General features: G+C 39.9%; 1 protein-coding gene across 2 annotated transcripts; it reads left to right on the plus strand.

The window, feature by feature from the left end:
• Positions 1-1,860: 1,860 nt before the first annotated feature.
• stxbp6 (syntaxin binding protein 6 (amisyn)) lies at positions 1,861-58,538 on the plus strand. 2 transcript variants are annotated; one of them, XM_041061515.1, is made up of 6 exons: positions 1,861-2,125; positions 11,125-11,345; positions 45,731-45,861; positions 46,008-46,173; positions 54,759-54,916; positions 56,672-58,538. In XM_041061515.1, the coding sequence occupies exons 2-6, from the start codon at positions 11,192-11,194 to the stop codon at positions 56,693-56,695; spliced, it is 633 nt and encodes a 210-aa protein (XP_040917449.1). In that variant the 5' UTR covers positions 1,861-2,125; positions 11,125-11,191; the 3' UTR covers positions 56,696-58,538. The 2 variants fall into 2 exon arrangements, with proteins under 2 accessions (XP_040917449.1, XP_040917450.1); XM_041061516.1 differs by having other exon boundaries at positions 11,130-11,345.
• The last annotated feature ends 13,551 nt before the right edge of the window (positions 58,539-72,089 follow it).

Raw genomic sequence — 72,089 nt, forward strand, 5'->3', positions numbered from 1 at the left:
TCCAATGAAATCTTGAAGGCCGGAGTAATTAGAAACATTCATATTTGGTTATAACGCAGCTGTTTGTCAGTGACAAATTGATTTGTTTATCCTTCATCATGCATTTAATACCACAGCTTTCTCAACTGACCCAACGACATCTGCTACAGTACAACTGGTCGTCTGCCTATCATGACAAATAATGACTTAAGTGCTCATCATCTCCCTCTGCAACATGTTAATGATCAGCTGCAAAGACCCAGAAGGCAAAAAACAGAAGCACATTAAACTTGAACTATCTCATATGAGGCAGCAGTGTCCAAGTCTCTTCAAAATGCAGACAGAGCTTATAAAAGAAGCCAAATCTATCAGGAATTAGAGCTCTGTAGGGAATGTGGATGACTCACAATCAGCCAAGCAAAACATTAGGTAGACACAATCTCACACACATGCGCGCACACTGTTCCACTGCCTCTGTGAGAGTGAATTCCCAGGGAACAGACTTCTGTTGGCATGGCTATAGAAACAAAAGATTGTGGTCAACAGCTGCTGGTAGTGTAGGTCCGTGCTGAACATTGACACATCCCACACATTCAACAGTGAGCTATTGGAAAATGTTCAGGTAGAAAAGGCCTGTCTAAACATGTAATTCAGAGAAGTTAAGCAACTTTTTTTTATGGTGACCTTGGGGAATGCCCCAGTTAATGTTCATTCAGTCAAGCCTAATATAATCATAGCTCTTTTAAGTCTGAGTCATAGAGATGGGATGATAAATGTCACAGAGTATCATTTTTCCACTATCATAACTTGTATAATCTTCTTTTATAGACTTTTATGAGTCTAGCAACTTGTTTTTGTAGTTGAGGTCTGGATAAACAGGTCATTTAAAATAGTTATGTTACTTTTGGTTTTGATGTTGACCTTGGGGAGTGTCCTTCATTTAGGCACATTGAATGAAGCTTGCCATGATCAGAGATATTCAAGGTTTGTGTCACAGAGTAATGAAATACTATGTTTATGAAATGCATAGCTGAACTACTTTTTCTGTCTGTAAACCTTGGGGAATGTGATGTTAATTTAGTTATGTTATTGTCATGATCAGAGATGTTTAAGGTTTAAGCCTTTTTTTTTAAATTTAAGGATATTGAAATTAAGGCTCAATATTTAATGCTTTATAAAATGGTGGCCTTTGGGGATACTCTACTGAACATGTTAATTTTTTCAATTCAATTCTATTTATATAGTGCCTTCCACAATCAAAATTTTACAGTCAACATATGTATCAGTTGTTGATATTCAAGAGGTATCTAAGGTTTGGGTTACAATTAAATCTTTATCATTTTTGTCACCATTTTAGTCCAGTGGCTAATATTCTCAAAGGGACTTCTGTCACTGTCATTGTTGTCAGCAATCATATATAATACTCCTATTCTTTTCATGTACGTACTCACAGCTGCAGCTTATTTTATGTTTGTATGATGTCCTTTTAAATGTGGTCTATTTTTTCAGAAATAAAATAGCCAGGCTTTCGAAAGGAGTCTCTTTCGTTTAAACTTGTTGAATTCTTTTTATTCGAAGATCCTAACAAGGCTGCCCTTTAAACGCGTTCATGAATGGAACATTCTGCCAAAAAGTTTTATTGCTTCACTATGTCCGTAAACATCCATTCAAGGCTCCCATTTCTAATATTTACCCACGGTATTTTCTTCTTTCGTCTCTCCGCAGTTCAAAGAGACTCCCAAACCCCATGCAGATGTGAAGCGCAGACTACGTGGTTGTGTGACACTGTACGTGATTGGCGGGCGGGTTTGTGTGTCTGGGAACCTGCTACTGGTTTTCCATCCCCTCGCACACCCACCCACCCACACACGCACGCACTACACAACCGCAGACAGACAGACGGTCTCTCCGCAGAAACGGCAGCAGAGGGAACAAAGTCTCTCTCCCGCAGCCCAGAAACCAGCAACTGCCGTAGAAGTGGAGTCGAGGCGATGTTAAACGCGAAATGCGACCGTTTACTCTGAGGGGACAGCTAACTATAAGGAAGAGGCTGCCGAAAGAAGTGAGTGAACTGTGACAGCAGCTGTGAGAGATTAAGCCAAGGATTTTGTGGTTTGCACGTGGAAAGCATCGCTGAAACACATCGGTGAGTAGCGTTTAAGTCACGCCGTACCTATGTTTGAGAAAACTGAATGTGCATATTTGTAGTTTTCCGCATGGAAAAAGTTTAATTTGTGCTTCAGACCGACGTGGCAAGAGTTTGTTTTCGCAGAATTGATCCGAAGTTACTTAAATTGCGTCAACAACCTTTTGTGCCACTTTGCGGTGGAATCGGAACAAGTGTGAGCGCGCGTGTAGCTCATCAACTATCAGTGCGTAATTTAACGTGGAGCAAACATGGTGGTGAAGAGTTATTACCTTTTGCTTTGACAAAATTAGAATAATTAAAATTAATTAGCGTGTGGAAAATGTGTCTTGTTTGTTTGTTTTAAGGCGTCCACGAAGGTGAACCGCGCCTCCCTGTTTTGGAGCTGTGTGTATAAACTAAGGCTGTGGTCACGGTGCAAAGAAATCGAAAACATATCCATGTGTCATATCTTGAATTGTCCGGTTTTCACCCCCGTCCTATAACATGGAAGTGCAGATATTCCAGGGAATTCCAAGAGAATTTGGGTGTTGTCCAGCTTGAATAGCTGAGTATAATGATAGTAGATTGCACTTTTGTATCATCAGTGTGTTTGCTCATAGAGCAACATGAGACATTTCTTTCACATGATCGCAGTATTAACTTATAAGATTCTAAAATTCCCGCTTAACATTTCAAAACAATAAGGTCACTTTTTTGAGGCCGTAAGACATCTGATGTTTGTGGTTTGTGCTGGTGCTGATGAAACCATTTAGAGGGAGGTGGTGACAATCAACCTTGATCCTGGTGTTTTCACCAGCAGAAATAATCAATATCTGATTAACATTAAACCTTAAATGTTCAGTGAATCATTCGGCCTGTCAATGGTTGCTTCTCTCTGAGTGTAACAACATTTAGCAGCCATATAAGCATACTGAAAACGTGCTTTTGGTGCTGTGTTTTGAAAGAAATGTTTGGTGTACTTGTATGTGCTAAAGCAGAACTGCCCCAAGGTATACACAAACTATGCAGCTGTTAAAAGCCCTCAGGGGCCACCTGGGGCCCCAGGACAAGCAAATGGATATTTTCAGTCAAAAACATTTGCATAACCAAAATGTTATCGTTTTGGAAACATCCTTGATCGGGCTGGATGAGACTGGGCATTTTTGCCATTATTATTCAGAGGCTTCTGAAAAGGGTTTTACGAGCTTAAGGGGTTAAAACATTATCTCTGTCCATGAAAGAGTATGTAATACTTTAGATTTTTTGAACATGAACATCACTGAAATTAGAGATAGAAGACGTGACTGTTTACAGAGACAAAATGTCCCTTCGCTTTATTTCAATGTAATTTTAATATTTATACCAAATTACTTGGGCTGGCTCTTTGCTAAGTCCAGAGATAGGAAAAAGCTAGTTTAAATTCAAGTGTCTCTGAAGGGCAATTACCACACGTCTTCACCGGTGTATCTTTGTGACAGGCTGGGACCTGGAAGCCCATTTGGTTCAGATTAACAGTGAGGCTCCTAATCCTGCCCTTGTGCCTCCCAATGCTAACCCACTTACATTAAAATGTTGCTTCTTTTATGAAGGAGTTCAGGGCTTCATTTTCTCTGGCGCACCATAAAAGATATGTTTATGCATTTTCACGTACTTCAGCACAACTATGTCCAGCGTAATGTAAACTCTCGAGATGGCTCCCTCCCTGCGTGTCTACCGTCTTTGCTTGTTCTGTCACCACAGAGGACAGACATCCTTGTTTCTTTAGTGGATCATATTGTAAAAAGAGGAACAAAAACCTGCCTGTCAGTGTTTCTGACAAAATGACAGTAAGATGTGGAGTCCCCAAGGAATCTGAATCACTAAGGCTGTGGTCACAATCCTTGCTTCACAAAAATGATGTGTTCTATGCTATGATCTTAAACAGCGCTTTGTATTGTAATACATTAAAATGGAGAAGTTGTAAAGTTAGACACAAGGCTGTTGCTGATTTTGCTCTCAGTATATCATAGCTTATCTTTTATATGTAAGCTTATCCTTATGCAGACTAATTGCCCACTCCCTTTTGTACTGTTAATGCTTCAAGCCATTGCTCTGGTCTATTATTGAGTCACTGTGGTAATGATCCCTGCAGTTGTGTTTGAGATTTCTGTTGGTAAGTGCTCCGCGTTTGCTTTTCTACTGTTTACCAACCACTGTTCAGTCCGTCCCAAATGTTTTATAGCCATAAGGTGCTGAGGCTATAAAGAATGAGCTCATTTGGGGACCTGGCATGTCATTCATTGATTCATGGTTAGCCCATGTCTCCATGGCACTATATAACCTTCACTAGCAGCTGAGTCACCCAGGAAAATGGATAGTTGAAAATGAAGGAAATGAGTAAGGTGCAATTCAACCTGCTGCTTTGATGGAGAGCTATTCTTTTTTTGTGATATGTGGTTTTCATTATTTCATAATGTAAAATAGACATCAGTGGGACATTGGTATCTGTTCTTGTGCACATTGTCATTGACCTTTTCTCCCGCACTCTACAGTGTACATTGCTTGCCTTACATATTGTAAAGAAAAAAGGCGCGCAGTAAAAACACAAATCACTGAGGTAGGATGAAGTTACGGGAAGCACCTCAAGGCAAAAAACGGGTTTGATCTTGTTCTCTCACTGGCTCCTTGTCAAAAGAACATTCAGACAAGCTGCTGTAATGCTTCTTCAAGAATAATTACAAATACAAATTACAGTATTAGCATCTCTCAGGATAGCCAGCTATGGATTCTAACATGGGTTTCCCTGTTCATGATTTGAATATCAGTTTGATCCCCATGTTGAGCACACACTTTTCACCTGTGTGCAACCTAAAATCTCTGTACTGTTCAATTAGTGGTCCTTCTCTCTTGTAATTTCTTGTCTCGCCAGTGTTGTCATGCACACAGTAAACAGTGTGGTGCAGGCTTGGTGTAACACATGAAACGCCTCTTCATTTGGATTTGGATGTGAGGAATCCCCATGCCCTGCTGTCTCAAACAAAAAAAAAACAAACAAGAAAAAAAAAGTCTGCTTTTCACCTGAGTGTGCTAAAATGAAGCGTGAGGAGAGGGAGCAGCTCAGAATCTGCTGTATCCGAGTGTCAAAGAAAACAGTGCTAGATGCTGAATTTGCACAGAGTGGTTAAGACGCAGCACTGGTTGTCATTTCTGTTGGGAAAGTTTGAGATAACTTATAAAGCCAGGTGACTTTGTTTTTTGTGCTGTAGTTTTCACTCTGTCAGCCCGGTTTGTTTTCAAACCCTCTCTGTACATACTGTACAGCAACAGCATAGCAGATTTGACCAAGTTAAACATATTCAAAGATTGCTGGATGTCTGAGATAGCAGAAAAACTATGTTAATGAGCTTTGCTGACTGGCAAGCTCATTGAGTTGTTTCTGATGGAGGGATTTGGTCCTGCGTCTCAAAACTTGGACAGCCAAATCAGGTCTGAAGTCTCATCCAGCTTGAATAAGCTGTCCTACCCTTGTGCTTCTTTTTGACTTTGTTGTTCTGTTATTCACTTTCTACAAGGCTACTTCAGAGAAATATCCTCTGTCTTAATGTTTCACAGCCAGCCTCAAAGTAGAGCTACCAGTGAGAGAGAAGGAGAGAGAGAGCTGTTTCATTCCCCAAGTGCAGTTTTGGAGTGGTACATTGTGGAAATACTGTTAAAATTATGGGCTCTCTTTTACTGACTTGTCTTATGAAATACCAGAGGGAGTTTTTCTCAGTGTGAACTGGAATGTTTAGTTGTGCGACATAATAATTCTTGGTGTTATTGGCCCTTATGAACAAACATGATACTTTTAAGTGACCTGTGACTGAAACATTTTTACTGCGTGTCAAGTTTTTTTTTATTTTTTGGGGTCTGTTATTTGTGGCTTGATGCAGCACTAAGGTAGGATTAGATTTTAATGCATCACTGTCTGACACTGGCACTACAGAAACAGCAGGGTAGACAGTGTAATCTCTCAATTACTTTAAGAGAGGTAACATTCACCATCTGTGCATGTGGTGATGTTGGACACCGCTCACTCAAAGTGACACTGTTGTATGACATCACTCTCTAAAGATGTAATTTGTGAAGATGTTCTCACCGTGGGAGCTTTTTCTGCAAAGTCAAGGCCTTGTACAGAGCCAGGAGTCAACATGAAAGACATGCATGAGAGGCAGCAAATGAGGCAAGTGTTTTCTTTCATACATCTTTGAGAGTGCTGTTTGGAATGAAATTTTGTCTTTGAAAGTTTCCAAAGTCAGTCAAATGTGAGTGGGAGGAATAGATGCAGAGGATGAATTGCTTCAAGAGGAGCATTATGTTGTCAATTTGAGTTGGTTATCTTGCCAGATATCATTATGTTCTAAATTTTGCAGTGTAGGTTTTGTAAATCATATTCGTTCAGCTAAGGTTTTGTCTGCACCCTAACTGCAAGTGATATCTCTAACATTGCTTTCACTCTTGCTCTCTGCTGTTGACAGACGGACTGTAATTCCTTGTCTTGTTGCTGTCTTACCCGCAAGCAAAAATGCTTGTTGACACACCAGTGCAGTGACTTATTGTATATGCTTACTGAATGTTTTCATTTGGTAAGCCATTGTCCCTGTCTTTCAAATACTACACATTGGTCTTTAGAAACACACTGGACTGTAAATGTTCAGAATGTTTCTTTAAGATATTAGTGATAGATAATTCTTTCCATTCTTCTTTGAAAAACAGTGAAGTCCCAAAAGCAATCCAACCTTTCTATTTTTTGACTGTTTTCTTAACGTTAGTCCAAGACTCCACTGTTCTTACTGGTGCTGGATTTTGCAATTCTGGCTATGCACACAGAAGGGATTTGGGAGCTTTCCCATATCCAGTTTAACAGAAGATTGTAAACATGCAAAGGTTAGGTTGAATCTGTCAGACTCCAAAAGCAAAAATATTAAATATATTAAGTTGTGGATAATTTCCATTCAGTGGTGGGCGTTCTCTAAGAAGTAGAGATAAAAATCTTTTCCCATGCTTATCACTCTTTTTCTGGTGCTTATGCACACATACATTTTTGTATGCCTAACCCCTGCCCTTACCTTAACCTAAACCTAATTCTAGCCCCATTCCTGGAACCAAGCTGTAATCCTCAAACGGTCCTTGGAAATGGAGAGCAGTGCCCAAAGTGCCCTCACTCTCCAGAAGTGCTCTCACTCTCATGGTTCAGAGCTAATTGGAAAAAATTGCAAACACACCTTCAGTTCAGTGTGACATAACCCAAATCTTCCACCTGTCTTCTGGGCACCTCTCCTGTGCCTCTGTTGCTTCTGCTACTGTGGCAGGTTACCATGGGCTTGTGAACATAGGCTGGAGAGCAGGACTGTGTTGATACATAAAGAAGTGGCTGCACAGCTAACTCAAAGACCCCACTCCGATGAGGTCTCGGGAGAGCAGTGAACACTGACTGAACAGATTACACATGAACACACCGGGCAAGAGGAAAGCAAGGGAATGAGCAGGAACAGTGCTACTCCTGTGACTGCTTGGCAATACACAGCCATCGTTAATGAAGTGTTGTTTAAAGGGGCTCTGCTTGAAAATGGGGTGATAAGCAGCTGTAAAATGTATGTACGTCGTTTTCACTGCCACAGCAGCTCCTCGGCTCTCACCAATACAACTGCTCAGCCCTGCACTGTGAGCATTGCATAACACTGCTCAAAGTCAAACCATAAGCTATGCATTGTAGCTGGCTACATTTCACAGCCTGGAGCCTCCTGTCTGCCTCCTCCTCCTCTTCCTCCTTCTTGTTTTCTTCTTGAATCCCCCATTCCCTTATCCCTCCTTCCTGTCATGCTTCAGTGGGCCACCTGAGGGGGGATATGTGCTCCCCTTTGCCTGGTGACAGCTTGCAGGGAGATGTGGGCAGCCTTCTGTCTCAGCTGGAGGATGGTGGAAAGAGGGAGAGATGCTGCGGATTAGGGCGTCGACAGAGAGAAACTCCGCTGGGTTGATTTGTTGCTAGAGAGCAGTGACTTTTCTACAGATAATTTAGATTTTCTGGTTTTGTTTTCTTCATTGAGCGATACATTTAAGTGAAAAGGGAAGGAGAAATAAAATGATAGATTGCTAGATGAGTGGTTGTGCATGTAAATGAGTACAAATACAAATGTGGACAGTGTTATGTATGTATATGTAGGTTGGTTAATGCATAAAATGATCGAGAATCTCTTAGTACAATTGTTTTGGCCAACAAGGCAAATGAAAATCTTCATTACTCCGGTTGTCTTCAAATTGTGTAGAAGGTATATGCAAGTCTTTAAATCAACATACTTGGAGAACATGTAAATGCTAAATACATTCAGAACTGACCTCAGGATATTGAAATACCTTGTTATATCCAGAGGACATGATGCCTAAGTTTTTTTGAGTACTGTACTGTTTGTGCACTTTGAGGTTGGACTGGCACAGTACAGGTCTTGCAGTGTTTATCAGAACTCAGTATGACATGGACACAAAGCTCAAAGCAGAGTTTTGCACAGCTTTTCCATGGTGTCTGGCTCACTTACAAGACCCCAATTAAAAGAGCTTTCCTGCTATTGACAGAGGTTTGAGTGCTTGTGATCAATAGTGAAATATTTTTATAGGGAAATGTTTAAGTCTATTTCCTAACTGAAGTGTTGAGATGTTGGACATCTTTTAAATTCCCAAGAAAGACGTTTATTAGCCTTTCTAATTACTCTCCACAAAATCTTGGCCTGGGTTTTTGTTTACTGTTAAGTCTTGCATTGCTGAACGAGCAGACAGGAGGGGAGATGGATGGGAAGGGAGCTTATTCAATAAGGCTGTGAACTGTCTCATGCAGAAACAAGTGCACCAAACAAAGTTTGTAAACGTAGAACTTCTACAGCTACAAAGACTGGACCTTTGTCATCATGGTAACAGGAATAAACACATAGTTAAGGCTGAGGAACGGTCATGGATTGGTTAGGTTTAGGTACAAAAAGTCTGTAGCTAGGTTTAGGAAAATATTGTGGTTTGGTTTAAAATAAGTACTAAGGGACCTTCATCATCATGGTTATAATTCCAAACACGTGGTTAAGGTTGTCGTTAAGGTCATGGTAACAAGATTAATTGCTACGATCACCAGAAATCACATAAAAATAAAATGTAACTACCGGTCATAAGAAGCTACTTGCACATACAACCTGTAGGGTTGTATTTCATAGGAGGACTTTCTCCTTGTCTTTTATAGGAGATGTACACAGTAACATTAGTAATGCAGTGTAATACGGTGGCCTTGAAATACATTCTGCCATTGTGAAACCTGTTAAATTTGTGCAGGTGACTGTGTCACAGTGGTGATGATTCAGGTCACTTTATCAGCCCTCTGTATTACACACGTTATCTTTGTCTTCAATGCCTTTCAGTACAAAACCACCACTAAATGCTCTCTTAGAAATTAAACCTAGAGCTCACACAAAAATTGAACAATAGTGGCCTCATGGAAATAGTACTTACTGAAGGGCTATTTATTAGATTGAGTTATGTTGTAGCAGTGGTATTGTGTCCAAAGGTTTTATGTTCCCCTGCTTTTGAAGTGCTCTTTCTGGCTTGACGTAATTCTACTTTAACAGTGACCACCAGTCAACAATGGCAGCCTTTCAGCCACAAAGTCTGGAGGTGGAGAAGTTGGCTTGTGCACTTTTAACTGCTCATGTAAATATTGTACTCGTGCAGGTTTTGCTTTTATGACAATCAGTCGGTGAGACTTTGACTGTTTGACTCTGCTTCTCCTCAGCTGGTGAGTGCTCACTTGCCCTCACTAAAGCTTGCTGCACTATTTGTGGTCTGTTGTTTATTAGCAAGCCAGTTTGATGAAGGCGTTGTTTTGCAGTCTGGCTTCCTTTGCCCCGCAATAGAGTAATTCATCCACTGGTTGAGACTGACAGATAGATGGGTTCATCAGGGTGGTCTGTGTGGTATGTGGTTGTGAGCGCTTGTGCGCCTGAAGCAAATGTGTGTGGCTGAGAAAATGATTAAGCTCCATGGTTCTCAGTAGAGCATTTGGACCAAATTAACCTACTTCTTCATGACTGTATCCTGCACATAAGCCCGGTTATTGGCAAATAAACACAGTTTTCCCAGACACCAACAGACACACTGCTGTGTGTCTCGTAGTACATTCCCAGTCACCAAGAAATAAATTCACTAATAGACGTTAGCTGTAATAAACATGATCGCTGTTCTGTATCAGTGAGACTTAACGGTACTCTTAAGAGCATCAGCTGAAGTCATTTCATTTCTGCAAGTGGCAGTGCTTCCAAGGAGAACATTGGCAAAGAATTTAGAGACATGAAGCATGGAGACTGGCTGCAACACAGAGATGCAGCTATTCTCCATTTTTGGAATGCTGTACTCTCTCTGTCATTACTTTAATGTGCTGTACACAGTGAGCAACAGAGAGTGTACCAGTCTAGATTGGCTGTGTGCGTGTGTGTGTACTTCTGGAGTGATTTCACTGAGGCTGTGAAAACGCAAAAGACATAACAAGAAAAAAATAATAAGAAATAAGAAAAAAACTTAATTCTGACACTAAAGATTTTATTTTACATTTTTTTACCCTAATATTTGCTCCTTTCTCTCAAAATATAGTATAGTTTTATCATCAGGCCTTTAACTGCTCACAAGTCAGACATACAACCTGTGACAAGGGGTCACATGGCATTATAGTAAGAAGTCACGGGCAAAAAGGGTTGGGAAGAACTGCTTTAGTCTGGCCATGCAGATAGTTTTGGTTTTATTTGCTTATGTTTTGAGTCATGTACCTCTGACACATCTGCAGCCACCCAAATGCAGTATAGGTGTAACCCGCACCATATCATGTTTTTTTGTTTTTTTTTCTTTTTTTGTAATTTAGGAGACTTTTGGAAAGTGAGACTTTTATGTTCTATCACTAGTTAAACTGGTCTATCATTTCTGCTTAATTTCATCAGCCGTTTTTTTTCCCCTTACTTTCTTCTCCTCTTCAGTGAAGAGTGGAACTCATCCTCTCCACTTTAAGTGTTTGCCACCTCTTCACTCCTGCCTGCTACAGAGATGAGTGCCAAGTCAGCCATCAACAAGGAAGTCTTCATACCCCACGATGAGAAGATGCTTGCTGCTGTGCAGGTGAAGCGGAGGACCAAGAAGAAGATCCCCTTTCTGGCCACTGGTGGTCAGGGAGACTACATGACCTTCATCTGCCTCTCAGGTCAGAGAACAAATAAAATTTCTCTTCTCTTCTCTACTCTTCTCTTCTCTTCTCTTCTCTCCTCTCCTCTCCTCTTCTCTCTTGTTTGGGTTTAAATTGGTTTTTTGTGCTTTTCTATGTATTTGTGTATGTCACTCTGTTTTATCCCAAAGTCACATTTCAGCATGTCTCCCTTAATTCTCCTGCTAATGTTCACACTGATGAGCATGTTTACATTCCCTCTGCCAATACAATGACACGCTAAATCAATTTACTGCTGGGCTTTAGGTCAATCCTTTTAAAATAGATTAGATTTACGCTGAAATTGAATAATCGCTTCACCAGAAATTTAGGGTTTAATTATTTTGTTTTCTTCTTCCCCTACTTTAAGCTGAGATATTGCTTGTTAATTGAATTAGCCATGCATATTATTCATAAGGAGAATAGCTAGAGCCTATTAATTTCAGTGCCAGCAGAATTGCTTATGAAGATCAATGACACTTCTTAATCCTACAGTTTTAATGTGTAATAAATTCTGCTTTGGCAGTATCTGATCACATCACAAAAGGTTCAGAGTTACTTAATGTTGGAGGAGTTTTGAGTATATCTCTATAGCACAAAGGCTAGTAGAACGTTTTCTGTGCAGGATTCAAGTTCAGGGTTTCCTTTCAGATGTTACTCTGCTGAAGCCTCTGCGGAGCCTCTGTTTACACCTCACAGATTAACCACAGGTTTCTGAGAATGGACACTGCTTTTCCAATGGGTTTACGATGAGTCATTTCTCCTTTGATGTGAAAATGAGTATTAGTTGATTTTCACTTGTTGTAATCTTATCAGATCCCCAGCAGCAGCCTTCACCTCTGTGCCTTGTTTGAGCTCTGTTGCTCCAAAATGTATTAAAGTCACTGGGTGTCCTAACTGCTCGCTCTGCTTGGCATAATTGAATTGCATGAATAATCTGATAACCTTCCTTGAAAATTTTTAATTATGATTAAAACAGAACACATAATATAATTTTGGTGACCCGATGGCTGAGTGGTTAGGGCTCATACCTCATGGGTTTGATTCTCGGCTTACCAAACCGTTTGCCAATAATAATAATTAGAAGAAACAAATACATGAAATAACATGGATATGTAAATGAATCCTGAGTGGAAAGCTGCTGGTTTAAATCCCAAATGTGGCAGTGACAACTGGGCAATCAGCACCTTTATGTTTTACCCTACACTATTTATATTCTGTAATTTTCTTTGATATTTTTATGTGTCTTTGTGATATTGACATGGATAGTCTTTCTCTCTGTTTTACTCTTCACACCATTACCTTGCACAGGAATACAGAGAATAGTACATCGTAGCAAAGAATGGCATTTTTCACATCATTACATGTCAACAACAGCCAAGGGTATCATGGAGACATACAGGGGCGTAGTGATTTGAGCGCTGTCTTTTTGCAGAGCATCCGTGTGTGAGCATAGAGGACCCATGTGTATGACCTTGTGTAGGGAAGCAGGCCCCCCTGTTAATGTATCCTTCGGCAAGGCACCACATCCACCATACCAGCTCTGAATGCTGTTGCTCTAGATTAAGCCTTCAACTAATGATTATTTTTTATCTTCCTTTAATCTTGTTGTTTAAATCAAAATTATTAATTTATTTGTTTAGTCTATATGTTTGTATTTTGCACTGCAATTTCCCAAGTCCAGGTTGACGTCTTTGAGTTACTTGTTTTGTCCAATCAACAGCTGAGAAATACATGCCCTCCTTTTGAGAAGTTGGAACCAGTGATTGTTTGGACTTTTGCTTGATAAATGATTTAAACAATCAGTCAATTTTCAAAATGTTGCTAATTTGGGCACTTTGGGAGTGGCCTGGGGTTTAAGGCAGTGACCATGAAATGCAGTGTCCCTGGTTTGTGTCTGGCTAGGGACCTTTAGGCAAATGATATATTTATGTAGAATTGCCTGTTCTTTGTTTAGTAATTTCATTTTAACCTCAGGTTGTCTCAGTGGGGCTGCTCATTATTTTACACTGTAAGGCTGTGGGCGGTGTGTGTCAGTGTAACCAGTGGACAGAGAGACTGACTGATTGAGGCAGGGTCAGTCTTAAATCCCTGGTGACGCCTCAAGGGGTAGCCACTTAGGACTGCCTTACAGTTGCTATCAGTGGAGGATTTATGCCTTGGATCTCTGTATCAAATGGCTGGAGCAAGATAAGTTGGTTACAGTCAGTGACTCCAACCTTGCTGTAAGGATGGAGAAGCCTAATGTTGGACTGTGTGACTGAAGGGAGTGTGGGCTGTTGCATCCTTACTTTTTTTTTTTTTTTTTTTAACTTTTTATATAACCCAACTGAATAGGTGTGTTCTGTTTTTGTCTACAGGGAATGTAAGTGGGAGTCAAGGCTCTCAGTTTGTTACATAGAAGTGAGAAAACTAACTGCCATTCATTCACTGTCGTCTTTGCTTATTAGACGTCAGAGAGACATCAAGCTGTTTCATCCTTGAAAAGCCTTTTGTTGATTTAGTGTTGATCAAACCTGCTTTCCTTCAAAGTGCAATATTCTGTAAGTGTGAATGGATGTTACATAATGTTGAGAAACAAATCAAGAAACTGCTTAGTTTTATGGCCACTACTGCCATCACTACTCCCCCAAGTTTATCTCCTGCCATAGTCTCCCTGTTAAAAAGGTTTTTCTATCTGCTGTATATTAACAGCCTCATTACTAAGCTGCTGTTTTGTGGCACATATGGGAGAGCACAGTAGTGAAGGCAAGCACTGCCATGTAATTCACTTAGTCATGCGGCATTTCTTCAAGCCAGCCAAGCATTGTAGTGAGTTTTGTGTGTATTTTCCTGTGTGTGCTGTATAGCCAAGCCGTGTGTGGGAAACCAGCCTGTGCCCGCCTCCCAACACACTGGAGATACTAAGCTGGTGTGTGTGACTTTGAGCGTTCAGCGTGTGTGTAACTTTGTGAAAGCACTGTGTATGTATATAACGGTGGGGGAAGGGGGTCACTGACAATCTCATGGCTACAGTAGGAGATAGTTGAGGCCCGAGGGCCTTGCAGTGGCAGAGTTATGTAATCTGTGGCATGTCATGGCTAAAGGAAGCCTACAGTACGAGGAGCTGTACCGTAGAGACAGCCCCAGGCAGTTCATTCTCAAGCTGAGCAGGGTGCTAGGATGAAACACCAGGCCATCACTGCTGCTCTAATTCCAGGATCATATGCTCTAATACTATCATAAGAGCTGACTGAATACAAGAAAAAAAGAAAAAGATATTTTCCACTAGTACGTGTTATACCGAAAATACCCTTACTTGCCGTTTTAAAGTTTCTTATCTGTTTGGATTTAATCACTGCTTTTATAGGCATGTGAAATGGATGTTATGCAATTGACTTTGTAACTACAGCAGTCAGTTAGAGCTGTCTTTTCAGTGTGGGTGAGTCTGAGTCTTTGAATTAGCTGTTTGTTGAGAACATGGGCTGCTTGTCTTAGGTAGGGTACTACATCTATCAGTAGAACAAAAAGGCCTGGACATCTGCCACTTGGAGAGCAGAGTGTTCCTGGAAAACAAGACTGGTTCGGCTCACTTTGCTGACTGTTGTTTGGCTTTGGATGGAATCTCGGAAATCAGTCAAATGTCAGCAAAGCAGAACAATACTATTCTTAAACTTGAGCATCAACACAACCCTGATTTCTATTTAGAGGAGGCTTCTTGTCCACCAAGCTTAAATCAGTAGTATCTGTGCTGACTGAAAAAGGCTGCTAGATTGTTTGGGTGCATGATTAAACTCATGTTTCGAACTTATTTGGTGTGGGGTTTTTTTTTTGTTTAAACAAACTGGTCCATTTTGATTTGCAGTAATCTGTCACAGTGTGCTGCGTTTCAGTCTTGGTCTTGTTCTTAGTCTGCTTCCAAGTTAAATCTGCTGTGGTTTGATTGTGGTGAGAACACAACACAGACCAATCACATTATGTGATCTATGTGATACAAATTAAAAATTATGATAAACAGATTTTTCTGATTGCTTAAAATTTTCACGTTGCTGTACTGGGTCAAGATGGATCATTTCTTTCCTCTTTTTCTTGCCGCCTATTAACAGCAGACAAAACCTTGACTAATGTTCATTATCAAGTGGCGTCTGTGAGATTTATGAGCTTTGCGTGACCACCAGGGGAAATGTGTGTTGATGCTTTCACGCCAACATCAGTGATCTTGAGGACATAGGAGTGTGCTGGAGCGAAGCCACAAGATCAACATGGACCAGGTTGGTTAGTGAACTTTCTCTTTGATCACTGGGCTGCATGCGGTGCCTTCATGGCTGGACCTCAGGGCTGAAACACTGGACCGCCCACAGAATGTTTGGCAGGAGAGATGTGAGGCCAGTTGAGCTAGATAAGACACTGTGAAGGTTCACTGGTGTAGCCCATTAAATCTACATGGCATTCATTTCATTTTTACTGATCTGAGAGGAAAACATATTTTCATTCCTTTCCCCTCCCATTTCTCCTTTTGAGAAATTCTTGTTCTTATGATTTTTGAGACCTCCTTTTGCCCTTGTGTACATCTGTTTGTGTTTGTGTGAATAAGTACTACAGGTTGGCAGCTTTGGAGGGTTTAGTGAAGGAAATGAGGAGCCATCTGCTGGTTTCTAAATCATATTAGGAAATGCCATTGTTTTGATTTCCACTACCTATCCTTGCCCGATTGATGTAAGCCACCATCCTGCTCCAAGTTATCTGTCACCAGCACATGCTATTTGTGCTTGGCTGCACTGATGCTTTATGTTAATTTGTGGATTTCCATGTGGGAAGAAAGTGGGTATCCATGTTTATGGGTGTATTCATGCTCTGTGTTTATGCAGGCATGTTATTTTGTGGGTTGGTTTACATGTTTAATGTAATCTGTAGGCTGTGTCTTACGTATGTGATATGCCAAGAACTAAATGCTGGTATCTTGGTTGGTGTGTATCTCTTGTTGTGGTTTTTACAACCTAGCAGTATATGTCCCCGGGATGCCTGATGCTCAGTTGGACTGTGGTGAAGGGGAGAGGGAGGAGGGACCACAGATTGCATTTCTTTGTGTCTAACGATAGGGGTGGTAATATGCCGCCCCTTATTGGTTTGGAGTATGAATTTGACAATTGGCCCAGTTCTTATTCATTGTTCCTTTAACTTATGACAGCTGTATAAATTGCACTCACACCCATCTGTCTTACACCCACGTTAACAGTGAGTCCTCTTCACTGGAGGAACAAAGATCTCTTACTTTCTGTCAAAGAAGCGCATTCAGTACTAAAGCCCAGTATCAGTGCTTAGTCTTACTCTTACTCTTACTCTTTAGACCGGAAATTCCACAGTTACCACACCAGTTTGTGCACTGCACTTTCTACTTAAGTCCATTCATCATCACTGTTCTTTTAGCTATTGATTATTTGGTGAGATAGATAGGCGAGCAGATCATGTACCTCTCTGGTATATTAAGCTACTTTGACCATTCAGAAAGTCAGGTCGGTTACGACCTTGGTTATTCAGTCTAACTTTCATATAGGCAGATTTTAGGTTTTTGGTGTGTTTGCCAAGGTTAGCCCAACTATGAAAGTGTTTCATGTTTTTGGGGCAGTGCAGAAGTCATAAAGAATTACTGTCAGTATTCAAGCTTAAAAGCTTATAATGTAACTCCTGATGCTTTTGTTCATTAGTGACAAGTTAGATATTTTATTTCCCCAAATGTGGAAAATAGTCTTTGGCTTTGCAACTTGAATAAAACCACTAAGGACAGACATCAAGAGACGACGTGAACAAACAACTCAAGATGCAATTGTAAAAAAAACTACACATTCTGTATATGTTGTTTGCTTCTTACCCCTTCAACCTGCACACCATTTCCTGTTGGGAGATAATCGATTTCAGCACAGTGTTGGACTATACACTTTACAGAATTTTCTAGTTTGGTTTAACTTTTACACTGCATCTAACTGATAGAAGTTTTTTAAACATTACAGGGAGCCTGGACAAATGTTTGCTAACGAGGTTTAGCCAGGCGTGGGTGTGTGGGTGGTCTGTGTTCTGCTGTGAAGAATGTTGCCTTCTGTGGGTTTCTCACAGGGCCAGTGTAGCAGCAGTGACTGATGCTGGCCCCCCAGTATTTACTGAGAGCAAAGACATACAGCCCACTCACACAGGACCAGATACATCCGCATGACACCAATACCTCATTTGCTGCTAAGGTATGTGTGTGCGTATGTGCATTCATCCACATGTGCGTGCCATCCATACCAAATCTATTTGTATCAGTGTGCTGTGGAAGTTATCTAGACTAATTAGGCTCTTGCAGCATCTCAGCTCATTTCTGTGCCAGACTACTCTCTAAAACATGAACTGTCTTCACTTTTGCCCTCTCTTATCATGTCATCCTCCCCCTTATCCCTTTGCCTTAAATCTACTCTTGACCAAGATGAGGTTTCTTAAAAGTCTTGGGAATGGCTTCAGTGCTTGAGTGACCTGAGCTTAGCCTAGGAGAGGAGAGCTCTGATCGAAAGTAAAAGGTAAGAGAAGTGAAGGGCAGATGGCAACGTGAAAAGATTAAAGTGATGGAAGGGCAGTCTTTTGGAGGTTTTGAAATAGTAAGACAGACAGGCCATCAACACAGACACAACATACAGACATGATTTAAACAAGTGTTAAAAAGCTGATATTGGACCTCACTCATTAAACTTTTAAATTGACTGTCAACACAAATATTAAAAAAAGGTGTGTAATCTGGCAATACTTTCCAAATTGTTTTTTATGAAAAACAAAATATATATGGGATTTGGAAGCCTTGTAAAATGATTTACACAAATCTGTGATTTGATCTGATTGTGTTTCTTTCATAGTGAATTCTTGGCCATGAAAAAGTACATAAAGCACAAGTGAAGCAGTTTGCTGTATACAGCAACTGATTAGCTGAAATGCAGATGCTGCTGGAGAGAAAATTGTCTGCACTTATCTGTCTTATTGAACAGATTTAGTGCTTAGTGGGTACTCTTTCCTACTGTGCAGTAGCTAAGTAAATATAAATGATTACTTGATATCCCACCAGTAGGTTATCTTTTTGACGTTACACAGTGGATGGTATAAAATAAAAAATTTTGGCATACTCAAGAAACTTAGTTCACAGAAAACCACTGAAATGTTTGGACTGCTGCGGCATGCCTGACCTTGACGCTTGAATGCTTGCAGATGTTTGGTTGTCATCCATTCCTCTCACCGTCCAGTGGCACCTGGCACCTCATCCATTTCACTTGTTTGGGAAATGTTTGTCCCCTCGTGTGGCCATAACATGAGGCCTGATAGCAGAAGACATTTCTGATTTCTTTTTTTAAAACAATAGGAATGGCAATATTTGTAATAGTTGTTGTTGAGCTGTGTTTGTGGGATCAAATGTGATTTATCAACATTTTAGCAAGGGTAGAAGCAAATTTATCCATTTGCATGTTTTCTTATTCAATTTATCCAGTTTAAAGATGGAAAATAGGAAAACATTTGTGAAAGAAGCCCAGTGGCTTAAAAGACGTGGCGGCAGGCAGTTGCATAATAGAGTATCCATGGTCTCTGATGTCTTTCACTCGCGCCCACACACACATTCTCACAGCAGGTGGAGCCAGACAGATGAAAGGTTCAGGTGCTCTGCAGGTGGACTGAGGTGTGTGCGGTGCTGTGCATACAAAAGCTTCTCTCTGTAGAGTCAGCCTGTGTGTTTCCTCCAGTCCACAGAGAATGAACTGTGGTGTGTGTGTGTGTGTGTGTGTGTGTGTGTGTGTGTGTGTGTGTGTGTGTGTGTGTGTGTGTGTGTGTGTGTGTGTGTGTGTGTGTGTGTGTGTGTGTGTGTGTGTGTGTGTATACATGTTGGGAACTCAGTACATGCCCCAGTGGTTCTGACAGCTCTCTTCGCAGTACCTTCCAATACCAAAGCCAAACTGCCTATCATCAGCTCCTCCTCTGTCCTTTTAAAGTCCAGTTCACTCTATTTGCCTTCTGTTCATATAGCCCTTTGGTTCACAGAACTCCCCTACAGTTTTGCTTCATGATCCCCTCATGAATCAACCATAGTCCTGTGTGCTGTTCAGCTGCCTCTGCTTTTGTCTTGTGTGTGTGGCTGTCTTGTTTTCCTGCAGAAACAGTAGGGTGCTTTTCTTTGTAGCAGAAATCTGTTGATTGCTGTGGTGGAGGCAGTGCACAGTTGTTGGTTTGGAAGGCTCAGCTCCATATAACTCCTCATTCACTCTTTGGCTGCTGTTGATGCAGCCCCACTCTGTCTTTAGGACTCTCTAGGGTTCCTGCTTACACTGGAGACACTCAGGAGGTGGGCAATGGAAATGAAAGACATGAAACATGGGACTGGGGTATTCTTTCATTGTACCTTGCATGCTTAGGGAATACATTTGACTTCAGGGAATTATTTGTGGTTAGCTGTGATTTGGGGCTGATAGTTTTGTTTACAACTGTTTATAGTTGTTGTGATGTAATGGACTCCCCATCCTAATACATCTCTAAATTTAAGTAGTTGTACTAGTGTTCTGGTCGTGTATGCACCACAATCATTGGGATGAGGTTCATTTCAGTCGTTATTTTTGAAATGAGGAGTGGTTAGAGCAGGCAGTTTAATTCATACGGCTAGAGTGAAGCGGTTTTGTTTCTGGTCTCCTCGCCGGGGTGTACCGTTGTTATTTTGAATTTTGTGGATGTGTCGATGGCACACAACAGCGGGGAATGGCCCAGGGCGATGAGGTGATGTAGCCACTTAGGGATCATTGAGGAGGTAATTATTCAAGAAGAGGACCACGCCACACATGTTTTTGATACTGTGTACTATGACCATATGTATTAGCTCACTAATAGAGCGAAGACTGTTTCAGCACAATTCCCTCTGTACCTGGAAAAAGTCATCTTCATGGTGTTCTCAGCTTTTGTTTTGTGTAAACAAAGTTTGCACCCCAGATCCTCATCTCATCTGTGCAGTGTGAAATGAAGGGGAAAAAGAGTAGGGGAGGAGGAAAGAAAGAAAGAGAGCGCTGTAATCAAAGAACGAAGAGCCCTGGCCTTATAAAAGTCAGCCAACCATATAATTAGCTGATGCTCTGTTCTTGTCAAACTAAGAGCCCTCACAGCTAAACATTTAATAACCAACTTTACTCAATCCAATTGACTTTCCAGCACATTTCATTTGTCTGTATAAAAATTGACTCTGAAGATATTGACAGTACAAATGGCTCGTATGACGAAAAACATTTTTATGACCTGTGTCTGGGTTGTAAAGTAAGGCTTACTTCAGCAGCAGTTCATCCTTATTTCGCAATGTGTTGACATTAGTTGAATATTACAGAGTGTCCAACCATTGCATTATAACCCTGGGCATTTTACGAAGACACTTTTCTCACTCTGCTATAATAATTTGGAGGTAATAATGGTCCTCCTTTAGGTCAAGGAGTTGCCAGAGGAATGACAAAAATAGCCACCTACTGCTGGGGGTAAGGGTAATTGATCTTCTTTGTTTCTACCCTTTTAAAAAGAAATTCACATGTCCTTAACACTCTTGAGACCTTTTCCTTAGCTCATCAATTCAAGTCCTCATTCTTGTCTGGATCCTCTTTGCTGCACTTGGCCCCTCAAAGTGCATTTGACGTAGATTTGGAGAGAGAAACTTCTGCTACCACAACAATGAAGTCAGAGTCAGTGTTCTGGAGTGTTTGCTTTCTAACAACTCTCTTCTGTCAACTTGTAAGATGCTTCCCATTCAGCTATGATATATCTCTTTTCCACTGTTTCTTTTCTGTGAAATTTCTGTGCAATGGCGCGTTCTTCCAGCAGTAATTGAACAAATAGGACTTTTGTTTGTCTCCTATGGCTTCTGTTGACTAGGGGAATCAGAGTATGAATGAAATAGAGTATGAATGAACCATTGGGCACCGTTCTTCCTCCAATATTTGGTCTTAAATCTTCTCCAGCTTGGCCACATTCACTATGGAAATTACTCATATTGGACAGTTTGGCTGTTGTATATGGTTTTCCTGAAATATTTAGGCCACTTGCTCAGATGAGGTAAAACAATTACTGTAGTTCACTGACAAACTTTGAGTTGTTCTAGGCTTATGTCAGCTGCATTTGCATCACATGTCTTGATTATGCTGCAGAAAAAACAGTTTGTCTCAGAAGCTACAGCACCCCTTAATGAAAACACGAAAAACAAACAAAGGGAACTTGGTAATGTTCTTCCCAGTGGCAAGGGCCATCTGTCTTTCAAGCCTTTACAAAGGCACAAATAGAATGCCTTGGGTATTCAAGTACTTTATATACCTTCCTCAGCTTGACTGCTGTTACTTTAGTGTACTTGATTGGTTTCATTTGTTTGTTTGCTTGCAAGTAGATAAGAAGTAGAATGAACTTCATGATTAGAGCAGAGATTTCTGCAAGAGGAAATAGGTTAGCAATGGAAGGAAGGGAGTAAAGGAATAACCAGATTGCAGTAAGTGGTAAAAAAGGCCTGCAGAGTGTTTGGGGTAGTGGGAGTTAACAGTAGCAGCTCATATCTAACAGTAGTTTTGAGTGTGAAAATGTTTTGTAGTTAAATGTGAATTCATAGTGTGTTGACTTTCACTCAGCAGTTCAACCTGCTCTTTGTTGGATAAAAATCAGCAAATGGGGACTTACCAAAGTGTCTGTTGGCTGGAAAATTGACACTACACAATCATCCTGGCTTTATGCCTCCACTGCAATTTATCATTGGTTTGGCTGACAGTGAGTACAGCTGCAAAAAGTATCCAGCTGTATGAAAGCATATGGCTAAGTTGCTGGCCGATGGCGTATTTTAGAACTTAGTGTGTAGTAAGTTAGGAGTTGCTTTTACTACTGTACATATTTTAAAATGTAAAATGTACAAAAAAAAATCTGTTTATCTTAATTTGTATGTCTTTGTAATATGCACATTCACCGTCAATAACTGTATTCAAGTTTATTTTAATAATTTTAATGGAAACAATTAATTAATTAATTGATTTCTTTCCCCGTGACACCTTGAAAACTCATTTTATCCAGTACAGTATGTACAGACATAGACTGGGATAAGAGGAGACAGGGAGGGAGCTGTGGATAGTGAAAGAGTGTGATGTGGGGGCAGAAAGGGAGGGAAAGATCTCATGAGTCCTAACCTCTGATGGTCTTTACTGGAAAGATGGAGGATTTGAAACGGAAAGTAAGTTGGAAAGCTATTACAGTTATTAATCTACTGTGCATTCATTGTTTAAATGTAACAATCAAAATGCTTTTTTTCTGACGATGTAGAATGGAAATGCAAATAAATGGCTTTATGTATTACTTGTGGTAATATGAGTATTATATATTGCAGTGTGATTAGGAGATTTGTTTGCTCATGCATTGTTTTACGCAACATTTCCAGCATGAGTGAATATGTCTAATAGTTCCAGTTTATTCCTCTTTTAAATTTAAATGATGTTGTGTAATCATTATATAAAATTCCCAGCATTTATGTGTACCACAATAAAAATGTATTTTTTCTGTGAAGTATTTCTCATACTAGCTCATATCTCAAGAGTCATGTCTTTCTTGAGTTTAAGAGACACTTTTCTTCTACACCCTCCTGGTGCTGATATGTGTCTTGCCTTGATTTACAATTCCTTTGATGGCCCGAAAGGTGTCTAATACCTCAAGTGCTGCATAAATAAAATATCTGCCTGGGCCAAGGGAGCTGATCAATTTATGCATGTCCTTTATAAACTGTCAGCTTCTCCTTTGTCCGTGTCTGCACACATAATTAAACGCATCCCATCATGTTTCTCAGTACTCAGGATCTCCATCTTTTTCCTCCCTTTTTAAGAGTTTCTCAAAAGAGAGACTGTGAGGGGGAAGCATGAAAGAGGTAGCTACCCTACTTTACTGTGCTTTCTCAATACTTTTTAAAAAGTCTCTTTATACAGTACTCCTCTTCTCTTTACACATCACTGAGCTGTCTCTTGTATGCTTCACGTAAACCTGTATTATGGGGCTAATAAAGCTGAAAGCATACTGTATGTGAGCCAGCACCACACACATGCACACACACACACACGCAAACACAAACTGTAAGACTGAAATCTCCATGCATTAACCTTGGGGACTCATCTGCCTGGAAAACTTTAAGGAAAAACATGCTATTCTTTTCTGCTTCAGCTGCCCCCCTTCTCTAGCTGTCCAATTATCTTTCCTTTGAATATCTTTACTGTATGGTAGTTAGTGCAAGAGAGGGTGTGTGTTTCATGATATGAGTGTGGTAGTGTCACTGTCCCTCTGGCAGAGATATTGGCTGAGTTCAGGATTTTGGAAACATAAATGAACATGGCTTAGCCATGGCTCATTAGCATTTAAGCGTTGCAGCGTGAATATTAAAGTGTTTTTGGATCACTGAATGTAGCCTAATTTAACATTACAGTGCAGGGTTTCACACTGTATTTTGTTGCACAGACATATATTAACACTCAGGGGTAAAACAGAGCAAATGCTGTCTGTAGTTAATTAGTATGTCTTTTATTTAGACTTTATCTACTAATTAAAATGATCACAGGATGAAATGTATCATGACCTGGGTGGCTTGCCACCTCTGCTTAACAATGCCCTACTGGAAGCCCAGTGATTGGATGTTCCTGCTGCCAACATATATCCACCAATTTCACCCCTCATCATTCTCCAAGAAAGTCTAAAATAGAGAAATAAAAATGACATTATCATCCCTTTTTTTTTTAAACCCCGAGTTTCTGCTGTGAAATTGTGTTTCCATTGCTCAGGGAGATAAACTGACTTGTTAACTGCTTCTAGGTGATTGAGGCAAGGACTGAAAATTATCGATAAGGCTCTTCTGCAGTAAAACCCCTGCGGTGCACACAGTAAGCATTTGTTTGGCTCTCTCCCACCAGCCCTGAGGTTGCAGAACAATGCAAACAGCACATGTGGAATTATACTTTGGAAAAGCAAAAATTTAACTGTACCCCTCCCCTACACTTAAATGAAGAGACTAAGTGAACGTGCAGATCCATCCATTCCATCTATGCAGTTCATTATTGTTGCCTGTCAGGGCTGAGGTGTGCAGCAGACTTTTTTTTTTCTTAATTTATGAGTCATGTCACAAAGTGATAGCTTAGCTGTTTTAAAGGATCTTATCACTGGCATGTTTCATTTCTCATGAATTTCAAAGTGCATCTAAATCATTTATATTCTCACTTCATTTTATTTTTGGCCATTTAATCCATTTGCAAACTAGACATTCAGTACAGGAACTCCAAGTTGTATGAATGTATTTCTTTACACATATACTATATGCACTGTGCTACAAGTTACGCTGCTATGTACATCTTACATAGATGAATATCCTCGAACATGCAGCCTCACAATGCTCTTACCTGATGCTTCAGTTGCTTCCAATATATCTCCTCAGTGAATGATAAATTAAAGATGCATCCTCGTTTTATCCTGTAGGCTTTGAGCAAAGCTCGTGTCTAATGGGATAGTTTACCAGAAGATATGTACTGTAGAAGGCTAGTGGCAGTGTGCTGTGCTGTGAATGGAGGATACCATAATAATCCACACACTTCAGTAACACATAAAGGCCAAATTCTTTCTTAAAAGTTGCATGCTATACTGTTTTGAGGAACTCCATTCATGTCTGAGAGCGAACAAGGAAGATTCAAAAGAAGTATAGTAAGAAAAGCTTCTCTCTGCGTGGTTCAAATAAGGCACAGCAGGTTGATACCATCATATGTAATGAATTCAGAGCCGTATCTGATACCACAGTCATATGCTCACTGAGCCTGATGATTCTTATATCATTTTAAAGCCGCTAGTATTGATTTTGAAGTGAGGCACATGGATTTGCTGAGGCAGTGCATCTGGAGTTAACTCTATCAGTCTCTTTAAAGAGAGAGTGGATTTATCTATAGCTTCAAAACAGAGAACAATTCTGCCTTCCAAGCAGATCTGAGTCCAGCTGCAGTTTGCAAGACGAGGTACAGAGAGTTGGGTCTGATACTGCACAGTACCAGTACAGTTATATTCATCTTTTTAGCCTGTTATTCGCCTATATTAAAGACAAGTTTGAGCTGCAGTATTGGGATTGTAAGGAATGATTATTTCAACAGATCCTTAACTCAGTGAATGATTTGTGCTCTCTGAGCAACATACACTCAAGGCTAAATCTACACAAGCAAACTTTATTGCTTAACAGTGCATGGTGCTTATGCCAGTGATTGGCACAGGGTCCAAAGCAGTCTCCAAGGTCTCTAGCTTAGTGTTTTTGTAATCCTTCCCCTCAGAAGGCACAAGCAAATGAGTGACGGAGCGAAAGAGTGTGAGTGAGAACTGTGAGTAAGAGCTGGAGATAGTGAGTGACAGGGTAGAGCTGCTGAGTTAGTCACCCAGTGCAGCGTTCAGGCAACACCAAGAGGCATGTGTACATCTGTGCAGGACCCTTGTCTAGCATACTGCTGGTTTTACGTCTGGCAGGTAGACCACAGTGCATCTTAGTTCACTCAGGGGTGCAGGCTGGACCCTTATAGATTACTTATGTGGACCACCCCCATGGTGGTCCTTTACTGGTTGCTGTTTTGTTTGGGTGGTGGGAGTGTGGTTGTCTGCTTGTTTATGAATGTGTGTGTTCTGTTTGATCAGGCCATTAGATGTGGATCAGCTTTGATGCAAACAGACAGGACTGAATCTACTGAGCTTGAGTAATTGGACCTTGTGGGGAACATCAGACCCTTTTCTGCAAAATGCACACACTCATGACAGCACTCCGACTCACACACATACACACACTGCTTCCCATAATATCACTCTTTGTTGAAGTTATCAGATAAAAGCCAGTCTATTGTGAGGTTAGAATAAAAGGCTTTTTTTTTTTTGGACAGAGATTTTCCTCTTTAGCAGTAACAAATCTTGAGCAGCGTCAGGGTCAGTCAGACTCCAGTTAGTTAATCAGAGAGAGAGATTGCTTGGATAAGCTGCAGTCCTGAGTAAGGAGATCTTTTTTCCCCTCAGTAGGGTAAACAACACTGGCTAGGGTGAAAGTGTCCAGGGCTTTCACCTCAGTGAAACATTTTACAGAAACATGTTAGAATCTCTGGACTGACTTAATTCTCAAAACAGGTTTTTTCTAACTCTTTAAGACCCCCAGACATACTCGATCTTACATGTTTCATATGGCTGACTGAAATTTCTTGTAGTATTGTTTTAGTTATCATTTGAAAAGTAGCAAAATGCCTTAGCTCAGAAACTGAAGGTACATACTGCTCTTCATCAACATTAAAGGTTAGATGGATCAATAATAGTTTAATGGGAAGTATATAAAGCATGTAAAAGAACTGGGCCAACTTGTATAGGATAAACTACTTTTATTAATATCTTTAAGTACAGTATGTCTATATGTGGACGTCTCTTCACGATGCAGAGACAAAGTCAAGAACCTGTAATAACTGATGTGAGGGCTAAGATTTGACAAGCATCCCTGTAGCTTCTGAGGGATTGAAGTCTAGAATGGTGTCTATTTATTTCAATGGTTTATGTTAATACAATTTGAAAGCTTGAAAATAAAATATTCCTGAAGAAATGTTTCTGTAATCACATTTGAAGTTTGAGTCATCAACTTGCACAATTTTTTAAAATATAAAAAGGGAAATATTTTTATCCGCTCTCTTCCCCCTAACTGGCAGGCGTTACTGTGTCCGTTTAACACAATCAGTTATGCTGTGCTCTTTTTGAACAAGATGTTCTTTAATCAAGGCATTTCATGATGGTCGTGAAATGAACCAACAGGCTGCAAGTCTTGCCAAAAAGAAAGAACATGAAATTGAATTTGGCCTTTTCTGATAAACTTATCAGAATTGTGAAATGAATCGGAGAAGATAATCAAAACAGGGCCGTTTGATTAAAATCCTTGAGAAACTGACAAAATGACTGTACTGTATCAAATGTACATTTACTTGCCAAAATAATAATGTTGCTCAGATGCCTTTTAATTAACCAGTTAATAACATACTGACTTTCTGTTTTCACATGTACGCATTCAGCTGACATATGAATATGAGGAAATATGATAACATTTTTCCATAAAAGATCTTTAGATGGAGTTTACCCCACCCTCACCCTGAACCCAGCTGTTGTGAGGCTTTATTCTGACCTATTTTTTTTCCTGCTCTTTGACCTTTAGATAAGTTGATAAAAGTTACGATGAAGTTCACTTTCTATTACATGCAACCTATAACTCTAACTAAACAACTGTGGGCTAAAGAGATGTAACAATGCCTGACCATAACTTTTATCTGTTCATCTTTTCCTGTGTTTTTATGCAATGGCTCTCTGCACCCTGCTCTTACATTACACATCTGTTGGTCTTCAACTCCCACTTCTCTTTTATACAGTACTTCCTCAGTGTATTTCTTATTTATCGTAATAATGAGCTGGAGTCTCTGCATTTGAAGCAAAGGATGACAAGTACTTGCCCGCCTTAGAGGCGCAGTAAGAGAAGCCATAAACTTCTGTCTGTGATTACATATGTGAAAGAAAAGCCTTGAAAGTCTTAAAATGATGTTAGTGAGAAGTGTTTCATATTGAAAACAATAATGTAAAGGCAGGCTGATTTTCTCCCCCATATGTCATCACATAAGTATTTTCCTTTTTTGTTGTTATGAGCACACTCGATCATCATTCAGTGAAGAATTTATGCTTGATGCTTTAGTAATGGTTTGACCGTTGGTAGGTGCTAGTTCATATTTCTCTGTCACTTACAGCTTTATGTAGAAGCCATAATGGTCTAAAGGCCGTAAGACTTTTCAGTGGTCTCGTTGATAGGAAGCCAAAGCTCACATCAGCGAATAACACCACTGCAGTTTCAATTTGGCTCAGCTTCCACTTGTATGTCAATAAAAGTCTTTGGGTTTAGGTCAGTGGACAGTAGAATATGAACTAGCAGTATATTTGAGTCTGCCATTTGACCTTGGACCACTATCTGAATAAGGTGTGCCTTGTCTGCAAGCCCCAAACCCACATTTGCAGTGAACAGTTCAGCACTGTAAAATGGGTACAATATGCAAATATCAGCTATTAATTGTAAATATTCTTTATAAATATCTAGTTTTGGCATACTTACCCTCAAATGTGAAAGGGACGATAAGATTACAGTGACATGGCTTTTATGTACGTACTTGTAATGTGTTAGCTTGGAATTTCTTGAGAGAGATTAACTAACATACAGTATGCGCCATGTGTTCCAAAGGATTTACGTTGTTTCTTTCAAACTACTCTCCCTAATTTTGATATATTTTCCATTAGTGCCCCCAAGTCATAAATATTTTCTACAGATAATTATTGTTATTGAAGGTCAACGCTGTAAAGAGCACAACTTTCATATGTAGTGACCTCACTTTCACAGATAGGCTTGTACTCATTAGCTTGCTCTATAATCTCTAACCATCAGACAGGGAGATCAATAAGAAATGTGGGAGGTCTTCTGCCTTAACAGCACAGCAGTCTAGTACTCGTCTGTTCTTCTGTCATTACAAATCAGAACCTCTCACTGACCAATTAAGCATTGTTTTTGTTTGCCCTGCCTCTGTGTCTAGGGACTTGATCAGGCATGTAAATGAATGGCTCTGTGTTCAGAAGCAGTGGGAAGTAGGAGGTAATGGTCTCTGTTCACCTTGCTTGGCCTTTGTGGTCTTTGATTGATTAGCTTAAGAATAACAAACAAAAGTTCTTGAATAAAGTGGCCATTAGCTGTTGTGCAATAAGCTGTTGTGTAAAAAGCTGTTGTGCCTTATTGATTTTTTTTTTGTCCTCAAGGCTTTTGACACAAAGCAGAGTGTTTGTAACTGAGACCCACAGGCCTTTTATATGATCTAACCCAACTTTCAGTGTTTAAGTCTGGGGTTCATCAGAATGTGTACACGACTGATACAGACTCTGAGTGGTTCTTTGTAATAAACTGCATTGTGTGCCATATGTCAACTTGCAGTATAAAGATACATTTTTAGACTGTTGACCAGCCATGCTGTTCATGACTTGGGGAAAAAATATGCTGTTTTTGTTTATACTCATCCCAGATCATCATTACAATATCGGTTAACAGTGTCTCTTTAGTGTGCTTCAAGTTTTGACCCTTGATAGAACCAGTTGGTTTTTTTTTTTTTTTTGGTCCATCTTACCTTGAACTTAATACCAGAAAAAATTAATGTTCTTCATATCTTTTACGCATTTTAGTGATATCTTCTTCTTCCGGCCTGCTGACAAAATGTGCTAAAATGTACAATCAATTAAGGACCACCTTTTTGAGGATTATAGTTGCATCTTGTCTCCATTGTCTGCCTAGCAAAAGCACAGCATCAGCTTAGCAGCAGTAGCTGTAGTCCTCTGTCAGCTGCAGCTCTGCTTGTGTGGCCAGCCACATTTTGGCAGTACTCACAACCCAATCCGCAATCATTGTTTTTACGCACGAAAGGCAAAAGAAACTTGAAGCTTAAAAAGACACTTTGGGTTTTAGTGACCATAAAGTGAAAGAGAAACTTGAAATGTAGAGAAATGAAAAGTGTGTCTGTCATTCCAGGCTATCTCTGCCTTGCTTTTTTTTTCTGAATTAAAGAATGGTAAGTCTTTTCACTTGATAAAAGTTGGTCTGCCTAAATTCATCTTTCAGTGTTCCTTTTTTGTTGGCTGTTAAGTTTGATACAGAGCACTGAACTTTATTACAGCTCTGGTACAGTGTGCAGAGGGGGGCAAGGGGCTGTCTGCTTTATGAATCTGCATTTATATCAATGCCCTTTGTAATATGTGTATTGTGGAAATTCATATTGCAATAATATTAAAAACAATATAGTTCTCAAATTCAGCCTTCTGTGGGTGTCATGGGTCTTAGGCAACAAAGCATCTGTGAAGGACATGTCCATGTGACTGCCCCAATGACTCACTCATCCTGAAAGTGTAAGTGGAAAATATAGCTGCGTGTCTTGTTGTCTATGTTTGCCTGCTCTTCTCTGCACACAAGGGATCGAAAACAATATATCTTACTAGCTTATTTAGTAGAAGTAGCTACAGTATAGCATTAGTCAATTTGTCATATATTGTTTTGTAATGTTAGTAATTTCAACATGTCCATCCTGCTATTTACGATATAAAAAAACAAAGCCTTATCTTTTTAAATTAAAGTTTAATTCACTCTTTGTAGTTTTGATGAACCAGTTTTGCAAACATCCTTTAAGTTTTTTCTCACTGTCCAGCTGTGTCACGTCCCTTGCCCATCTCCTCTCTGCCCGTGCTTACAGTGCAGCATTCACCCCAGCCTCGTGCGCTTATGAGTGGCATGCATATTAATTGTGGTAATGAAGGTCACCTAGAGGAGCAGCTGGAGTCCTTCGCTGTATCTACAACACTCCCTGTAGGGAGGTTTCTGCATGGCGTGAACCTCACCAGGACACCAGAAAACACCATATGCTCCCCACCCACCACCTCACACCTTTCTCAGGGCTGCCTCTGAGAAATTCGATCACAGACCTTGGAGCCTTGCAAGATATGTGAGATACTATGAGAACTATCTGGACTAAAATGAACTCAAGAAGTTGCACTGTGTTTAAATTTGCAATACATGTTTTTGACCAGTAATGTTAGGTTAGAAAAATACTAAAATAATCTCAAACCCTACCCTGAGGTATTCAGGTTATTATCAAGCAGTTATGGCTAAGGTTAGCAATTGATTTCTGTCCAGCAAATACAGCAGCTTAAACATCCAAGTGGAGTTTCTGGCCACCTGATGACTGTTACAATAACTGAATAGTAGTTTGCAAGTCATCTACTAAACAGAATAAGGGCCAATCTGTCCATGCAGTCAAACAGTTTGCGAGGACAGAGAGAGCACATCCGGTGTGCTTGTTATTTTCATCCATGTGCTGATGTGTTCGGTTTTGTGACTGTCATACCGACAATAAAAATGGCAGACTGGGCACTTACAAGTACGAAAATCATATTGTAGCTGGTTGAGCTCATTACAGACTCCGCCCTGTTTGCATTCTTGCCACAGTTGCATGATTGTCATCGTCTAATAACGTCTTCTGTTGTAGATGCCAGTGCATCTGCTTTTCTCTTGAGCATCTTATTTAAGTTGTGCTTATTCTGAGCGCAAACAGAACATCAGAGACCGTTATCACGAGATCAACACAGTGTCTCATCCGTCCTAATTTTAGAGTGACCTTTATCTCATTCTGTCTGTCTCAGACCACAGGACAAGGGGTGCAGCCATGTGTGGCGTACATCCATTATAGATCACCCATTTCCCTTATGTTGCTATCTGATTGAAAACCCATTTATGCCAACTTTTTACAAGGTAAGAAAAAATCTTATTCTGAGCAAGGTGACGGTGCAATGTACAATCCAATGGATTTTGAAATAGTTTCATAAGCCTTAGAGTTTGGACAATTTTCTCAACCTGTAATCCTTCTACTTATCTGAAAATGCAAGAATCATGAAACTCTGAGATGCATGGATTTACTGGAGGGCAGTGCTCTGCAGCAATGTGTGGGAATCCAGCCAATGTATAACAGCTGGGCAAAATGTTCTCAAAATTTTAATTTAAATTTTATCACAGCAGCATTGTAGCTGAGAAACGATCAGTGGGATTGAGGGCCTTGTACACAATATCCATCATAAAATGCAAAGGGAAATCACATCCATGCATTTGGTATTTTTTTTTTTTTTTTTTAAATAGGAAATCTTAACTTTTTAATTATGCATATATTTTAACACTCCTCATGTCTGCTCTTGCATCAGACCTGTAATTGGTAGTGGTCTTAAGGCTCTGCAGTTGGGACTGTGCAAATTTTAATTACCGAATACCAACATCAGAGATTGTTCATTTATGTTTGGATTATGTATGATTGGTGGATTCCTCACAACTGATCGTCCCCTAATGCTTGTTGAGTTGAACACACACAATTTGTTCTGTTCTACAATACTTACAGTTCCAGAAGAGAAATTATGCACAAACCACTGGGTCAGTGGTGTAGTTATACTGATAAAAATAAAGTACACTAATGTCTTAATCTTCACAGTTGATGATGGACTGCAGGGAGCATATTGGATCTGTTTTCATAAAACCTTGCCCTTGACAGAAGTGCTGGGTTTATAATATACGTAAAGATCACATCTTCTACACATCACTTGCTCGTAGCAGGTGTTCAGGCAGTCAGGCAACTTGACGTTTAGCCTTAGTCGGGATTTAAAGGTTAGGCAGGATGTGGACTGGCACCTTGGCATCTCAGTCTCTCCAGGCAGCTGTGTGGCTGAACCAGCCTGGTGACAGCAGACTGCAGGGACTCTGGTGGTTTACTGTTGAGACTTCCTCTGTGAGGCCCTGGGTGGGCTTTGCTCTGGTATTTCACATTAAGGGCATGACTTGGCACTCCTGCAGGCTCCCTGACAGTGCTGTATCAATACACACTGAGCACTAGTGGGATGCCAAGCACACACACATATATTCACTGAGGAAAGTCTCTGTCTGTTGGACCTTTTATTTTTACTTCAGTGGAAGATGATGTCAGTCTTATGAGATGAACTGAAGACAAAAGAATGACAGCTTTCCTTTTTTTTTTTTGACTTGTGCTGAACACTGTGCTAAAGACGGAAGGAAAGGAAGAATGATATCACAGTTTAATATCATTCTCACAGCCTGCTGTTGTTTTCCTGCTACATGGAACATCATTCATGGAAAGACCAGATGTACACCCACTGACTGAGGGAACAAGGGAAACTTTTCCTGCATGTTTGTGATCCATCCTGGCAGAATAGCAACCTCTGCCCTTCACTGACACAGTTTTTTGTGTGTATGGTTTTGTGACAGACCTCCAGAGGACATACTTATTGTCTTTTCTCACTCGGTGCTCTGGAGCGCAAAGTCATACAGTCATTACACTGTAGCTCCCTCTGATCCATCAGAGATAGGCTTAAGCTTAGGCTTAAATTGAAGGTGTGGCACATTACAAGATAACTTTGACTTTTTGGGAAATATGTTCGTCCTTAAATCCCCGGTCAGATATCAGTTTCATTTCTCTGCATGCCATACAGAGATTGCTCCAGGACGTGTTCAGCATTGATTAGTTCAAGGACTGTGACTGGGAGTAAACAGCTGGCTTTCAACAAATCCAAAACTGTAAATGTTATGACTTTTGACTAGAAAATTAAGATAAAAGATAAGTTACCAAAACATCCAAGAGTAACATGGGTTTTGTTTGGCGAGGTTGTCATCAACCTCACTGCTCTTAAAACCACAATTTCTCTCTCTTTTTTTATTCATTACTCATGAAAAGCTTTTATTTTTTACATTTTTGACTAAGTTCAGCTAACAAGTTTCCAAGGTTCATTTCCAAAACCACCAGAGTGTTTATTTTAGAAAACACCCACTGTGTATGTAACAATACTGTGTGTGTAATCCTGTAATGTTTGTCACATTTGGTTGTTGCACTATACTTTATTCCCGAATTTATATTATTTTGTGTTTTGCTCTGGACTTTGTCCTTAAGAGGCGAGTTGAGCCTGCATCAGGGAGAATGCATCACTCCTTTTCTCTGTACTTCCCCTGCAAAGGTTCTTGAAGATGAATTGGACGTCTGATAACTCGGCTGCACAGATGTCCTTAATGAGGGGAGTGACTGAAAACCAATACAAGTATCCAGTGAGTGAGCCAGTAGGCCTAATTGGATACTTGGGGAGAGTATTGATCTGGTTTTCAGGTTTGTTATTGTTGACATTGGTGAGTTTTTTCAATATTTCACCCCCTTAGGGTCATTTCTCTTATCTCCTGAATGCACAACCACACACAGTGATACTGCTCGCTCCTAATTTGCATACTCTTTCATATCTCAAATCCATGCCTCACTGCATTACATGAGATTACATCATAATCATTAAATTCTCGGATAAAGTGTAGCCTTCCTTTATGTTTACAGTTTGGTCTTATTAACAGTGGTATCAGTGACCCAGGCCCTAAATTGCATTTATACTTAAGAACTGTCTGCTATGACAGTAATCATCAACTCTGTCAGACAAATCCAGGCTGTCTTACAAAGCCTTGTGTCTCACAAATCTTTGTTTAATATATGACTGAAAAAATATGTTCACAAAGTATAATGGTATGTGCTTATCTGGCCAGATCACCCTGTCTTTGTTCTTTCCCATGACCCTTTTGTAATGTACTGAATTATTCATCCTCCTCTCCTACTCCTGCTTTGACCAAATGAGAACAAGACTAATGGATTTACGAGAGCAAAGGCAAAGGGAGATGCACATGCTGGTGCTGTGGAGTGTTTATAACCGTGTCAATTAAATGAATTTTGTACCTTGGATAACCTTCCATCATTCACTAGACTTCTACTACTGAACAAATCATTTTGGGAACTATCCCTTAGTCAACCACCAATTTCCAGTTTAATGCACTACATATGTTTCTCACAAACACTTTAATTGCACACATCTGTCACCATTGCGTCATCTTTGAGACCAGGTTATGTCATCTGTATTATCTTTTAGATAACTGTTGTGAATGTGGAAAGGAAATAAGGGGCTCAAATAAGGGAGAAAACGATCGAGCATACAATGACCCCCTGGCCTCCTATTATAGTCATTTTCAGCTGTATATCTACAGTTGATGTAGAGGAACTAATCCTGGTTGCTGGAGTTAAAAATGACCCCTGGGCCATTGTTGTTGTCCCTTAAGAAGCATACATAATTGAACCTTCTGTTGTGTGCAAAGGCATGTTTTTCAAAATTTCATTTGGGGCTCGGTCGACTATCTTCATGACCTTGACCTTGTGGTCTGGATTTCTAGAGGAGGGTCTTGCTGAGGAGTCTTCATGGAGCCTGTCACCAGCGAGGAAGATTGATGGATTCTACTTATGATCCATCCCTCATGGGTGACACGCCACATCTGTCATGTACCCAAAAACTTTGCATAAGTCAAAAGCTTATGCAGTTTCTGCTGCTTTGTGAATTTTGTTAGAAGAAAGGTTTTTATGGCAGGTTTTGCAGTGATGTTCAACCAGCTGCTTGAAGCTGAGCTCTTATGTCAGCTTATGTGGTCTTTTATCACAAAGCATCGTTTGGAGTTTGGTTTTTAAGCAGGCTACAGCAGAAGAAATATCACATTTGTACCTAGTATACTGGTCATTTAGCAGGGATTTGACTGAACCATGTCAAAATGTGTAATGAATGTCAAAGATTCCATACAGATTTAGACTTTCTACTGTGTGAAACTTGCATATAGGCCACATGAAATATTGAGAAAGCATTTTAGGTTTGGTCGTAAACTCGTCTGAAAACGCTACGTGGGAGAAATTGTGATTGTAACCCTCACCCAATCCCTGACACACACAAATGTGTATGCACACACACAGTGAACTATAAGTTGTTACTGTGCTTTTCAGTATATAATGTTTTCCTCCATTTTCCTCTTCCACATAAGCTACTGCACGTCCTTTGAAACAGCAACAACAAACAAATGCCAATGTTTTTATCTTTTTTTTTCGTTGTAATCTTATGAAAAGTAGACTGTGTATCAGAGTTGAAAGAACAAAGCGCACTGTAGCATAGTACTACACGATGCAGTGATTTTCTTTCCTTTCAGAAAATTTCCTCTGCTGTTGTCCCAGAAATATCTTTCTCTGAATTTACTTATCACAACTAGAACCGTGAAACTTGTCTGTTTTCCTGTCTTCAACTCTGTGACCAGTATGTATTCTTGGGAGTTTGGAGAGAGTTGTGCAATATTAATCTCTTTCTTTCCCCTTCAATATTATATACAAACAGTGTTTCACTGAACCTTGTGTAAAAAGGAACAGATGGGCCAGGAAATGAGATGTGGACACTAGCCTGAACTGTAAAGCTTTGATTCATCATTTGATTTCACTTTGTTGGGCTTAAGGTAGAATTCAGTGGAATGACTCACCAGCATTCAATCCAGTGTTACCAGATGTCTCAGTAATAGCTGTGAACAACTTAAGATATTGGGATAATGGATAAATTAGTGTAATAGTAAACTAGTAAGCTTTAACTCCTAGATTGCTATCATCACATAACCACAAGCCAGGCCACCCAGTCAAGAAAAAGTCCTGTATTTCTAAAGTGATCATGTACGATGGAGGATTGGATGGATTTAGTGTAAAAGGAATAATGACATCATGAATGGGTAGTTTTTGAGTTACTTCCTAAAGAGTTATTTTAGGATTATGGTTAGACAGGGAATGGATTCTTTAGTAATGAACAACATGCAGTGTTTGTCCATCTGTGCACACAAAGTGGTTATTACAAAAAAAACTCTGTCAAATACTATGTGACCCAGGTTTGACACAGAGGTTGTTTTTGGTTCGAGGATTTCAGTTCCAGGCACATCAGTTTAGGTCATCCTGAAGAAGTAAGTGTTGAGGAATGTGCCTTGTTTTGACTGTTTGAACTACCGGCGCATGCTATTGCGTGATGATATCCAGATTAGGTTGTTGAGAGGTCTTCGTGTCTTAATGCGCAACAGAGTTTTGGCACATAAAACACGCTTTGTATGTGCTTTATCTTTTGCCACTCTGAGCTGTGAGATTGTATTGCAAAATGTAATAACCTGACATTTTTGCTTCTTTTTTTCTCTATCCTTCACTGTCTCCTTAATATACTTAGCAATATTGACCTTTCCTCATGCTCATTTCCTATAAAGTGGAATATAGAAAATTATAAATGCTGACCAATGAACAACAAACACTTAATTACATCGTAAAGACATGTAATTTTTCTCTTTGAGCCCGGTGGAGTCATGCGGCAACACAATCAGTTCAGGTTTTATATGGCCAATTGGGAGCCTGGACAGGCAGATGAGTATTAAATCCATCCCACAGCACCACAGTAGGGGAGAAGCCTCAGGTCGGTGCCCCAGTGTAATTAAATATTTCCTTGTATCCGTGGGCTCTGGCTCTAGAGGAATGTCTACTATGTGGGCTGGGGCCCAGCCTGAATAGCTGGGTTATTAAGTGGTTCGTGGAGCACTGGGTGATGGACGAGCACAGGGGGTCATAATGTGGAACACGGGCCTCACAAGAGACCTTGTTTCCTCCCTTGATGTGCACAGGAGCTGGAGGCAAAATGAAAGAGAGAAGCACAACAACTTGCTTCTGTGGAAAGTGTGATTGTTTTTTTCCCCCCCTCTGTATTTGATGATGATGTTTTTCCTTGGTTTCTCTTCATAGGATTCTAAGATTTACTGCTCATCTTTCATAGTGATTAAATGTAATCTAAGCTTGATGTACTGTGGGTCTGGAACTATTTATCACTAGCTGTAAGACAAAAAATATTCTGCATTTGTGTACACTTGAATTTGTTTTTGGTCTTGTATGGTGCAAAATGACTTACTTATAGCACTTTTTTTTTTTTTGTGGATGGCCTTGAGGGAATTAAATCAAATTTGTTGCAAACATTCAACATTACATGAATCTAGAGAAACATGGATGCAACTGGTTGGCTGAGGCATTGAACCGCGAGATGGCAACTCTAGTTTTACCCTGTAATAACCTTACCCTTCACGTTACTTCATCATTCAACTCCTCAAGCTGCACTCGACACCTCTGATATCAGGGGAGATGTCAGAATGATCAGTAGCATGTTTGTAGTGTGTATCATAAGCTGTCAACAGATCATCTCATCACCTCATAACCAAAGTGTTGCTGAGACGGCCTTACCATGATACTGTTCAGTTGCTAAGACTAAAGTTTATGGTGAAAGTCATTCGAAGTTTAGTTTAACTGTGATCTCCACAGAAGAGATGGAAATGATGATCAACAAGGAAACCGGAAACCTTAGATCACGCATAAATAAGTTATTAGATTAGAATATATGGCATTGGCACAAATGTTATGTGACATTGTACAGAAATTATGAAACTGAGAAAAGAAAAAAACATGTTATACAATTGCCTTGGTACATTTCACGTAATATGTAATAACGCTCCTCACCTGTTTATTCAAAAAATAGACAAGTATAATAACAAAGAACGTGAAATTTAATGAACTCTTCAGTTCAGACACATCCTTTAATAATTTCAGAGTTGCTTTGATTTGAACTGAACTTAAAGAAGCTATGGTGCCTCAAATGAGAGTTTTCGTTTTGGATGGCTGACGCACATGATTTGTCAAGCCTCCAGAATCCTTTTAATGTGTTGTCCTTGGGTGAGTGTTATAATTGGATGGATAACGGATGTGTCTGAAGGCAAAAGGCTGCTATGTTTTAAAAGGCTCATTTGGATTTTGAGTTCTTACGCTTTCACGGAGGTCGGATGAAAGAAATAACTTGACTTTCAGAAGATCCTCAAAGACAAACCAGTTTTACTCTGAACAGATGGTTTGAACATGAGGTTACATCGATGCCATTTCAGTCATAGTTAGGTTAATTAAAATACAAACATGCAAAGTCAGTTTTAGTTAATTTGAGAATGACAGTCCTTTTTCCAACCATAATTTCTAGTCTCCTGGTGTTGTAGTCATTTTAACAGCCATTAGCTGTACCCCATACATATTCACACTGTGACAGATTACAGCTATTAGCAGTGGCACATGGCTGTTGTTTTTAGGCGTTATTAGTCACAAAATCTAAACATACAGAAGCTTAAATTAAAGTTCAGATTCACTTGAAGGTGGTGGCAGAAAACAAAAAAATATACACAAGGAAGCTATTCCTCGCAATGTCTCGCTCAGTTGCCAGCCAGCTGTGACAGACCTCTGGATTTGTCAAATATTCAAAAGATTATTTTCTCTCTCTCAAAGAATTTGAAAGATGTCATTTGAAGGATCACTGCAGTTTAGTCTCAATCAAAGTAAAAGTCAGCCAGTTACGGTCTGCTGCTTGCTGATTAGAAATCCTTTCACGTAATAAAATGATTTAGGATTAATGTGAACTTGATGAAAGTCCAACTAAGAGTTATTGTAAATCATGCAGTACCACTTGTTTGCAGTCAAACAAGTTTTGTAGTGACTCAGAGTTATTTAAACTGTTTTGCAATTGTTTTAAATAAGGGATTTATTGTTGTATGAGGATTTACAGCTGTGCACTGCTCCATTGCTACTATGTTGTTGAATTAAGCTAATGGTGTCTATGTCTCTACTGTAGCTATTATTCACCTTGGTATATGCTTTCCCTTTTACTATTGGTGCCTTGCCACTGCATGGGCACCACCCCGCCTGGGGAGACCTTGCACACAAGCAGTCACTGTGTTTTCAAACCCATGAATAGACTGTAGAGGCCTTTGTTCTGGGGTGTTGTTGCTAGTCTAGCCAGTGCTGTGGTTCATTCCAGTGACAGCTTCTTTCTGAAGATAACTGCGTGTTCAGCTCAAGCAGAGTGGGGGCAGCTTTAAAATAGGCCTGTAATCATAGACCCAGACAGAGAGAAGTGTTAGACATGCCCTTAGACGACGGCTTTAATAACAAGTCGCAAAATTCAACCTGTAAAGCAAACTGTTCTGGTGTTTACCTTGCAAGATAGTGTCTTTTGTACCAAGATAGCTGGTTTGAATTCTGTAATCAATACACAGGCAATCATTTCAGGTTGTTGTTGTTGTCATTGTTACCTCAAAAGATGGGGTCATAAAATGCTGTAGATGTCTTCATAGGCACTTGAGAATGACTCTTTAGTTCGGTGTTTTCACAAAGTGTGAACAAAAATTCTTTGCCTAAGATGAAAGCATTGTGTGTGCCCTTATCCTCACGTGAACTCTGAACTTTCCTGAGCTCATACTCACCACTCATGGCCTCATCTCCTCAGCCAAGCCAAACAAACTATAGTAGAGCATTTCTTTTGGCCCAGCGCTTCACATTTTCAACTATCCTAATAATATCAAAATGGATTTTGAAATCCTGTTAATTGTGATCAAGCGTTAAAATTGCATGTGTAGCTTGCTGTCCCTGTATGAATCTGGCTTGGTGCCAGTCCCTTCTTCTCAGGTGTCTTTTGTGCCATGCAAATGAGATTGCCATGGCAACCGTGTCTACATAATGTTAGAGCAAAGAGCCAATTGACTGCTTGACTGAAGGGGTCTGATTTGTCAAGAGATCATTAGCACACCTGGTTGAGATAGAGGCTGTGAAATGCTCCTTTGAAGTAGGACTGATGGGAGTCAAATTATTAAAAATGTGCTTTCATATTTTAAGGTTGACTCACAGGGTATCTTGTAATCAGAAATTGTAATATGAAAAAAGATCTGCTCAGCAAAATGATCACAGATGACATATTTTAATTACGTTTTCACATTAGCTATTCTGGACACCCGAGGTCAGGAAATTTTAGCTGCCAAATATCTTTTCTTGCACAGGAATACAGGAATTTATTGTTTTTAGAAGCAGCAAAAGTGTCTTGTTTGGTAAAACTTAATTTTCTCCTTGGTGGGTTAATCTTGAAACAACCAGTCATTCCAAGGGAAACAAAGTACTTCCCTGCTTGTTCAGTTACACATTATCTACCATATCTGATGTGATCTTTTATTATTCTGTGGCTCTGGAATTTCATGTGTCCACTTGGATGGCCCAAAATGTTGATGCTTATCATATTTCTGGCTTGTGGAAAAGAGATTTTTGATAAGCAACGGTGTTGACATGAGGATAAAGTTGTATTATGTAAGGGAAAGGAAGTTATTAATGTTATTCCCATGTGGGTGGTCCTTCTTCATATTCTGTTAGCTTTCATGGTATCATCGGCAAGCTCAGATATTTCTGCATACATTCCATAGTTGTTCTGGATGATCTTTGTTGCCATAGTGTTGTACTCAACATTTCCACAAATGCTTGTATGCATTCAAAATCAGCAACCTGCACTTCTCACATGATCATTTATGACATTACTGCTTTTGCTAGAAATCCTCCCAGTGCTCACATTTCTCTCTTAACAACCCCGACTATGATAATATTTCCTTGAGGGAAAGCTGATTCTGAGAACATTTCCTTTGTGATGTCCGCAGCATGTGAATGGTACAGTACGAGTTTCCCTTCAGGTCGCAGCACTCATGCATAGCCAAGCACAACAAGGGACTGATCCACTGGAGGAAGTGAGAGCATGTCACCATCAGAGCATGAGAAAAGAGCAGGACAGGAACCCCAGCATGGCCTTCCTCTGACAGCCAGCCCACATGGAAACAATGGCTTTGGCAGCCTCTCAGTGGTTCTGGTCTTTCCTCATTTCTAGTTACATTATGGAGTGTTAAGTGGCGTTTGCTTGTTCTCATAAAGCTTATTATGTTTCAACATTGTGTTCAGGGTGTGACTGTGATTATGTTTGCGTTTGTTTTTTAAAGTGAAACAAGTCCGTGAAGCGTGTCACATCAGAGTTTCATGTCCTGTCCACTTCAGTTCATGTACAGGAAGGGAAAATATGTCTTCATTCATCTTTGAAACTTCACTCAGTGAACTTTGGCCCGTAAATCTCAATCTCAACACAACTTGAGCAGCTCATCAGAATCGTGACCACTCACAGTACAATTATACATGCAGGAGTGGTGGTCGAGGTGTTTAATAGTTGTCTGAACACTGTTTCAAGACACTGTCCAAAAGAAAAGCTTACTGCGACAGTGGGTAATGTCAACATGCTGGACAACATAAAACTAATCACTCGGTGATTAAATTTTGTGAAAGCAACTTGAGGTTTTATTTTAGTAGCAGGGATTGAGTATAGTCCTCTCCTTGATTGTTGTTTCAATAAAGCCATCTCTTCTAACTTTCAGTAATTGTTTAATATGCATGGGAGCTACTCAGACAAGGTGGGAGTCAACAGCTGAATATGAAATTGATTTTAGAGGCTCAGAGGTGTCTGGCAGTTTGATTAAGGCCTCAGTGTTAATGTGTTGACAATTCAGCCCCTTTTCCTGGAGACGACAGGTCTCTGACATATTCACTGATGTGTCTCAGAGTAATGTCATAATTTCACTATGGAAAAAACAAACGGTGATACCAGATTGTGACTGAATGTGCAGTAAATATTACTTACCATGTGAGCAACAGATCATTTAGTATGTATTTCTTGTGTTTCACGCCATTCCTACAGTGTTACGCAACCGTTATTCTAATCCTGGAGTCAGTATGATTGTTTCCAAAGCAGGCTCGCTACAGAGCTTGTGATATGACAGTGAATATGCTAATGCAGGGATGTCTCAGTTAAAGCCTCTCAGGCTCAGGGATTGCGCTCATTCATAATCATAATTTTTTTTCGTCTGTTATGTTGTATAGTACAGTGTAGGTGCAGAAATTTACAACCACTGAGTCATGACGTGGTTAGTACAGTATATTACAAAAAACTACTGCTACTGTATTTTCAGTACATTGTGTTCTGCTTTTATACAGCTTGGTATATTTGAGGGGAAGTCTGGTCACACTTATCACATACGACTGTACCGAAACAACTGAAACATAGATTAGTGCTTTATTATACAAAGATGATAGCACTTACCAGCTGTAGCTACTCATATAATCTGAAGACACAACTTTGAGCTATGAGAATGTAATGGGCATTTATCGCTATTTAGTGACATGTTATAGACCAAACAATTTTAATTAAATGAAAATTTATTCTCAGATTCACTGATGATTATTAATCATAAGATGTTTCTGGTAGGATAAGATAGTGAGGCGAGGGTCGCATCTAAGAGAGAGAGATGGTTTCTTGTTGAATTCTTACTGTACTTGTGTCTTTTATCTTTCAGCTACCAGTCCTCCACTTATCAAGTAAGAGCCATAAAACCCTATTTCTACTTAATCAGTTTGGTGAAAGTAGTGGTTCTGTGCTGTAGTCTATCATCTGCCATGAATGTAGCTTAAAGACAAATTATTCTTGCTGCGAATTGGACAACCTTAGTTTCCAAACTTCTACCCTTCAGCACATTGGTTCATTACATCCAGCTGTCATCCTCTTTATAAAATTTTCTGCTTTCTAGAGCTTCCATTAGCCTATTGCGTGACCCAAGAAAGTTCTGATCACTCACTTCATTTCTTTGTCATAGTTGTGGCTGTTGGTTTGAATAAAAATAAACTCACAAAGAATAGAATTTAAAAGAAATATCTGCCAGTCTGCCCGTATTGAATCTGTCTCCGTCTGTCTAGCTGTTCCACCCTGCAACCTCTGTGCCGCACCTCAAGTATTAACTGCAGCTGTCTAAATGGATACACAAAACATATCCAAACAACCCTCCTCTCAGGGGAGTTTGCTTACCGAATATATCACCTGATGTAACATTCAGCCCTACCTATATTTTTAAAATCGTATCCAGTAAAGGGTGCGGCAGAGCTTTCACAAAGCAAACCTGAATAAAAAAAATAAAATGAAAAATGACAGCCAGCAGGAAGCCAGTGGTGTTTTCAGACAGATATAGAAGCAGAGTAAAGGGCAACAGCAGTGAAAGTGACCCGAACAGCTCCCCTTCTCTCTGAGATGACACAATGGCAAATGTGGGAGAGCGGAAGCAGAGGTCTGCTGCTGGGGTTAAAAAAGCGACACAGGAGCATGTTTCCCCCTGAAAAGGACAAAAGGTTTCAGTATCCAGCCACACACACATCCAGCTGTGGGGTGCTGGTGTTGATATCCGTATAGGAAGAGTTGAGCATGGACACTCCATGGCTGGGACAAGAGTGGCCAAGTGGAGGACAAAGTGAATAGGTTATTGGACATGAGGTGAAAAGTCAGAGTAAAGTTTTTGGCACCTTAAAACACCTTAGTTATTCATAAGCTTCTTACTAGTCCTGTTGGACGAGCTCATTAGGTCATGCACCAGACAACAAAGAAAGTGTCTCAAATAAATTACAGCAGACTGGCACTTTGTTCCTGGATTGTACAAATGTTATGAACCTTTATTGTTATACAACTATTGTTGCACAGTTTGTTACCAAGTTGGATGTTATTATTAGGGATGCACCGAAATAAAAATTCTTGGCCGAAACCGAAAACCGAAAAATGAGGAAACCAAGGCCGAAACACAGAAATTATCATGCCAATTTTTAGTACCATTGCATTTATGGCTATGACTGTGTGCTAACCTCACTAAAATTGCAAGGCATTGCGATTACATAAATTAATACGAACGTTTCAAAGAATAAATCAATTTAAACAAGGTTTTAAAATATGTTCTCTCATAAAAACACAAAGTGCATATAAGTCAAGTGCATTTTAAAATTTTCGCTGTAGGCCTACAATATAATAGTGTATCAAAACGAAAGATTGCCATAGCCCATATGTTAACCGTAGGCCTTTAACAACAACACATGCACGAAGAGTTGCAGCGCTTTAAGTGAAGTTTTAAAAAACGTCCGCCCAGACGGAGTGGGCGTGGCTCGCAGGGATCCTCCTTTTCCGTGCTGCATTCGTCTCGTAGTCAGCACAGCGATCGAGACGTTTGGATTTCAGGTGATAAATTAAACCCGACGTGGAGAAATTCCTTGCAGATGCGCCCCCTTCTTGGAACTTCGACAGTTTTGCAAATCGCTATCCGCGTGTCTTTCTCAGATTGACTGAAATGCGTCCACACCGCGGACATGTTGGCCTTTCCAGACAAGCTCGTACCGGCCGCGGTTTTCGGTTGCGTCATTACAACATCCTGTTTCGGCCGCGTTGTTTCGGTGATAGAAGTCTTTCGGCCGAAAACAGAAAATGCAGTTTTGGGCCGTTTTCGGCCGAAAGTTTTCGGTGGCCGAATATTCGGTGCATCCCTAGTTATTATGTCCGTATTTCTTTTGTGAGTTGTTCAAAGGCAATACCTCCATGCTTGAATGTAATGTCATTTGTTACCCACTTAGATTTAGTCAGCAGTGCAGTGGAAGAAATACATCACTTTCGTGAAGAGAAATGAGTTGTTTCTGGCACCATATGAAAAAAAAAAACCCCATCAATTTGTACACTGACAGGAACAACATAACCAAGTCTTCATTTTCTTCAAACCAGTTGAGTGGAAATATTTGCTTTGTGTTGCTGGAACACAACAGAAATGCATTTCACTTCTTACTCTATACAAGATTATTGTTCATTGTTGGCTGTGTCTTCTCATTAGAAATTGTATCATAGTTTCAGTTGGTGTTTGCTCGAAAAGTGAAATGTCCATGGTTAATGGCTCCCTTTGTTCTGCCGCCCACAGAAAGAGGCTTGTGGCTTTAGCATGACTCAGTGACTCAAAAATCCTCATCTTGTGACCTGAACTGAACATTTATCCAAATCCAGACTTTGTCACTGTATCTGAAACATAGGGGAAGTTACACAGAAACCTCATACCCTGGAATTTAATTTTGAAGTTTATAATTGCTGCAGCTTTCTTATCTGGATGTGTTATATTGTTTTTGTTTCCACAGTGACGAATAAGAAACCTACTCACTTATCCATCACTAAGGTGAAGCAGTTTCAGGGATCTTCTGCCTTCATGAAAAGGTCACAGTGGACAATTGACCAGCTACGGCAAGTCAATGGCATTGACCCCAACAAAGTATGTAATTTTCAGTCTCCTTTTAGGGGTAAATGTGCACTGATACAAAATCATTTTTTAAATAACTTTTTCTCCTGATATTTTATATATTTTCTTTCCCTTACTACACACTCTCATCTCTCCTTTTCAATTTTATTCTCTCCAAGGACTGTCCAGAGTTTGACCTGATGTTTGATAATGCTTTTGACCAGTGGGTTGCTGGTTCAGCAGGAGAGAAGTGCACCTTTATCCAGATCCTTCACCACACCTGCCAGCGCTACAGCTCAGCACGGAAACCAGAGTTTGTCAACTGTCAGTCCAAACTGCTGGGGGGTAAGACAGTAAAAAAAAAAAAAAAAAGCTTTCCAAACTGTTCTTTGTTAATATTTCTCTTCAGAGCGCGGTGGCTCTGCAATGGCAGACTCACTGCTGTCATACTGTGCTGTAAGCCAGCCTGAATCTGATTATTTATGATGACAACCAGCACCTGGTGTGTATGAAAATGCATGTTTATTCCTCGTACACAGCATCTGTTGAGCACTCTGCTGAAGTGAGGTCAATGATGATTTCTAACAAAATGCATCAGCTGTGACTCAAAGTGTCTGACACAGAATGGCTGGTTTTACAGCACATAGAAATACAACACTAAATAATGATTTTCCCTAAAGCATGTGATGTTGACCCATTTCACTGTGTGCCTCAAGTGTGAGATTCATTAGTTTTGATTGGTTTCCACCTTTCAAAATAACAAACATCACAGTAAGATCTGTAACAGTCCCATAATTATTGTTTGACACTGATATTAAATCTGTGAGACTGTGGCTAAACAGTCAGCTGAAAGCTAACCTCTCCCTCTGAAAATAACAATAATTTCATGCCCAGCTAATAAGTGATGACAGGGTGTTTAAACAAGTCAAAGCACAACTGATTCCCAAACATTTCAGACATGTAAAATGTTAATGCAAAACCACATAATTGGTCAGTTTGTTACCCAGGAGGTGGAGGATTTTGTTGCAGGTTGATGTTTCCTCTACAGTGAAACCCAGTAGAGAATGCAGCATCCTGCGTGGCTTGATCAAATATTGATCTATTTACCCCCAAGCCTCATCTTTGAGCACCGTTCAGTCTCTTGTATTATTCATGGACTTATTTATGGAAACTCCATAACCACCTGCAGTTTGTCCATCTGCCACACATACAGGAATCAATTACCAGAAATAGAAAACAAAAAAACATACAAAAAAAAGATTGCCAGATTTCAAACTTTTTTTTTTTTTAACTGTTTGACTACAAATGAAATTTTACTGTGAAGTCACAGACTGAGTAATAACAACCTAGAGTCTCTTGTTAATTGGAACATATGCTTTCACTCTTGATGCAAAAAATAGATTTGTTGGGATTCCTGGGTGATGCTGCAGCTTTGGAAAGTATTAAACATACAGTGCAGTGCAGAGAAGTTGGACTATACTGTGGTTACTGTCAAATTTCCTTTGTTTCTTTTCATTTTTATACTATGTGTGTGGGAACCCACTATTGCTATATGCTCATTCTCTTCAACATTCTCTTAAGTTGCCTTGACCTCCCTCCTACTCTGAAAACCATGTCCATATTTAACTCTCTCATGCTGCCCCTGGTGTATACTATAGCCTCTGTATGTGTAGGTGGGATGGTAGTGGTGTCCCAGAGAGCACTGAACCTGAGGGTCCTTAGAGTAGGATGGATTATGGAGTGCAAATGTAGCATATGAACCGCACGCCTCCTGAAAATTACGCTTACTGTAACATTGTCTTAACTGCACAAAATCTAAGAAACCCATGGACGATTACAAGACTCATAGGACTGCCCTGGATATAAATGCTTGTAACATTAATGAATTTACCCACCCAGCTACATGCCCTATATAAGTTAAACTTTTAAGAGCCAGCATGGTGCTATTGACACCATGCTGGAAGTCAATCTGGGTGATGATCTGATAATGAACTCCTGGCTCCCTGTTTGCAGAGGAAGCTGTGTGTGATAGATGAAGAAGTTGACAGTTCACCACGCACTTTGTGACAGGAGAAACAGAGAGGATGCCAGCCTGCTGCCAACTCTGTCCACTCCAGTTTAAGTCTCACACCAGTGCAAAACAAAAATCATGACGCTGCTCAGGTGTGGGACCATAACTGTGGGAGACTCTATCTGCAAAAACACCCGGGATGGCGGTTGAAAACATAAGATAGATAGTTAATTAATAGAGACAAATCAAGACATGTAAATCAGTGCAATAAGCACATTTGGTTAAGCAGTCCTGTAAGACAAATATGTGCTGCCATTCAAGATAGCAAGCATAGAATTAATGAGGGTGATATTACTGCCAAGTGACAAATCTCTGGGGGTGGTTGTTGGTTTCTCAATGTGTGTACCAGGGATATTAAAGCTTGTTATGACAATGTCATCAGTGGCCTGTGGATGCCAGCAGCTTTGCTCTTTACTTGAGCTTAATCTTGCAGTGTTTTCCCATTCTGACTACATGTTAGCACAGGAGGTCCTGTTAATCTTGAGCTGAAAATGGTAATAGACTTCAGACAATGGTAATAGACTTCAGACAGTAGACATCTTATTCATGTAATGCATCTGTGAAGTAATAATAGCATTTAATCATCAGGTGGTATCACCTGACTCTCAACAGGTGAAAATGTGAGAGGCCATAAAGGCACCTGTTAAATCAGTTGGAGTTAGTGGAGGATTTGATATTGATATGCAGAATTATTTAAATAAAACTTGTTAGATTGAAGATTAAAAGCTAATTCAGTTTAAGCCCTTGACATTAGGCAAACCTGTTCTCCGGTAAAGTGTGAACAAGCAACTTGCATAAATATCAGCCGTGTTTAAATCCATTTTCACTAACATGTCATACCAGTTACAGTTCCTTAACATAAAATACCCATTTTTGCAGTAATCATTGTGCAACCTACATTTTACCCAACAGATAAAACAGTAACCAGTTTCACAGTTGCATGACATTTATAAAGAACTGAACCCTTCAGTGTTTAACATACAATTTCATATTCCAAAAATCTTAACGCCTCTGGACTAATTTCAACACTATCATGTTTTAAACATCAAAGCTGACAATGACTTTCGATATTTTCTCATCACAGAAGACCAAGCTGTAGATTCAGTCATTTTCCGTTGCAAGGTCTTTTTGAACAGAATGAGGAAAGAATTTGTTGCACACCATGGTCATCTACTAAGACAAGGTAAGCCAATGATGAATAAAACTACTTGGACAAAATTTTAAAAAGTTATGTCCCCTGCTATAAAGTGCTAAATTCCTCCAGATGTCGTGATGATATACAAAGTTTCTTAGACTAAGTTAAGCAAATATATCCCCTACTAGCAAATAATGCATTCCAATAGTACACTGGTTTGATAAGGGGCCACATTATCTTTCAGAAATACCTACTACTAACTCTTGGCAAACATGGCAAGCAAATGCAGGATATGGGAAATATTTCCCTTGTACATCTGGAATTCAGACGTTTGACTACAGTGTTAGCAACAGCAGGGTCTCAAACAGTACCATACAGTAGATACACTTGAAAATCTGACTATAGTACATTGGGTCACTCTGCAAAGTTGGATTTAAAAAGTTTAAAATGAAGCTTGTCCCCTGACGTCTGAGCTGAGGGTATGCTCCTGGCTCTCAGGGACTTAACTGACCCGTGTTGTCATTTTTAGGGCAATACTGTAGTTAACATTTACACACACACAGCTTTTTTTTTTTTTTTTTTTGTATGCTCCCAGTGAGCACAGGGTCAAAATTTCTCTTGTGTGTGTTGGCACTGTGGGGATTTTAAGTTTACATTTAAAGGTTATGCGAGTTATGTTCCCTGTCCTCCTCCCTCACTGTCACTGTGTGTCACTGAGCACTGTCAGAGGTAAATCACATTTTGACGTACAATGCAGTACAGTGAGTCCTTCTTCGCTAATGGTTTCCTTACTATTCTCTACTCCTGCATAGCATTTCATTAAATAGCACTGAAGCTTTGTCAAGGTTATAATGATGGAAATTAAAGCTGTTTAATGCATTCTGTGATGCTGACATTTATCTGCTGATTAAAACCTGTAAGAGTAGGCTGTTCATGAATACCTAGTAGCTGTTTTTCTGTCAGTGTCAGCATGGCTCTGAGGTACATTTAGGACATAATGTTCCATGTTAGTCCCCATTAGTGTCCTTGGTGTCTTGCTGAAGCTTTTTAACCAGTATGATAATGACTAAAGGTCAACTGAACAAGCAAGGTCAAGATTTTTGTCAGGAAAATGTCAGGGGCAAGTTGATCTCCTTGCTTTTGTCTGAGTGATTAACTAAGGGGTTGAAGGAGTCATTCAGGGGCTACACTCACAAAATAATGAGTATTTGTAGGATATATAAATATGTGCATTAAAAATGAATAAAATTTAGTTAATACAGCAGAGATTAACAAGTTTATGCAGATTAATTACTTAATTGCTATTTACGATATGATTATTTATTGTAAATCCAAGCACTAGGTTACACGTTTTACATTAGCAGCTGTGTTATAGTGCAGGAATGAAAATATCTTCTGATGCTAAACTAGTTGTGGTGGTGGGGATGGGGAGGAACAGCACTGTGATGCCTGAAAAACAGTGATATATAATATACAATGTATATTTGTTTGGGAGGGAGTGGTATTGGAAAAAGAGGGAAATGCACAAATGGCTTAATTATTTGGGAGAAATACACAGAAGAGAGAATGGCCTTATATAAAAGGTTTGGGATTAACCATCGAAAGAAAGAAAACCGACTGGATAAAAGGCTATAGAGAAATAATAGGTGTGTGTCATGATTGCCGGGGGGAGGTGCCCTTCTTGGTTGAACCTCTGCGATTGTTCCATTAAACTGCTGTGGGTAATGTCAAGATTTGCATTAATTAAACTGCAGCAGGGGTTTCTCTTACAGCAGGAGCAGCATGACTGTATCTTTTGGTTCATGATGATTACATTAGACAATTCTTCCTCCACGTTTCTTATTTTATACACTGTTCTTTTATACATTATCCATTAGCAAATCACTTCTTTATTTCTAACTTGCCTTTGTTCTCCGTTCTTAATGAATAGGAAATAAAACCAAGCATTGTAGCATGTTTTTCCCCCAATATAGTATGGACTGTAAGTAAATCCAAGTCAAAATACATCAGATTTTCTAAGCTCTCAAATTCCTCCTTTTTTTCTTTATCAAACTTTGTAAATAAGAAAACTTAAAAAAGAGCATAGAAGCATTTCAGAAGCCCTCATTCCAAGCAACATATGTCACTTATTAACTTTTATCTCCACCTGTGCTGTTGTCAGTCATAGAACGCAAAAGAAACTTCAGTCTGTTGAATTTAAAAAATAAATTAAAAGACATTTTATGTCACAACAGCACTCAAATTATAAATATAATTGTGGTTTGGGTGCAACCGTTATCAGAACCTTGCAGTTATAACAGGTAAGTATATTTGATACTGTTTTAGTATTCCTCACACACCTCCTTGTTTACTTTTCTGGCTGCCCATCCTCTACCTTGTGATATCTTGTACAAGCAGGAAAATTGGATTCTTTCAGTGATTCTCAATATTTAACACACACACACACACACAGTTGACATAATTGTGATGAAACGTTTTAATATTGCTAATCTCATAATAGCAGAAACTGAGAAAACAAGGCCCATGTTGAAAATAACTGAAATTACAGTGTACTTCAAAGTCAAGCGACTGGATGTGTATGAGAGTGGGATCACTTACAGAAATCCTGAAACCCTTGAAAGGACAATTTGTGATGGAACTTGCTGAAGCGCAGATAAGTATGTGCGTGCTGATACTTAAAAGAAATTATTCTAAGACCCCCTCTGCCTTCAGACACCCACACATAGTACACCCCGCATCATTATCTTAGCACTGTAATGATATGATCATGTGCACTGCTACAGTGAAAATATTAAAGGCACTGTAACATGTTTTTATGTGCATGGATCCGTTTTGTGTAGGTGTGTTTGTTCTTGAAATTAACCATCCGATCTAATCGATCCCATATGCTTTGAGAGTTAATGTGACTTGGCTGTCGGCATCTCGTGAAGTGTATCTGACACGTTCTTGTTGATATCCATCAGCTTATTTTCTCAGCGCCACAGCAGTGTAGCCTGTAATCTACTGCTTACAGCAGAACTGGGAAAGGAGGGGTTGACTTTGAATGATCTTTCCCCTTCCTTGTTATGTTTATCTTTGCTCATAGTTCCCCTTTTCAGGAATATTTTGTTGCCGGAAAACAACTTGCCTTTTTGGTCATTGTTCAAGAAGCCCTGGCTTATTATCATGATATCATGGGGTATAGCAACAACATTCTTTCTGCATTTTTGGGAGAGGTGTGTCATGGGTATGTAAGGTTGAGCCTCACACTGTACTGTAAGCCATTCTCAGTCAACAATGCAAGTTGACAAAATCTTCACAAACTCCTGCCTGATTAAAATGCAGAATTAATACCAGTGAACCCCCGAAGTAACATAAAAGAACGGCTGTTATCCCCACTGATAACAGTGATGGCTGATCAGCTCCCACTTTAAGAGACACTAAGGCTCAGAGTTTGGATCACAGCGATGGCACCATGTAACATAATCTACTCCTACACGTTTCATTCAGCTCCTAATGCAGCAGCCCCTTCATAAGCTCTCAAGAATGTCTCCACCCTGCCTTTTCTGTAATTACATTCTCCACTGGGGGAGCCCACGCTTCAGCCCGCCACTGATCTCTCAGAGTGAAGAGAGGCACCAGAGGAAGGAAAATTGTGTGCAGACATATAAAGGAATATGTTCTCTGAGTGCATGGTGTGGAGAGGCTGTGAGGGTGGGGGGTTATATAGAGGATGATGGGAGTATTACTCCCAGGGTTACCCTGCAAGAGGAGAGGATTAAGAGGAATCTGTTTGAAGGTGAAAAGGTCTTATCCTTTCTGTGAAGACCTAAAGCCACTACAAGAATTTTTTTTTCTTTCCCAGACAGAACAGGAATGTGTTTTAGCCTATGTAAACTGGAATCGTCATTTACAGTATATTAAAGCTACACATGAACATTCCTTTGCTAATGGCCTCATAGATCCAAGTTTGGAAAGTAAACACCAGATTTACTTTGTAGCTGCATCGTAGAGTGAGTCTTGACTATTACAGCTTGCTGTGGTGTTTGATTTCATTTCTGAGCAAATGAAAAAGGTGAGGCTTATTTCATCATTGGTCCAGATGTGTTTTTCATGAACAGTGTGCTCTGCCGTCTGTGGTTCATTGACTGTAATCTCTGGAAGAACTTGCTGATGGAAGACCTTGTATATGTGCATGTGTTTCCATTTCCTTTTGTGTGCGTAGGTGTGGTTATGAAGAACTATAGGTCCATCTGTGTGTCTGTGGTGCGGGTGTGTCTCTACATAAATTGCTTTGACTTTATCAAGTTAACTTCTTTTGAAGGAACACCAGCTGGCCTCACCGTCTGCTTTTGGGGCTGTCATATAACCCACTGCAGAGGAGCCGTCCCAATTATCTGTCACTCAGCCTACCTGCCTTCATGCTACGGGACATACACTCACTATATTGTAGTTTCCTCTGGGAAAAGAGAGATTCAGGCTTGTCAAGTCTTAATAGAGCCAGTACCTTGAAGCGTTTCTCTGTCTGTTCCTTCTCTTCAAACTCATTTACTGTATATTTGAGGATATAGACTTTGGAGAATTGAATCTAGCTTATCTTATCACCGGGTGTTCATAGTCTTTTTCTTTATTATTTTTCCACTTTTTAAAGTTGGGTACAGGGAGTAGACAGTGTAGTTGTGAATCATTTGGTTTAACAAAACTGTATGTTTGACCCTTCTGCAGTGGTTGGGGTTGTCATCGTCTGATCAGTCCTAAAGAAATCAAATTGTTCAAATATCGCCATGTGTTATGTTAAATTGGGCATAATATTGTGCTCCCAGTCATTTTTCATTTTGACTTATTGTCACGTTGTGGACCCTGTGCTGCCGCTCTGTTGTTGTAATTAATAATGACTTGTCAGGACTTTGCCACTGCAGACTGAAAGTCCCCTTTCATTATTTTTGGGCAACCAGGTAGCAGATCATGTTAGTAGTAGGTGACAACTTCAAAAACAAGGCAGATATTTTCTCTACACTGGCATGCTGCCCTCAGGTGGTACATCTACATAAACTGACAGATCCCCACTGGAACAAGGCAACTGTATTGCCAACAAAGAGAAAGCAGCAGGAAGATTGCTGGTGTAGTTGTTAGCGTAGTGCATAACAGCAGCAGCACTCCCGACGTGCAGTAGATTAATGGCTTGTCAGAGGAAACATCCGCAGGGCTGCCACAGCTATCTGAAGACGTTCTCTGTCTTATAGCCACTACTGTGCCTCAAGGATTGCCCAAGCAGAAAGCACATATCCTCTTTTTATTACACTATAGTTTTGAAAAGAGGAGACTAATCACAGAGCTGGCTCCAAAGCAGTGTTGAATGTCAACAGCAATGACATGCTTTCCTAAAAAGAGACATTAAATCCAGCATTGCACGTGCTGCTGTTGCACACTTTCAAGTTCGAAAAGGTTAATTTCACTTGCTCTTTGCTCAAAGTAAATCAGCTTTTAAGAAAATTCATTAGTCACCTTCCCACGTCGCACCTGATGGAAAACCATTTACTTTTTCATGTTTTTGTGTCCCTCCATTAGCACTAATACTCAGGGTCACTGATTGGACTACACTGCATCTAATGTCACTGGTGGTCTCCTGCAGTCACCAAAGCAATAACAATTTCTTTCCCTTTTGTCTTTTCTCTCCTTTTTCACTTTACCTGCCTTCTTTACCTCTCTGCTGTCTGGCTTCCTCACTCCCACCCTTATCTGCAGGTAACAGCATACTACACTCGGCCGCAGACAGTGTGACGAGTGCTGTACAGAAGGCCAGCCAGGCTCTGAATGAGCGCGGTGAACGATTAGGTCGGGCCGAGGAGAGGACTGCAGACATGATGAACAGTGCTGAACAGTTTGCTGTCACTGCGCACAAGGTGAGGCAATGTGTTAGTAAGATACATTACAATGCACAGCCTCAGGGTGGGTTTACTGTATGTATTTTAACACAGTGCATTGATATTCTGACTTCGAGTCCCACATCCTGCCTTATGAATATCTAGTCATGATTTTAAAGTCATTACTAGTTTAGCCAAAAGGAGAAAAAAAACATTTAACTTAAACCTGAGGATATTTGCAAGAGTTGCTTTATTGTGACTCCAACTTCTCAGCAGTGGTGCTCTCTGCTCTGGGAAGATAATGTTTTTTTTCTTTGTCCCTCATTTACTCTCTTTTGTTGCTCTCTATAGGGTGTTTTCTCATCCTCCATCTATCCCATATCTCTTGTTTGTCAGGAAAACTAATAGCATGCTGCTTAATGAGGCTATTGGCATGATATGATTTTTTTTACTGCGAAACAAAATAAAAAAATGTATTGCTTCATAAGGAACACACCTGATAATGATCATCATAACTGCCTTTTTAACAGCATATAGTATATCACACACCCATGGGTTTGCAGCTTGGCTTCTTTCATTGTTGTGTTGGCAGTGGCAGATAGCCTTCACTGTTAGACATGTTCCAACAACAGCAGAATGTCCCTGACTTTCATAGTAAAGCCATGCACTGACTGTTTTGAATGATGCATAATGTAATACTAGTGATGGTGGGATAATTGGAAGACATTTTAAGAGCCTTGCATGGCCCTCTTACTGTTCAAAGATGAGCTTCCCCACCGTGATGAATTACAATAACAGTGATAAGCACATAAAAATGCCTTGGCTATGGTGGTTTCAGGAGAAAATGACTGTAGAACCCCCACGAAGAGTCACTCATTTGCCTGCATTTCTCAATTCGCTTGCTTGCTTTTACATTATTTTCTTTATAACTTATTTGTCCTGCACATTATTAACAAAGCTCATGCTGTTGCATGTCTGAAACCAGTGGGTAGCAGTATAAATGGACAACAACGTCATTCCTTTTAGAATTAACAAAACAGTCTGCACCCTACCCATTATATTTCTGAGAATGACACCCGCATGTGTTTTAAGTGAGCCTCTGCATTTAGTGTAACTTTAAATAATAGGCAAGTGCAGCACTAAGCATCAGCAGTACTCTGAGAGGGTCACCTTGTCTCTTTTTCTCTTAGTTCACTTCTGCAATTCCATCTCTGTGCCTCACTGTGTGACAGCAGCCGATTTAGTCAGAGCTGCTCAGTTTTAATCAAGACCACTCATTTCTGCGTGCTGCTCTACTGCCCCCACTTGTTTAGTCTGTAGAATTCAAAGCTCCTCATTCTACAGCAAGACACCCCATACTCAGTCAGTTGTCCGTGTGTGTTAATATGTGTGTCTACCATCTTTATGTCTCCACACCCCATTGCTTTGTATTGGATTGGTGCCCTTGGTCATCTTTCTAACGAGCCTCCAGCCAAGCCCATTAGAACCCTTGTTAATGAGATAAATGAAGATGACTTGTCATTGCCTGAATAAAAAACACCAGGACTCCTGGCTGCCTTCCAGCACCTGCATAATAAACCTCCCCTAACAGCTTTTTCTCCTTTGTGGAAGAGTTTTCCAGTGATCAAATCTGTACCAGTTCCCTCCTGCGTTTTGCTGAAATCAGTCTGTTGCATCCGCTTGTTGTTTCTAGCTCGCTTGCATTTCTCTAATAGGGTAATTTAAAAATCCGCTCGCACCTTCTTGAGTTTCTCACGGTATTATCCTGCAACCCCCTCCCCAATTTTTCTACAGCTTGCCATGAAGCACAAGTGTTAAACCACTGCCAAAACCAACGGGGCTGGGGGGGCTCGCCAGTCGCTGTACAGAAGAAGGATTCCAGATTTTATTCTTATTAAAAATTTGAATATTATTACTATTTGTTAACAATGTTAACATTTTAATGTTTTGGGTTATTGTATTCTGGTGCATCTTCTGGTCGTGACGCATCAAGCAGAGGGGAGGAAGAGAGGTAAACAATGCTACTTCACACTGTCAACAGAATCTTTCATGCTTCTGTTTGCCAAAAATAAGTTGCAAGCCACAGCCATGACTGTATTTGATATCCGCAGTCACTCAAAGCACTTCCCCTTTTCATGTGCTCAGACACTAATGTGAGTGTACACATGCCGACAAGTCATTATCGGCAGTCACTCCAAGACAACGAACAGCTTGTCTCGCAGATTATTAATTGTTAAGAGTTATTTATGAGCACTGCAGTGATTACGCAGTCTGATTTGTGAGTGTGACCGACCGTTGTCTCATGGGGCAGGTCTGACTTAGGATTGGGTAGCACTATACCACACAAATATATAAATACCTTAAGATAGCCCAGATTTTCTTATCTGATGTTTAGATTGTAACCATATAAATATTTTGGCAACACATGTAAGAGTTTGACATGCCTGTGGAGAAAACAGCATTAAATTTACACCCGAACGTCGGTAAATCCAAAAGTATTCATTTTCAATTTAATGTTTCCTTCTCTCATTTGACTCTTGGACATTGCACCCTTTTGGTCTGTTTTTCTGTCCGTGATTTCAAATTGTATAAAAACAGTATTAGTCAAAAACGTTTTCAAGATATTATTTCAAACACTGCAGGTGAGATGGAATAGAGTGGTTTTGGTGATATATAACAACAGTGAAATATTTAGGCCTCTGTAGACTTTCAGCCATTCAGAAACAACTAGAACATGGAATACAGTTGCCAATATTTTTGGAAGTGCACTTGAAGAACTCGTTTTAAGAATAAGCTTTTTCATTACAATAATTTATGTTAAAGGGGGGAATTCAGTAAACCAGCTTCTGCATTGTAAAAAGCAAAACATGTAATTCTTCTAGTACTATCTCAATGTCTGTAGAGCTAATATGTCCCATGAACATGGGATGTTTTGGAATTACTCCTGGCTGTATTTCATCTTTAAACATTCAGTAGTCATCCCTTGTGCTTTTTGTATAATTTGGGTTGTCATAATAATCCTAATAATGATGTGTGTACTGATAGATAAAGGACAAATGTCTCGAATAGCAGCATCAGTGTGTAGTAGTTTATTTTTTTGTGCTGGCATCACACTGCCTGTACCTTTTGGCTTCCTCACTGGCAAAGTACCACCCTCACAATCAAGATGTATCTGATTCTTTTTATATTTTGAATTTTATAATTCATGATGTTTCAATGCACTGACAACCTTATCTTGCAGAGCACTGTTGAGTTCATAATGAAACGTTCCAGTTGCCTAACTCTTAGTGTGCTTTTATTCCTCTCTCTAACACTTTGGATGTTTATTGTTTTAATAAAAAACAATATAAAAAATGAATATATATTATTCTCAGTGTCTCTTTTTATGAAGACCACCTTCTTCAAAATGGCATTCCTTCATTTTGGTGTTTAGGTGGTGGTGGTGTGCTAACATTCTCAGTCACCTGAGGAAGAAGTGCTCTTCTGTCTTTCCTTACATATCACACTAACGCACGAGCACCTGCCATCGGTTACCCAGCAATGAACCCTCTTTCAAAGTCAATTAGTTCTTTTCCTCTTGCCATCTTGATACAAAATCAGAATCAAATGGGCCTGCTCAGAATTTTTATACGTGCCACAGTTAGTTGACATGATTAGATCTTAATTGCTCAAAATCAAAGTTGGTGATATTTATTCTGAAAAAGGTCAAATTATAGGATTCATAATATCTTTTATATAGACATAAATATGGGATATGTATGGCATCAGTATTCTATTGCCTGGTTTCGGATGCAGAGGAAAATGATTGAAATTTTAGTGTTTCTGTGTGCAAGGGTACAATCTCAGCATGTGCACCTCAGTCATGGCTGCAGTAAAGACTGCCCTCATGTGGTGTAGTTTAAAGACAGAATCTATTATTCAAATATAAACCAAGGGACCCACAACAAGAGATTATAACAAATGATTGGAAATTCATGTGCTTTCAAATAAATGACCCGTCTTTTTCATACAGGTAGCAACTTTAAACAATAACTAAATGTATGTTAGTAATTTCAATAGTAGTGCAGTTTAACAGGGGCTTAAAACTGGCCTTTGAATTGTTATTGACTAGGAAATGCTGATTAATACTTTGAAAGTGTTCAGGAATGATTTTGAAATTGAATGCCTTAATGACCTTGTGTGCCTATAGTATTATAAAAATCGTTTGATGGAAGATGCCTTGTTTCATTATGATTTGTTATGCAAAAAATATAACATGCATAGTATCAGAATTCATCACCGCATACAGAATCTACAGTGCTGCCATTGTTCCTTCATGTACTTTCTGTTTTAATTTCAGTGCCATGGTTATCTCTTTCACAGACACATCTCATGAGACATGTTAATCATCATCATCGTCATAAATCATATTATTCCCTAATATGTTTTTAGCTCCAGAACTGATGGATTCTTCTATTCCCATGATGCAACTCAACGCTGCAGCATCTCTTTGACCCTCCATACATGGTAAGGACCCACATCTCTCACACTTTCTGCCTTCACTCTGTACTGTAGGCTTTCTGCTGAAAATGAATAGTTTTCAAACCCAAACTGGGATAAACCCTATTGTCCCTGCTGGTTGTCAGATTTCACAAAGCTCTTCCAGAGTCACAGAGGACCTTATGCAAACGTTTTCACATGCTGATTAGTACTCACCATGACTAGTAAACCAACCTGAATGTGCAAAATATGTTGAGTTTTCATTTAAGGGAAGCTTGTTTTTGATGAATATCCAACTGTAAAACATATTTAACAGATTTGGCCTTTTGTTAACTTCTTCACAACTCAAAGAGTTGAAGTGCCATCGGCAGAAATCAGTAGAAAAAGTCAGGCTGATAACATTTTAAGCTCCAAGCCAGATTTTATTTATGCAGTTGACGTAGTCTTAAAAACCCCAGTCACTTCCCTTAATCCCATTTAGTCTTTAGACTGTAAATATGTAAGGATACCCACATCAAAGATCATTCATCTTTTGGTATATACACATTTTCCTACTGTTACCAGCATCGTAGACAATTAAAAATCATGAACATGCAACACAGAGTAGAATAGATAATGCATTTTAGTGCTTTGAAACCATTCACTGTTTTCACGGAAGGAGAGAAGAGTGAGGCTGATTGTTGATAAAGACTGATAAAGATATAGCAAAGTAATATGACCAGAAATGAATCTTATCAAAACATCTACGTAATCTTCTCCCTCCTTGGCGCCTCTGAAAAGAGTATTTTATTCTTCCAGTTAATGATGTGGACCAATCTGGCAAGCAGCGTGGTAGTAACCTTTGTAGCAGTAATGATACACATGATCTATAGCTTTTAGAGCTGCAGAGGGGAAATAAGTACCTCATAAAAGCCTCTGTGCAGGACTCTGCTACCATTACTCACTCTGCCAACTCCTGTGAATTATACCTCACTTCCCTCTTAAAACACACCTCTAATGGTTCAGTTTTTTTCCTCCCTGTTCTAGCAACACTGAGGTCCCAGTATCTATCCTTGTCCTTTTCTGAACACACACATCCTGGCTTGAGACTTTGAAATGATTATTTGTTTGTAAGATTAGGGCTTGGTTCACTGGAGTGCTGAAACTGCAACCTTTTATATTTTACATGTGCACCAAGTAGAGTCAGATTCTTTATGACACCACTGGGGGGTGCACTAACCTTGTAGAAAGACCTATCAGCTGTGTCAGCTAGCTTTATTGCCCAGTAGAGTATTGATTAGTAGAGCTGGTTATTAGTATGTAATTTTGGTGTAGTGTATACACTGATCGAAGGTTGAAGGCGTGAATTAAGAGCTGATTGAAAGCTGTTCAATATCAGCAATTGCTTCAGTGAGTGTCTTGACAGGGACTTGAGTTACAGTGGGACAGAGCAAGTGAACGGTTAAGCCATGAAACATTTTCCCAACCTGCAGATGCAGCTTGAATAAATACCAGTAGGAGTTATGATGTAAACATCCAATGCGTTGCTAATGTAAAACAGAATTTGTCCTATAAAATATAGGTGATGTTCATAAAAATAATAATAACAATGAAACTGTAGGTTAATGCACTGAAATGACATGTTGCGTAGTCCAACATAAATGGAAATACTACACATGGAAAAGTACACAGCTCAACACATACTTATTTTCACATGCAGAAGTAACACTAGGGTGGGTGGTACACAGTACTATAGGATCTTAGCACATGGCTGGAGATTTGCCCAGTTAGGTGTCACCTTGTGAGTTGCACTGACATTCCTATCAGCCAGGGAGTAGGTGTCACATCAGGAGAGGCTCGGTGGCTGCCTGACTAACTAACAGGATAGCCAACCGGCCTCAGGGCAACTCTTTTTTAATCTGCCAGCCTCCCCAAAGCTCCACAGGAGTAATTACAAGTTACACCCATAGGTGAGAAGGCCGAATGAATTGGGTGTGCTCCTCTATTTCTCATTATCGCATACAAATCTCTGCAGTGACTCCTGAGTAGTCCTATTAGTAGAGACTGGATTTTACCCCAAAGCCAAAGTTTAATAACTGCAGCAGGATATTGCCTTTGTCCCAGAGGTATTCTGGAAAGTGGGGCCCAGAGAAATGTGTCTGGACAGGATTTCTACGAACTGATTCCAGTAACAGAAAGTGCTGCAAAACTTTTTCACATGGTTGGGAACAGTTATAAAGTGTACCCGTGTGTTCTATGTGGTGAATGAAATTTGTATTGCCATTACTATGTGAGTGTTCTCTGAGATGACTGTTTCTAATGATACTTATTATAGTTATTCGGTATATTTAAAAAGAGTAATATGCTTGTTATGATTGTGCATTTGAACTGTAACTTAACTTTAGGCTACAGTTGCTTTGACTTGACTTGAAATATATACTAGGAGCTACATGTGTAACCTACCTTGATTAACCAATGTAATCTGAAGCAAAGCCTGTGAGCTAGTCCAGGGGGGACAAACTCAAGCTGCCTGCTAAACTCCCACATGTCACTCTCCTCTCTAATATCCAGTGCACCTTTTTGTAATGAGGTGGTCTATTTAAACTGTCAGTACCCTGGCCACTCTTTTGCTCTGCTCCACTCTATTGCTAACTCAGCTGTATTACTGCTTCAGACACTTACTGCTGCTGTTCATAAAACATTTCATAAGCAAGCACACCTGCAAACAGTCTGATCATGTTGCCCCAGGGTGGCTTTGTGGAAGTAATAGCTGTGTTTGCGGTGTCAGTATTCCACAACTCTGTTTGTTGACCACTGGTCAAATTAGCTTTTGGTCTCTAATATGTCTTTTTGGTCAGACGAGTTGTTCTGTTGCTGTAGGCAGTTTGAAAACACAGCAACTCATTGCATGTTTTCTTTACAGGCTAGGCCTTCTCAGTTCCTTAGTGCAAAAACACATATCATGAGGTGATGTCTCAGCTCAATTTAAGAAACATGTTTGCACTTAGGAGTATTGGTAATCCGATGTCTTGAAGCTGCTGTTGCTACTGTTTTCTTGCTCTCCTGTTGTGTTTGCTTGTTATTTCTGCTGATACGCTCCTGCCATGTACCTATGTGCTGCGTGTGGGTATTAGTTCTGAATATTTTATAGGGACTGTCCTTATTTTCCTTCAGTTGCTATTTGGCATGATGCTTTTACTGTATGCTACTGAATTAGGAGTCTGCAATAAAGCTAAATGTGTGGTTAATGTTGTTACTCCCCGGTCTCTGCTGTGCTGAGTTTGGTGTAGGCTTGCAGTAAATGATGAGATTAAACTGTCAAAGTCTGGATGCCAAATACCAACTCTGTACATTCCACAACAGTATGTTGACTAAATAATAGGCTTAATATTAAACACTAAAACATTAGAACTGACACAAGCAGCAAAATGGAGCTTAAAACACACAAAAAGGTTAAATAGCAGCAAGGCTAAGACCACTGCTTGCTCTTCTGCAGTGTAGCATCCACCTACACAGGGTAATGGCACTTGTTTACCTTGCCTGAGCTGAGCTATGAGTAGTCACATGGCACCAACAAGCAGGCACAGAGTCAGCACATCTCAAGCAGATTCCTGAGCGAACTGCATGAACAGTGCTGCAACTCAGACCTGTTATTACAATATAATTTAGCTCCATGACAACTGTGCAAGTTAATACAGTTTCTTACCGGTATTTATCAGGGGAGGAAAAAAATAGCATGTATAGAGAGAAATATATTTTATATATATAAGAGGCAGAGACTGACTGGTGGAGCTTGGGAAGTCACCTCAGCGCCCTGCCCACAGTGACTTGGCAGATGTGTAGCGAGCTGAAGTGCACAACAGCTGCTTGCTCTAAATCGGGCCGCCCATCCTCCCCATCCTCCCTTCTGTCTTTGAGTTCCTGTGGAGTGCAATGTCAGCCATGCTGGAATCATCATTCATTACCCTGATATGTATCTACCTCACATAGCTTTCACTCACACCTCTTTTCCTGTATTATTTCTCTTTATGTGGAAGTGGGTCTTTACTCTCTTTGTGCTTTGTTTTTTAATGCTCAGCTTTGTGTAGAGTTGTGTGTAATCCAGCACTGAACCAGCAAAACACACCTAATATAGTTTGTTGTGTTTATTAATAAACCCAAAGGGATATTTTGGAGTTGAAAGGAAAAGCACAGATCAGCATCTTCTCTGCTTACAGAATATAAATACCACCTTAAGCTTCTGCTGAAAATGAGACTAGTTTTAGAAGACAAATGGGGGTGGAGGAAAGAGATCTGCAGTGACCCACTTCCTTGTGGACCTTTTATGCCATTTATGTTCACAATACAGTATACACAGGATTATTGTTGTAAAACAAGGTACAAAACATCAGGGATCCTTGCTGTTTCTGTGAAATTGACAGAAAACTGCACCAACTTTAAGCACTAGCTCATGACAGAGCCTGCAGGAACAAGGCCTCTCTTGATGTTTGTACTACCTTTAATCTTTTAAACATACAGGATAGAAAACAGGAAATCTTTTTGTATGTTGTTGCTTGTGCGTGTGTGTGCACATTTACAAAACCTGTAAGTCTCATGGTATGATGTGGCATCGTTATTGATCTAGCATTCCACCCCTCTAGTGTATCCAGCTGTTACAATATTGACTTGACTGAAGAAACAGATTGGCTCCAAACAAGCAGTGACATGCAATCTTTTCCTCTTCTGGGAGCACTCAGTGCCCCAGCTCTGCCATAGGGATGAAGCCCCTGCTGAGGACATATATTAAATAGGTTGTTTCTCTGTTTTAGTGGAGATACATGCAGCTGTTTCAGGATCAAAGGCGCAGATTAGTGATGTATACTTTTATCTAATAGTTTCAGTGGAAGATTCAGATAGACCTCTTTCTCGGAATGGCAGTACGCAATAACCTGGGACCTGATTTATGTCATAGCAGAGGCCATTAAAGTATTTCTTCTGAAACCTTACTTTAAATCAGAAATCATTGTGTTGCTATGCAAATTTTAGACTTAATTTCACTTGGCTCCATTTAGGAACAACTTAACTGACATACATCATCACATGAATTTGAAATAAATAGTATCATCCAGTGTGTTTTAAATCAAAAAGAGGATAAGACGTATTGAACTAATCATACCATTCATAGAGTTCTTGGGAACCAGACTCAAACTTTTTCTCTAAATTTGTCTCTAACTGTCTGTTACAATTTAGGCTTTTGGTTTTTAAGTAGAAGAAGAAAACGTATTTTACACTACATCATCCAATCACTCCTTGAGTCTTTGCTGAAAGGTTTATAACATAATTGTGCTTTAAATCTGCTCTTGCATACTTTATTTTAAATCTTTATGTACAGATACTGCCAATCACATACGTTTTTTTTTTTTTAAAAACTAAACCCTTAAATTAGGATGAGCAGAGTAATACGATTCACATGCACATTAAAGTCATGTCACTGGGTTTGACTGATTGCAGGCCATTAATCATCCTTACGTATGAGCTCCAGTCCATCTCTGTTTACATTGATCTGTGACCAGAGGTACGTATATGCAGATTAAAATTCTGATCTGCACGGTTAGTATGTTTTGAAGACGTAGCTTCAACAGAATCAGTTCAAACATGGTCAACCTTGATTTTATCCTTGAGTGAATCCTTGCCTTGCATGTTAGCTGTGTGTCTAATGCACCTTTGATAGCTGTTTTACAGGATGTTTTCGTGCAAAACGTTTTCACAGATTCCTGTAATATCTCTATTGTATGAAGGATAGTCCCATAAAAACAATTGGAGGAGCCTCTGATCCTCTGAGTCCCTGTTCACAGTGAGCAGGACATCAGTATGCAGACAACGCCCTACAGTTTTGCAGTGCAGGCTGTGTGAAGCTTCTAAATCACCATGGAATATGCAGAAAGGAGAATTCATAACAAAATCTGTCACTTCCTGTTTGTCTATGATATATCACCACAGTCTTGTTAATATTCTTCAGAGTCCACCAGAGGATTGGGGGGTAGCAAGGCGAGTTATTGTGTTTTTTTTTTTTTTTTTTTGCTGTGTCTGGGCCAAAGGTAACTGCAGTGTGAAGCCATGAAGCAGCAGGAGTTTGTATCTGTCTTTCTATCGACTTGGGAGATTTATCTTCTGAGCAAAGAGGCGGCGCCCAAAACCGTTTGTATCAGCAAAGTAACAACAACTGCTGCACTGACACCAGGGGGCAACAATTAACATGAATTAATCACATTGATTTAGGCTTCATCTCCACGGGTTAGAGCTCTGTCTTTCTCTGCTACACATTCTCCCCTGCGCTTGCAGGCACACACCAAACAAGTTTTTCAAGCATGATGCTAACTCTGTCTACATTAATGGTCTGTTAATGACTTTTTATCACATCATGTCCCCTCAGCAGATGCTGATGGTAACAATTTCTTTGTTACAGGTCAAATCATGTAAAGAGCTGAATGGTAATTAAGTGCCAAAACATGAAAATGATCATCATTCAAATTCAAAATTATATTTTATCCTTACAGACTGAAATGATCACTTCATAGCATTTAGGTTTTGGGTCATAGCATGATACAGAACCAGCACTGTGTTTTTTAGATGTGTGCAGTTCTATCATATGCTCTTGTCCTTTCCATGCCCTCTTGTCTTTTCCATATCGTGCTTAGAGGTTCAGTGTACTGTATGTGCCCGTACACATCCACTGAGGGGCACTGCAGCTTAAGCAGAGTCCTGTAGCAGAACCCGGCTGAACCTTTAGGATCGAGGACCGGCCGCAACAGTGTCAGCTGCTCACTTCAGTGCCAGCCCCTAAAAGTTACCCAGGATACCTAAATCTGCTGAGTAGTCTTCTGCTTCCACTCTTCTCTCTACCGCAATACGACTTTTCCACCCAACTCCCAGAGAAACTTCGTTATATCTTACTCTTCCGGCTAGCCTCCTTTCCTCTCGCTTGTGCACTTCATGCGCTCCCTCTCTCTTGCTCTGTCTTTCTCTTTTTTCTTAGAGGCATCAGGTCCAATCCAGCTGTATAGTCAATCCAATCCCTCTAATTCAGTTAATCTAATTTTCTGGATATGGTCACACTGCTGATCTCCACTACTGGTGTTCAATCTCTCTCTCTCCGCACTCTGATTTCTGCCCAAATCCCCCCGGAGCCTGAACCTTCCCACTTCTCCTCTAAAAAGTTACTGATAACTGGCACTAATTTGATCTGGCAAGAGCCTGTAAAGTATGCTCACCAAATATCAGTGACATTTTAAGGTGGGGGATTTAATGCAAGGTAAATGTTGTATTCTGCATCACTCTCCTCTCAGTGACTGGCATAAACCCGTAGATGATTCATCCTTACAGTGTGTTGCTCTGTTTACTGATTATTTGTGATGAAATTAACATTTTGCAAGTCAACTGTCTTTGTCTGGGGCAGTTGGTGCTCCAGAGCTCAGAATTTACTTAATTAATTTAAATCTGACTCAAGGATGCAGTCATATCGGCTGGCCGTATATTTGAGCTTGAAAACTCAGCAGAGTTTAACAGCTGGGTTTTTATTTAGTGTTTATCAATGCCAGGGAACATAAGATCACCCTGGTGTGTCCTACAACCTGATATTCAGTTTTTTAAATATCTGTTTTGGACAGGATTATTCAAGAGTCATTGATAGCAGTGAATCTCTCTTTTAGTGATGGACCATCTATACATAGGTGCACATACCATAGTATGAACTATCTTTTGGTTTCTAGCAGACTTATCTCTCATTCAGTATTCATTAGAAGCTGCCAGTGTACAGTACATGCGTGTTTGAGGGATTACCGAGGTCTATTAACAGATAAGAGGGACTTTCTCGGTGGAAATCGCTGGAGATAGGGTATGTAGGTTAAACATAATGTGTCCCAACACTCGCTTTTTAATTACATTCACAGATAAGCTCAGTGTTATTTACATCTTGCAGCCCGTTTTAACACTTGCTCACAGCATCACAAACACCACTTGTTTCATCATGCTTTTCTGCTGCCACTCCATACTTTGTCTCCCTCTTTCACTCACTTTGCCTCGTCTATCTGTGGCTCCTGGCTGCGGCAAATCTCTGCAGTGATTGTCAAAAGAATGAAAGCATTTTATCCGCATGGAAAATCATCTTCTTTACACGTCCTCCTTTAACCTGTTATCATGTAAAAGTACAGAAGAGAGGGGAAAAACAGAGTACACGTGTGTGGGGGGGCAGGAATGGTGTCAGTCTCAGAGAGAGGATTAGGGCCAGGCCAACCAGACATTCACAGGAGGCGCTGGGGGAAAGTGGGCCGAACAGGACACACCCTTGTGCCACGTCTCACCGTCTGGGTGTGTTTGTCCTGCCTGACAGCTGAAGGGAAAAAGCACATAATATTCTTATGTATGTCTGTTTTTTTTTCTCTTCTTTCACTTTCCAGTTTTTTCCTCCCTCTCTTTGGTCTTCTATTTTGATCCGGCACTCTCTATCTCCCTTTTCCTTCAGCTGTTTCTCCCCATGTGCCTCCCCTCGCCACCCATGGCCCACTTGTGAATTTATAGGTCAACTGTCTGACAATTTCAGGTCCATCTTATTTAATTCCCTCCCAATGGATGTCAGGAAAATGAGTTACCTGCTGCAGCTCAGTTCTCAGAACTGTTACTGCCTGCTGTCTGCTCTGCCGATAGACTGGAGGAATGTAATTTGTGCAGTTCTGAAAGTCATGAATAGTAAAAGGTAGGTGTCTAATTAATAGGAAAGTGAATAAATGAGTGGTAGCGAAACTTGTGTCCATGAATTGTTTAATTTGTGGGGGTTGATTAGAGTTGATCAACATCCTGTGTCTTTTTTAGAGGACTGTGTGTAATGGCAGTTGAGACTAATTATGACCCCAACTGTTATGTTCATGCAAGGTTGGATGAGGCATGTCTAAACCCTTAAACTGAGTTTGTTCATTAGTCCTTTTCTATTTGTTGTTACTTTTTGTTGTCTCTCTACAGTACTCTACAGTATCTGTCTGTCTCTTCTGTCCTCAGCTGCATTTTCTTCTTCGATCTATCTTCTTTTCCCTAGTGAAATATGGATGTGTTCAGGATGACTGCAATGCAGCTGAAACAACAGCAGTGGTCTTACAGATCAGACAAAAGGGAGGGTGGCCTGTCCAGGCCTGCTTGGAGGTTGGCAAGAGCCCCCTTGCTTTTAGGATCTGGATTGGACAGGGCCAGCTGAGCTGGTGCCTCATCTGCCTGGCCAGCAGATCCTCAAAGATGTGGAGAAGAGAAATCCGTACCTTCTGTCTCAGCATGGGTACAGAGAGGCAAAGATAAAACAAGACATAAAAAGAAGCACACAGAGATAGAGACTGCAGAATAAAAAGACAGAACCAAAAAATTAAACAACTGGGAGAAAAGTAATAAGCCTAAAAGTAATAAACCTTCAGCCCACTCTAAAGTTAGACATTCACAAAGGGAATTATTCATGATATTGATGGCATGTAAACAAATATTACATTTTTCACACACAGCAACCATCACACATCAGCATGTCAGCCTGCTATCAGTAGGCAAATCTACAGTATTTTCAGCTGCCTTACACAGACCTGAGAGCTTCTCAGTGCCAGCTCGGCCTCTTGTGGTCTTTGCAAGCAAGCAAGACAGGTGTTTTCCTCTCACAGCTCGGCCAGACCCCACACCAACAAAACGGGTAAATCAATGTTATCCAATGCCCACCATTGGGCCTTACAGTTAGTTTAGAGCCTTACGGTTAATATAAATGCCTTAGGGAGCATTCTGTCTTCTATAACTGCAATTGCATGCTAGAGGGTGGAAATAGGGGATGGGGATGACAGGACAGCAACATATTTAATAGGTGCAATGAAACGTGAAGACAAAGCAATATAATAAACTATGTTGGCACCAAATGGCAAAAATAGCTGAAATATTTGAACTGAGAGATGTGATTAGGGCCTTAACTAATGACAAATAATTAAATAATCAAATAGATAATAATTAACTACTTTCTAAAGTAAGTGATTAATGTTTAGGTCTAGTACAAAAAGGTCCTGTCCTTTAGGTCCTGTACAAAAATATATCAGTCACAGAGGCTGTTACTTATAGTACTTTTACTTTTACATTTAAAAGTACATTTTACTGATGAAATTTATACAGTATAGTGGAGTTTTTTTTGTTTTTGTTTTTACAGTGTTGGGTCTTTACTTGAATAAATATCTCGGTACTTCTTCCACGACTGCTGGTAACTCGCTTTGGGTGTAGTCTTACACAAAAATCTGTGTAATACAACTCTGACTTTTACTCAGTTCAGGCATTTAGATGGGCTCCTTTTTGCAGAATCCAATTCTGTCCCGTCTCAGTGATCAGTGCTGTCTGTCAGTGTCCTGCTGCCTATCAGCTTGGGATGACAGACAATTAGTGACAGTAGAAATGGCTTTTGAGGCAGACCCATTCCTCCTGAATTCCCTTGTCACAGCTCATTGCGATAAGACAGTGACTGCAGAAGCTCTGTGAGTGGGATAGCTCGGCAATTACACTATGCATTCATTTTTCAACAGCCACTTGGGCCAAGACTGACTTGAAGAGGAGCACACACGCTCATGCACATGCACACACACATAAATACTAACCACAGCACTTAGAAAACAGGTCCTGCTGCATCAAACACACACACAATTTTACTCTATAGTCTTTGTGTGTTATGGCGAGCCACAACTTATTCAGCACAGTTGTTTTTTTAGCCACTTGATGAGGAAAAAGAAAAAGCTGGATGTCACATTCAGAGTCGAGATGTGCTGTGCCACAGCCTGCCCAAAAATTACTCACATATTCAAAGCACAGAAGCAATTAGGAGAAAATGAAATCTCTGCATTTGTGAGCAGAGTTTGTTGCTCTGGCAGTGGAGATGATTATTTTTGAGCGCTGGCACCCTTACAGCCAGAAAAAGGTCCAATTGTCAGATATCTCCAGGAAAATAATCTGTATTGCATGTTAATGTGTTGTTGGCTGTCTTTGGTAAGCCTGGAAATGGGTACTGGTCAGAGCCACAGTCTCCTGCAGTAAACCTATATTATGGATTTGCATCACTGTGGTTGACCTGACAAGTTCAGCTTTTACTTTCATTAACCGTTTCCTGCTCTTGTGTTACTGGAAATGAGGATCATGTTTGGAATATCAGGCTTTACTCTGCGCATTTTGTGGAATTTTACATTGTTCTACATATAAAGAAATTCTTCACATATTTGAAAAAGAAGGTCCGCTAAAATTCCCTTTGAAACTGCAAAATAGTTTTGTATTGTTATGAATTTACATCCAAATACCATTTATGCCCATTAACCTGAAACTAACCTCACATTAAGATGTCATTAATACCCGACAAACAAAACAAGGAAATTGATTATTTTAATAATAAATAACATTTGTCTTGTAAAGTAATCATCAGATGAAAAAAATAACTACAACGTTAAAATAATTTTCAGCAAAAGATTTTCAGTAATTATTGCTGCTTCTTTTCTGGAGAGAAAATGATTGATGGTGTGAATGAAATGGCATAGTGTGTGTGTGTGTGTGTGTGTGTGTGTGTGTGTGTGTGTGTGTGTGTGTGTGTGTGTGTGTGTGTGTGTGTGTGTGTGTGTGTACATTAAGTACCAGTTTCCCAAGTTCCAGGTCATGATTCAGAGGAACCTGGGAAACATAGCTAGACACTAAAAGCTAAAAGAAGCATTTATAAAAACCAATTACCTGTCTTTGTGTGCAGTCTTGCAAATGCATGTTGTGTGCACTCCAAGTGTGCTGGTGTATGAGCCCTAATTACAGTTGCTCTCCCAGGTGTATCTTCTAGCGGGTTAATTTATTATATGGATATGGTCATGTGCAGTGCATGGATGGCTCTGCATTAAAAAAAAACAAAAAACATGCAAATCTGTCTTGAGACAAAGATTTTTACATACTAAATTTCTGTATATGGTCATAACATTTTTTTCTCTATGTAATTGAAACAGTTAAATTAGTCATGTATAGACATTACCAGATGGTATGTGCTGTCTTTCTCTAAAACAAGAACAGGGCAAAGTTTTTCATTCATTACATTTTCTAACTTATGTTCGCAAATATCAGTGTGTTCGTGTATATTTACTGCATTGTATACCTGATACAAAAACGCTTAACATAATGCTTTGGATAACATGTTGCATTCAGGGAGGCACATTACAGCATAGGTAGAGAAGGTTATAGCACATATTCCTGGCTAAGAGACATTCTTACTAGAGGCTGTTTGATCTGATAATAAAAAGCCAGTGGACTCAGTAGGAAACAAAGCTCTGCAGAGGAAACTGGTGTCATGTGCAAATCGCAGGGGTCTTGATTTAAAGCTGACCTTTGCGCCTTGACCCTTTTGCATCTCTGAGTCGGCAGAGTTGGATAGTGTGCACTCAGCATCCCACTGCCTTGTACAGCGGGAGCTGAAGGGGCAGAAGATGTTGGAGATGGGAGGGGTCGGGAGTCTTGAGTGGAGAACCAGAGGTTGGAGGGTCAAAGGGAGACGGTGGGCCTCTGAGACCTGCCTTGATCTCCTGGTCAATGCTCTCACAGCATCCCACTTTGTGATGTAATGCATGTGTGTGTGCTTCTCTGATCAGAAGTTTGTTCATGTTAGCATTTTTACAATGCACTGGGAAATGGCTTTTGTAAAAATAAATCAACTGGGGAGACAATATAGATCATTGTAAAACAAACATTAGAACAATGGACA

The sequence above is a fragment of the Toxotes jaculatrix genome, chromosome 17, assembly GCF_017976425.1.
Source record: "Toxotes jaculatrix isolate fToxJac2 chromosome 17, fToxJac2.pri, whole genome shotgun sequence".
Lineage (NCBI taxonomy): Eukaryota > Metazoa > Chordata > Actinopteri > Toxotidae > Toxotes > Toxotes jaculatrix.

Bases quoted from the DNA above. Each gene is read 5' to 3' on its own strand.
- stxbp6 (XM_041061515.1), top strand. From the start codon at position 11,192: ATGAGTGCCAAGTCAGCCATCAACAAGGAAGTCTTCATACCCCACGAT. The intron at 11,346-45,730 runs GTCAGAGAACAA...TTGTTTCCACAG, and splicing joins GACCTTCATCTGCCTCTCAG to TGACGAATAAGAAACCTACT. The intron at 46,174-54,758 runs GTAAGACAGTAA...CCTTATCTGCAG, and splicing joins TCAGTCCAAACTGCTGGGGG to GTAACAGCATACTACACTCG.